General features: G+C 37.8%; 1 long non-coding RNA gene and 1 pseudogene across 1 annotated transcript; both read right to left on the bottom strand.

Annotated features, from left to right (window-relative positions):
- Positions 1-18,563: 18,563 nt before the first annotated feature.
- LOC128778162 (amine sulfotransferase-like) lies at positions 18,564-34,759 on the bottom strand (annotated as a pseudogene).
- Positions 34,760-38,944: 4,185 nt separating this feature from the next.
- LOC128778158 (uncharacterized) lies at positions 38,945-43,019 on the bottom strand. The gene is made up of 3 exons (XR_008423517.1): positions 42,912-43,019; positions 42,152-42,237; positions 38,945-39,291 (listed from the first exon to the last, which is right to left on the bottom strand). It is a non-coding gene; the product is annotated as an uncharacterized LOC128778158 (long non-coding RNA).
- Positions 43,020-53,017: the final 9,998 nt, after the last annotated feature.

Raw genomic sequence — 53,017 nt, 5'->3', positions numbered from 1 at the left:
AATTGAATCAGTTTTCAAAAATCTCCCCACAAATAAGAGTCCAGGACCAGATGGCTTCCCAGGGGAGTTCTACCAGACGTTTAAAGCAGAGATAATACCTATCCTTCTCAAGCTATTCCAAGAAATAGAAAGGGAAGGAAAACTTCCAGACTCATTCTACGAAGCCAGTATTATTTTGATTCCTAAACCAGACAGAGACCCAGTAAAAAAAGAGAACTACAGGCCAATATCCCTGATGAATATGGATGCAAAAATTCTCAATAAGATACTAGCAAATCGAATTCAATGGCATATAAAAAGAATTATTCACCATGATCAAGTGGGATTCATTCCTGGGATGCAGGGCTGGTTCAACATTCGCGAATCAATCAACGTGATACATCACATTAATAAAAGAAAAGGTAAGAACCATATGATCCTGTCAATCGATGCAGAAAAGGCCTTTGACAAAATCCAGCACCCTTTCTTAATAAAAACCCTTGAGAAAGTCGGGATAGAAGGAACATACTTAAAGATCATAAAAGCCATTTATGAAAAGCCCACAGCTAACATCATCCTCAACGGGGAAAAACTGAGAGCTTTTCCCCTGAGATCAGGAACACGACAGGGATGCCCACTCTCACCGCTGTTGTTTAACATAGTGCTGGAAGTTCTAGCATCAGCAATCAGACAACAAAAGGAAATCAAAGGCATCCAAATTGGCAAAGATGAAGTCAAGCTTTCCCTTTTTGCAGATGACATGATATTATACATGGAAAATCCGATAGACTCCACCAAAAGTCTGCTAGAACTGATACATGAATTCAGCAAAGTTGCAGGATACAAAATCAATGTACAGAAATCAGTTGCATTCTTATACACTAACAATGAAGCAACAGAAAGACAAATAAAGAAACTGATCCCATTCACAATTGCACCAAGAAGCATAAAATACCTAGGAATAAATCTAACCAAAGATGTAAAAGATCTGTATGCTGAAAACTATAGAAAGCTTATGAAGATAATTGACGAAGATTTAAAGAAATGGAAAGACATTCCCTGCTCATGGATTGGAAGAATAAATATTGTCAAAATGTCAATACTACCCAAAGCTATCTACACATTCAATGCAATCCCAATCAAAATTGCACCAGCATTCTTCTCGAAACTAGAACAAGCAATCCTAAAATTCATATGGAACCACAAAAGTCCCCGAATAGCCAAAGTAATTTTGAAGAAGAAGACCAAAGCAGGAGGCATCACAATCCCAGACTTTAGCCTCTACTACAAAGCTGTAATCATCAAGACAGCATGGTATTGGCACAAAAACAGACACATAGACCAATGGAATAGAATAGAAACCCCAAAAATAGACCCACAAAAGTATGGCCAACTCATCTTTGACAAAGCAGGAAAGAATATCCAATGGAAAAAAGACAGTCTCTTTAACAAATGGTGCTGGGAGAACGGGACAGCAACATGCAGAAGGTTGAAACTAGACCACTTTCTCACACCATTCACAAAAATAAACTCAAAATGGATAAAGGACCTGAATGTGAGACAGGAAACCATCAAAACCTTAGAGGAGAAAGCAGGAAAAGACCTCTCTGACCTCAGCCGTAGCAATCTCTTACTCGACACATCCCCAAAGGCAAGGGAATTAAAAGCAAAAGTGAATTACTGGGACCTTATGAAGATAAAAAGCTTCTGCACAGCAAAGGAAACAACCAACAAAACTAAAAGGCAACCAACGGAATGGGAAAAGATATTTGCAAATGACATATTGGACAAAGGGCTAGTATCCAAAATTGTACAAGCATGACTTCATCATGATGCTATTAAAATGTAACCAGAAATATGATGTGAGGTGCAACAAATTTTTAAATGCCTAAGAGAATTTTTGTGATTCCCACATGAAAATTTAATCAACAACCAGGTAGTTAAGTATCAACTGTTAGTAAAGATAGGGAGGTCAGTTTAGAATACATTTAAAAATACATATGCCGGGGTTGCCTGGGTGGCTGGGCCGGTTAAGCATGGGACTCTAGATTTCAGCTCAGATCATGTTCTCACTGTTCATGAGATCCGGTGTCAAGCTGGGCTGTAAACTGACAGTGTGAGTTGGGATTCTCTCTCTCCCTGTCTCTATCTGCCCCATCCACTGCTCATGCTCTCTCTGTCTAAATATAAATAAGTCAACTTTAAAAAATAAGAAATAAAAATACGTATTTGGTTCTTAAGTTTAGATGGAGGAATGATCATTGCTAATAAAAATGTGGAAAATACAGAATGACTTCTAATGGTGAGATAAAAAGTTATGAAAGACTTGTATGAAAGATACAGGAATGTTGGGGAGTGAATGTTGGTTCCTTATCATCTTTTCACAAAGGTAGAAAAAACCAGTATCTTCTATTTTGTGTTCCTGGGGAGAAATATTGTAAAAAATGCATCTGGGTTGGAGATTCATCATGGTCTTGCTGCCCAGCGGCTCCCCTGAATCAAATGGCATACATGTTCCTTGGTGTAGACAAATGGGTAGAGAAGGCTTCAGGGGGGATGCATATGCCCTGATCTGAGCCCTACCTGACTGCACATTGGATGGGAAGCAACCGTGGCATGTGACATATGTAACATTACCCAGTGTAGAATGTTGAAGCTATTACACAACAGGTGTGCAATTAGAATGAAGGTGATACACACTCAGTCGAAGTTGACTGAAACATCTGTCAGCGTCTAATTCTTGATATGCAGGAGTACCAGGAAATACACTGCAAATAAGGGAATTTGCCTTTCTGACCAGGTGGCCAAGGAGAAAGGACTCTCATGTCTAAAGGAAGTGACATTGCAATTACAATCCCTTGGGAAATGGGGCGGAGGATGTGTATATACTTTAAAGTGGGGAAAATACATCAAAATAATCTTGTGGCCAAAAGATTTCGCTTACAAGGGAGACCAGGGAAGAAGGAGATGTGATGAAGAAGAGTCTCCGGCTGCTGGATCTTCTGTGGAGATGTGTGAACATAGTAATAACAGGACACGCTTTCTCCTCTAATTTTGCTGTGTTACCAGGAAATAAAGTAACAAAACAAGAAGACAAAAAGGGACATACCATCAATGGTCTCTTTCTAGGGAAGTAAAGTGTTTAGACCTTATGGAAAAATTTAGTGTGATCAGAAAAACTGGTACAAGGGAACCCAAACTGAACTAATCTGTCATTCAGATATTACAATACTATAAATTCTAAGCTTTTACATTCCTCTTATATTAGAACCTAGTATAAACACTAGAGTCATGATTCATTATGTGTCATTATGTTCTTAAACCTCTAAATAAATATTTTGGAACCATATAATGGCTAAGTTGATTGACAATCATAGAAAGAGAGACACAGAATATTTTTGTTGCATGTATATGAGCTGATATCTTTATATATCTAGCGTAGTGTTTAGAAAAATCACCAAAACCTGAGACTGCATAATGAATACAGTTCAGAGACGTGAAGGGGAGCAGAGTATATCACCCCTAAATGTATGGCTCTAGCAGGTAGTTGTTTTGAGCAGGAAGTAACACAGACATAGGAAACTCAGAAAGCTCTTTATCTTTTCCTTAACAGCTTAAAACAATTTTCATAGGGAGTCTGTACCAGGAAGAACGTTATTACCAGAGATATATTTTTATGTCAGTAAGACTCAACTGCATGGCAGGACACACATCTGTTTACCCAGTATGTGCTCCTCACATGTTCCTGTGAATTGTCTTCCTCCTCTTTGAATTCCTAACCCTTGTATCCCTTCTCTTTAGGGGTATACAAGCCTCAATTGTATTCCCCTTGCAGGACTGTCTCTGACTTTACCTGTCTTATGGTGCTGCCATACACAGGTAATTAAACTTGTTTTTCACCTATTAATCTGTTTTATGCCAATTTAATTACCATATCAGCCAAAGAACCTAGAAAGAGAATCCAAAAAATGTCCACCCCCAATCAAGATTGAGACCACTCACCAAAAGGAGTTCGTTAAAAAGAAGAGTTAACTTCTGGTATCAATGTCAGTGAGAAGAATAATTGTTGCTGCTGGATGGAGAGAGAAAGAGTTCAAAGGTAAGTTTCCATGAAGAGATCCAATGATTCACCAATTAGCAGAGTTGCAATAATCAGTAACTCACTCAGAATCAGTAACTGACCAGTATATCATACAACAACCTGGTGATAAGCCCTGAGGTTTTTACCACAAAAAATGGGTGTTAGATTTTAAAGAGTTACAGTGCTACTCAGTGCTGCTGAGTAGAGTTCAACGTCTACAGTAACATCAGAAAACAAAGATGAATTTGCTTGCTGCCCTACTCATGATACTCTTAAGGCTATAGATCACTAACACAATGGCCTCAGTTGCTTCTACTTCATTAGTACTACTCTTGGGGTCTTTAAATATTGCCGTTGTTTCTTAAGAAATGGTATTGAGAATAGGTTTAGTGTGAACAGTTGAGAAGTGGAGGGAAGAAATCCACATCTGTATGTAGTTAATAGATTTACTTTGCAACATTAGACACTTTCCCAAATTCTACCATCATATGCTTGACACAAATCTGATACATATCCAAATATCATTCAACACTTCCTGTTATTATTCTCCTGAAATAGGCCACCATTTGCAAACTTTTCATACCACTATATCACAGGGAGAGAGCGAGGTCCTGGGGTTGGCTCTTCAGAATCAGTTTTGTGTTCTCTTTTTCAGGGGTTCACACTCTATCCAGTCAGTTTGTGGTTAAATAGAATGGCCATAAAGGATAAATATCTAAGTTCTATTCAAATTCCCTCTATATATACTTGTGTTATTGGTCTTAAATGCTGCTACTCTTCTATTGTTAATGCTTCCTCAATAACAGAAATGATTGCTGGAAGTTCCATAATATCTTAGAGTCTAAACTCTCATTTATCACCAGATGATGTATGGAAGTGTTGAATTATTATATTGTACACCTGAAACTAATATAGCACTATATGTTATCTAACTGGAATTAAAACAAAAACTTAAAAAAATAAGTAAAAATTTAAAAGATAAATAAATCAACTCTCATTCATTTTGTGGTTCCAGTATGGTGGCATTAAACACTTTAAACCCATATTTAAAGCATTTAAAACACTGGACCAAAAAAAAGCCTCAAAACTAGCTGAGGATACCAAAGAGTAAGCAAATCAGGCATTTTGTGTAGGGGAGACAAAAGTTGAGGAAGTGGTCAGGAAGAGAGGGGATAAATTTTTATGTTTTTTGTTTGCTTTTGTTTTTGCCCCATTTGTCCCCGGAGACGGCCACAATTGCAGAACAGTAATGTTGGCTAAAAGTGCAGTAGATTTTTCATTTCCAGATGGCACTAGTAAGCGCAGCTTAATTTACTCAGTTAGGTTGAAAGAGGGCTGTAGTGTTGTTTCATGATCAAAAGAAATATTTAAATGTAACATAATGCATACTCACTTGAACAGACAGTCTGAGGAATACACACTGTGCTTGACAAAAGGGACTACATTTAAAAAAATGGTAATAATATATGTGTATCGTATGATAATACAGAATAAAATTCATATCAATATCACTCCTCCCTTTCACAACCCTTTCAGATAAGTAGGGAATGTACTTCTTTTCCCTTGTTTTTCATCATAAAATATATGGAACAATTTAAATAAAAGAAATTCCTCTTGATGTGAGGAAGCTGAAGGGATTCCATAAAGAAAGGTGCCATCATGAAGAAGGATCCATACATGCTTCTAGAATGGTATGCCATCACTGGATCTGGATCCCTGGGTTTAGCCTCACAGCTAGGCTCCTTTATAAAGACATGCAGGGGAACAATTTGGCTCCATTAGAATGGGATGACAGCTGCCACCAAGCCTTCAAAGAAATCAAAGAAAAATTAAGTACTGCTCTTGTTCTAGAACTTTGTTTTTTCCAAGTTTTTATATAAATTCCAGTTGGTTCACATACAGTGTATGTGAGTTTCACATGTAAAATTTAGTGTTTCATCAGTCACATACAACACCCTGTGCTCTCACTACTAGTGCACCCTTTAATACCCATCACCCATTTAACACATTCCCTTGCACACCTCCCCTCCAGTAAACATCAGTTTGTTCTCTATACTTAAAAGTCTGTGTCCCAGTTGGCCTCTCTCTTTTCATCCCTCTATTTTCATCTATTTTGTTTCTTAAATTCTACATATGTAGGGCACTTGGGTGGTTCAGTCAGTTAGGTGCCCAACTCTTGTTTTCAGCTCAGATCATGATCTCACTGTTTGTGAGTTCAAGCCCCATGTCTGGCTCTGCACTGAGAGTGCAGAAAAATAACTAAACACAAAAAATTAAGCTGTAAATATGTGTGAAATCATTTGGTATTTGTCTTTCTCTGATTGACTTATGTGGCTTAGCATTATGCTCTTTAGCTGTATTTACATGGTTGCAAATGGCAAAATTTCATTCGTTATTATGGCTGAGTAGTATTCTATTGTATGTCTATACATACATTCTTTATCCATTCATCAGTCAATGGACAATTGGACTATTTTCATAGATGGTTATTGTTGATAATGCTGCTATAAATAGCAGGGTGCATTTGTCCCTTCCAATCAGTACTTTTGTCTCCTTTGCATAAATACCTAGTAGTGTGATAGATCTATCATAGGGTAGTACTATTTTTAACTTTCTCCTGAACCTCCGCACTGATTTCCACAGTGGCTTTGCCACTTTTCATTCCAACCAACAGTGGAAAAGGGTTTCCCTCTCTCCTCATCCTCACAACATGTGTTGATTCCTGTGTTGTTATTTTTAGCCATTCTGACTGATGTGAGGTGACACGTCATTGTAGTTTTGATCTGCATTACCCTGATGATGAGTGATGTTGAACAACTCTTCATGTGTCAGTAGGTCATCTGTGAGGTTTAGAAAAAAGTCTATGCCTGTCTTCTGCCCTTTTTCTAACTGGATTATTTGTGTTTTTGAGTGTTGAGTTGTGTAAGTTCTTTACACATTTTGGATACTAACCATTTATCAGGTATGTCATTTGCAAATATCTTCTCTCATTGTGAAGGTTACCTTTGAATTTTGTTGATTATTTCCTTGGCTGTTCAGAAGAATTTTATCTTGATGAAGTCCCAATAGTTTATTTTTGCTCTCTTTTTTTCCTTGCCTCAGGAAAAAATAACATATCTAGCAAGAAGTTGCCTCGGTCAATGTTACTTTACCCTATACATAGGGCATAGAACAGGAATCACTTGGGTGTCCTAGCCCAAAAGCTGGGCTCTGTTCTCAGTCAAGTAGTCTCCTTCTCCAAACAGCTAGACCCAGTAGCAGAGGGTGGGTGGCCAGGATGTTTGCAAGAAAAAGCTACAACTGCCTTGCTAGTTGAAGAAGCTAATACACTTATTCTAGGACAGCATCTGGATATAATGACCCCACATGAAGTTCAATGAGTTTTAGAGGCCAAAGGACATCAATGGCTAACTGGAGGGAGATTGTGAAAATATCAGGCCATCCTCCTTGACACCCCTGATGTAACTCTTGGGGTGTGGCAAGACTTGAACCAAGCTACTCTACTGCTTGATAAAGACAATAAAGACCTTTTAGTTCACTCTTTAAGGACATTATAAAACAAGTCTACTCAAGTAGGCCTCTTTGAAAGAATAAACCTCTGTATAATCCAGAGGCTGAATGATTTACAGATAGAAGCAGTTGTATGCATGAAGAAATAAGGAAAGCTTGATATGCTCTTGTCAGTCTGTAGGATGTGATCAAGGTCAAACTGCCTCCCCATACTTTGTCACAAGAGGCTGGGCTGCTTTAATTTAACCACTATAATTAGGTAAAGAGTTAATGTTCAATATATATATATATATATACTGATTCTAAATATGGCCTATTAATACTCTATGCCCATTAGCCTTCTGGAAATATTGTCTTTGTTTCTGTTCCTACTCCAACTGGCTTGTTTTTTACAAATAATAATTACAACAGGAATCTTCCTTTGCTGTAGATGCTATTGTTGCTGCGCGGCTTCCAAATCTAAATATCCTATTCCTGTGAGGAGGCCTCATATATTCTTCTAAGACCGACAACTTATAAATAGGAGACTTTCATTTAATCAGATGGGTTGGGATTTTTATGCCTCCAATAGACAGAGTCTACAACCCCTTTCAGCTTGAAGAAGTTACAGAAGATGATGCCTTCACCTCCAACCCCCTCTATAAGAATGAGGAGGATAAAAATCTCATAGCAGGGAGATGAAGTAGGGAAATGAAGGGTCTTCAGTTTAGAAAGCCTCCATCTCTATTTTTTTTCTGTTAGACCCCATTTACTCATCTTCTGTATTTTGCTCTGAATATGCCAAACGAGCCATGTTCCCACTTCCAGGGGGAAGCGAAAAAGTTTATCATTCTCTGAGTTTTGTACTAGGCCCCAAACACCTAATAACACCCAAGAAGAGCCACATCTTGAACACGTTCCAGTACATCAATTTCAAACAAACCTCAGCTGACACTGGCCGCAACATTCCTGCCTTTGGTACTTTATGCAACAATACCTACGGTTCACCTGACACTCGCCTTCGATTGATTGAATTCCTGAAAGAACGTGAGCCCTATGTCCTTTTCTAATATAAACTCCTAACCCCAAAGAAAGAGGAGACTCATTCTCCTCTCCTTTCTGAGTCTCCCAGGCACTCCAACTGTTTTCTCCGTCTGTAACTTATGCTACTCAGGAAATTCTGTTTCCACATTCTCTAGTTCAGATTGGAATTCAATCCTGCATGAAGGCAAGGGCTGGTTCTGTGGGACCTTCCACTGGGTTCTCTGACCCTGCCTGCGTCAATCTCACTTATTCCAGCACAGACCCTGATGTTCGTTGGATATTGCTAACATTTAATATTTCTAAAGTATGATTGTAGGAAAAGTCATTAATTACATTATCATACTTTATTCTCCTACCACTCAGTAAAAGGCTTCCACTCCATGACCCTGCCGTATGTGCCAAAAAGAAAAAAAAGGATTATTTTCTGTTTTCTATAACCAGTCTCTTCTTATCCTTCAATCCTCCTTTTCACTATCAAAATACATAAATAAATAAACATATGGATTAAAATTCACTTGTCTCCTCCAGTGTGAAATCACTAACTTGAGGTAAAAATAATTTTAAAATCACTGTTAGAGCTATTACTTTCCTCCCACAGATCTTCCCTCTTATTCCTCTTTCTCAAAAGGGCGTCTGACAAAGAAGCTAAGTGTCCACATGTCAGTGGAGGAAGATTCTCCCAGTCTAGCCCATGATCGGCCTTCTTGGGCATTGCAGGCCTCCACTAACACGTCTCTCATAACAGTGTAGTGTGCAGTACAGGTGTCTGTTGTCTGACATTGGCCACTCCTGCTCGTGACCATGAATCTCCTTCTGCCTAAGGTCTCAGGTTTCTGTGACCCAGAAGCCTCCTTATTGTCACCCCGGGTCTCTTCTTGTCAGTAGATTCCTTTAGTGCTTCTTCATCCTTTACAGGACGTTGCGGAGCTTCCTTTATCTTAGGAAAACAGTTCTCAGCTCCATAATTTCCCTCCCCTGTTTGGTTGTTTATTTCCCCTCTTTTTTCACAACACTCCTTCTTCAAATTGAGGAGTAATTTGCATACTAAAGATTCATGCATGTTAAGTGTGTAGATGATGGATTTTGTGAAATTTATATATGTTCCTCAATCCAGAAAGTTTACAAGTTACCTGTCAAGTAAATCTCCCATCCGTCAGAGGCAAGTATTGCTTTGATTTTCTTACTCAAATTATCTATAGTTAAACATAGTAGGTTGAGGTTCATTCATATTTTCTGTGTACCAGTGGTTCATTCCTTTTGATTACTGACTAGTATTTTTTTTTTCTATAAGCATAATACAATTTGTCCTTTTACCAGTTGATGGACACTTAAGTGGTTTCCTATTTGGGACAATTACAAATAAAGATGCTATGAGTATTCTTGTACAAGATTATTTTTGGATATACATGTTTTTAATCTCTTGCATAATACCTAGGAATAAAAGAACTAGGTCATAGAGTAAATGTATCATTCACTTCATTGTTTACATTTCTTGAATCTTACTTTACAAGAAATTTGAGTTCTCCGAAGTACTCAGACCATTTTACACTCCCAGGAGCAGTGTGAAAGATTTCCATTTGCTCCACATGCTTACCAACACTGAGACATTTTGGTGCATTTTTTAAAAAAATTTAGACATTCTAGTGCATTTAAGGTACTGCCTTGTGATTTCCTTTTTACTTGAGATAATTGTAATACCTTTATATTCCTGAGATAAAAATCTTAGACAACATGAAAAAAAACTACACGTGATTAAAAAAAACTAATATATTTCCCTAATTATAAAGAATTATATGTAACAAAATAAAATAATGTGTATGTAAATATGAAACAAACAGGTATTATACCACTACAAAGCATAATAAGTAGCCAAATCTTGCCTCTATGAGCAGAATCACCACAAATGCAACTACTACGTATGCATACAGGAGACACATTGCCTTTGTAATTCATGTATATAAAGCATTGTTATCAGCAATGTTATTTTTTTTTAATTGTAAGTGTCTTGATAAATTTCTGAACACAACAAAATAGGATAGAATCATTTTTCAAGTACATGGTAAATGCATGTAAGTGGTTATGAAAATGGCTAAAAAATTTTGAGTTGTTACACCAAATGGAATCAAGGAAACAATAAGATACTTATCCCAAATTTTCAGAGCTATGAATATCTACAGTAACATCAGAAATCTGTGCAGGATTCAGAAATGTTCTCGGGTTGGGGAACGATCATTACAACAGAAAATGTCTAGGACCCTTGGTGCCTTCCTACCCTGATGTATTGTGACAAAGAAAAATGTTCCTGCATATTTCCAGACACCACCCAGAACCAGTTCCCTGGCACCACTTGGGGTAGGTGGGCAGCCAGGGGCCCCAGCTGCACACATATTCCACCAAACTCTGCCCTCAGCCAGTTCTGCCCTAGTGCTGTTCTTTCATTGGGTCCCCAAGCTGCTTTAATTGAAATCATTTCATAAATATTTTACTTTGGGTTCTGCCAGGACACAGACTAAGATTGGCATGCGGGCTGAGAACTGCCCTCAGAAACAATGCCTGTGAGAGAGTGAAAACAGATGCTCTGGGCAGAGGGAGAAGTTGAACTGCAATGCAATAGCAACAAAACCCACAAGCGATCACACAGGGAGCTAAGGAGCTGGGCTGCCCTTCAAATTGTTTTAACTTGAAGCAGTTTTGCCGCTACAGATGCAAATGCAAATAAAATTTGTGCAACTGCAGATGAAGGAGGTGTAATCTGCACTGAAAACTGCTTTGTTTTTTTCATGGGCCAATATTTTTGATGAAATAATGGCAGAAGGAAGATGGAGGAGTATTTGTCTTCGTCCAATCAGGCTGTTAACACAAGGCTGCACAGACTGGGTGGGTTATAAACAGCAGACACTTATTTCTCATAGTTCTGAGGCTGAGAAGTCCAAGATAATGACACCAGCAGATCCGTGTCTGGAAAGAATCCCTTTCCTTCATGGTCTTCTCACTTTGACTTCATGTGGCCGAAGTGGCAAGGGAGCTCAAGGCCATTTTTGCAAGGGCACTAATCCCAATTATCACCTCTCAAAAGCCCACCTCCTAGCATCATCACCTTGGGGGTTAGGAAATCAATGTATAAGTTTCTGGGGGGAGACAAACATTCAGGCCATGGAATACACTTGCTCCTATAATTTCATAGTGTGGCAGGGGAAAAGGTAGAGTAGGAAACATGGGGAGATTAGTTGACAAAGCCCTGTGAACAACTTCAGTGGTAACGCACCAATTTGACCATGTTTATTGTCCTTTTTGAATACATTTGTCATGTTCACAAAGTTTTGTATTCCCTACCATATAGATGAGGAAATTCACAATCAGAGATTAACTGAATGATTGGAAACATTTAGTAAGAGAGCCTGTTATTCCAAGTCTCACCCTGCCAGAACCTTCTCATATATTTTCATATTACACAAGATATTAATATTCAGTGGTAAACCAGAATATTAAGTACCGATTATTAAATGTTCACTTTTCCACTTGTGTTCAAGCTCTGAGGCTGCCTCCACATGTGCTGTTTCATTATCAAAGGAGCAGCAATGTCAGAGAGAAATCCCAAGCTCCTTTCATAAAAACCACATGGGAATAGGGATACTTTCTATCTCAAAAGAATCTCATGAGATTAGTTGATGACAGCAAGGGAAAGGATGGAAAGTAATGTATATCTTTGAGAATGTGCCTAACACTTTCCTTGAATGTTATGTTCAGGGCCTTAGCATCAATATTTACCTTTTAAAGCAAACACCTTTTGTAGTAGATCCTAATGTTTTCAGGGTCTTTACACAAATAGAGATGGATTTATCTGACCTTTGAAAACAAAATTTAAATGTCAGAAGATACTTCCAAATTCATATCAAAAAGTTCTTTCAAAAACATTATCCCAAGTGTATAGGTGGAAAACATCCCAGATCCATACTTTCTAAAGAGTCAGAGTAACACAAGAATCAATCTATTAAAGATACCACCAAATCTGGATATTAATCATTTTATTTTAGTGATTATATAGCATTCAGATATGTTTGGGTTGGTATTGTCCAACCCATTGCCTATTATTTAACATCTTGGACATGTGGCACTAGGTCACATCCTAGTAATTTCCAGGCCTTTAATTGCTTTAGTGTAACTATGTGCTGGGGCCATAATATGACTTCTTTCTCTTTGTTCCCTGAGCACCTTCATATACACAAAGAAGCCTTCCCTTACCTAAAACTCCACATGGTTCCACTTCAAGGCCTTTCTCCCCAATATTCTTAGGATGGAGGCAGTGAACCATGAGAGCCTTTTGAAACTCAGGGACTATGGTAAGCGAGTGAGGCATTAAGCTTCGGTGCATAATTTAAGGAGGCAGCCAATTCAGTTATTAAGAAAAATAATATTTTAGGGGCATCTGAATGACTGAGTTAAGCCTCTGATTCTTGGTTTAGGCTCAGGTCATGATCTTGCGGTTCTTGAGTTAGAGCCCCACATCAGGCTCTGTGCTGACATCCTGCTTGGGATTCTGTCTCCCTCTCTCTTTGCTCCTCCCTCACTCTCTCTGTCTCTCTCTCAAAAATAAATAAACATTTTTAAAAATGCCATAAGAAAAAGATAAATAATATTTTAAAACCAGAAGTGAAAAATTATATTAAGGTAAAATCTATGATAAGTGAAATATCCAAAACGAAAAAAGATGTTTTTAACGTTTATTTATTTTTGAGAGAGAGAGACAGGGTTAGCAGGGGAGGAGCAGAGAGAAGGAGACACAGAATTGGAAGCAGGCTCCAGGCTCTGAGTTGTCAGCACAGAGCCCAGCGTGGGGCTGAAACCCACGAACCGTGAGATCATGACCCAAGCTCAAACTGATAGCTTACTGGACTGAGCCACCTGAAATATCCAAATTTTAAGATACAACTGATTTTTCCTTTTTCTTCAGGTGTCAAATGGATCAGTACAGCACTGTTATTTAAAATTTTAATTTCAAGTTCCTCTACAATATCCTTGAAACTTTTCCAGCATTTCTCCATTTTTATTAATGAAGGGTGCCCTAAATTGTGCATTCCCAAAGCACCTCATGCCTTTTTTTCCCCCACGTGCTTTGCCCAGACAAGGCGACATGAAACAAAAGTCTGTAAGCTTCACCTATACCTTTTTGACAGCATTCTATGTCTCTGTTACCCTCTTACCCTGACATACCCTAGAGTAGCATCAAGCTAATATCACCCCCTTTACGTATTTATATGGACTAGTACTCCATTGTACCAATTGTGGAAAACTTTCCTTACTGTGCTAGAACTCAATGGTCTCTAAAAATTACTCCCTACATCACTGGAAGTGTCTGACTCATTTTGATATATATTCGTACAATATCTACCTTTGCCGCCCAATATGTATGTTCTCTAAAGGGCAAACAATACAAGCTACTTGAGGTGGTTTACCTACTTTATGTTGCAAAACAAACAATGGGCCAGCACATAAATATTGAAAATGCACACTTTCCTTTTTCCTGGATTCCAAGAATGCATCTCTTTGCTTCTTGGCACATATATTTGGAGTTGTGACAGTATAGTCAATGAACTCATCCTTTGCATTCGTAAGAAATATTATTGATCATTCTTCCTGGTTTTACCTCAACTAGGGAATGTTCATGTAACCTTTTAAGTGAATTTGCCTTTGATCAGTATTTATCCACTTTTTTCCTAAAACATCCTTACTGGACCAAAAATATGAAGTAACACAGAATGTAGAGGCATTATTTCAAGCTGCAGATGGCAAACATATAATGCTACTACAAGAATAAACCTCAATGTTCAGAGAAGACAAATGAATGGAGGCAGAATGTAGCTTATTGTGTGCCTGGGTCTGGAGCACAAAAACAGAAATTAACTGCTCAAGGACACAAGGGACTTTGGGAAGTTGACAGACTTGTCCTAAAACTGAATTGTGGTGATGGTTGCACGCTAAATTACTAAGCATTAGTATGTCATACACTTAAAAGGGGTTAATTTTATGGTATATAAATAGTCCCTCCACAAAGCTGTCAAAAAAAGAACTTAAAGTGAGCTTATCTGATATGCAACTCAGAACATAAAACCATTGGTTACTGTTCCTATGGTCCTTATATCAAGTCAAGATTTGAAAGTAAATTACCCTCTTGACTTTTACCCCCAAATGCAGGTAGAGAGTCTACTTCAGCTCTAGATTCTCACTAACAAAAATGTGCATGATAGCCTGCAGTTCTCTTACAAACCTTTGACTTCTTAAGAGATGCTCCTTTTCTTCTATTTCCCTCCCATACGCTTCAAAGGAAGTTAAAATCAATTAATTGGATACAGGGTTGAAGAATAACTATCAATCTCATAAAAAGAAGAAGAAACTTCAGTTGGCTCTATTCTCAAGTGCAATGCGCACTCCCATCTGAAAGAAATCACCGAATATCAATAAAGAGATCAAAGCAGTGCTTTTTCTAAACACAAAGACAAGTACAATCAGAGCTGTTATATTTACTAGGCCTTTATCACTTCTCATGTTCTGTCTCCTCTTTAAAATTAATTTGTTTATTATCAGGTAGAATAAATTGTCAGTGTTCACAAACCATATAGGTACATCACAATGAATCTATAAAGTGAACACCAATGCAATCATCAATCAAGGAAAATAAATAACAATAATTCTTGGCATTCTGGGTCCACAATGTTGATTTTATTTCACTCAGACAGTGACACTGATTTATCTTTTCAAACTGCATGCATCTAGCTGCTGTTCAGATACTATAATGCACATTATATTTCATCATAAATATTTTTTATGGTTAGAAAGGTAATCTTATTCAGGAAATCAGTATCAGTATAGAGAACACATATGCCATAAAAACAACCTGTTCTTAAATTAAACTTAATAACTGTCCTCTGTAGTCTGGGGGCATCAAAACATATTTCAGAGTATCCAAAATAAAAAGATGAGAAAATTCTAAGGAAATTAATTTGAGAAGTCACCAGATCACTGATTAAATTTTTAGAAATTAACTCATGTAATAATATCATAGAAAGATAGAGACATAGTGACAGAAACACACACACACACACACACACACACACACACACACCAGATTTCCATGCAGATACATACATGGAAACCATAGATAAGTATCACTTGAAGTGTGGTTCTAGGGTGCCCACAAAGCTTTTGGGCCTTCCTGAAACTTTGCAAAATCTGAAGTTCTATGCAGTAAGGCCTTGACATCTATATTTTCACACACAAACCAGGCTTTTTACATATGCTGAATGTCCAAAAAATTGGCATTATAGTGTTGTGTATCTTATTTGAAATAAAACTTTTGCCTGAACTCAGGGATGATCATTAAAGAAAAGAAAATTTGGAGATGGATCCTTGAAAAAGGCAGTAGAAATATGTTCTTCATGTAGACAGAAACATCACTGTATATTGTGAAATAACAGCCTGTTGATCGACTGAGCTAAAATGAAAATTGTTCACTGATTACCTGGAGAAACCTCAGTTTGCCCACTGATGAATTGAAGTTGGTAATTTTATCTCTTTTCCTAGACCCCATGATAGTTCAAAAATATAATGTGTAAAAGAGCTTTTATGGTAATAAGAGAAATGGAGCACAGCAGGATTAAGTGGTTCAGCAGAATGGTTTATAAGACACAGTATTTCCAGGAATCGGGAATCATTGATACAACACCTGTGCCATCAACAATGTCTTGTACCAAGACTACTTAATATACGTCAGACCCATGTTGCCCCGCGGATATATTTGAGGGTGAAAGTACCAAGAGCGAAATTCCTAACACAAAGTGTAAGTTGACATTTCAGCTACAACTGAAACAGTAAACCACAACAACTTGTCAATATTGGCAGGAAACCACCAAAACTGGTCAAATCGTTGTGAAGACACTGGATGAGACTTCTCCTAAGTAGGATGGAGTAGGTCATAAAGGCCTATGCTCCCCTGGCTAAAATTAGTTTAAAAAACAACTAAAGTACAATTATATTTTAAACACCTTAGATCTCTGGAACCAGGAAGAACTAGGTAAACTAAAATTCCAGACAGGAAAGAGCCCTTTCTTGGTAAGCATGCAGGTTTTCTTTTCTGGGCACATTTGATAATTATGGGCTTAGGCCAGATTTTGTAACTTTGGGCAGGAGAATAAGGAACTAAAATTCATACCACTGAAGAGAAGGGCTAAATACTTTCATTTCTAAGGACTAAGGAGAAACACACCTCCCAGTCTCTCACTGGAATGGGATGAACCAGACACACTTGAGTCATGTTAAACTGAAAACTCAGTTTCAATCAAGCTTAATCACTAACTGGAAACTAAGAGCTAAGAGAAAGGAATTAAGGATCTTTCATTTCTAGAGTCAGACAGAGCAGGTTTGGATAAGAGTGCTAACACTACCTATTTGCCCAAGGGAAATTTCACTTATTCTCAACATCTCATTTTCTCAGTTATGAAACACCACCAACTTTATAAGGATTTTGTTAATAATAAAGGAGATAATGCATATGTGATTCTAAAGTCAATATCTTGTATAAAGAAGATGTCATATAAATATATTTTTAAGCACAAGGTTTCCTTCACTCTACTACACACAAACTCTTGCTTGAGAATAAATAAGGAGCAAGGAGGACAAAAGGAAATTTTCTCTAAAGATATACATTACGCCCTAACCCCACAGCTATGGAATTATGAGAAAGGCGTTCAGAAAGGCAAGAGGTGGTAGAACAAGAGCAGGTCATGGGAGTGAGAAATCCTCTCTCAATGCAAGAATCAGGGCTTTTTATATCCTTGTTTAAAGTACTGTTTAGGGAAGCAACTGTGGACATTTCTTAAGAAAGATGAAGAGAGCAATGAGCAAAGTGAAATAAAGACACTGAGGTAGCCAGCACCCCCAAGTTGGGCACAAACACACAGAGATACATCTGTGAGTCTACAGAATCTGATCATGGCAGCATCCAAATACTACAGGCTCAGACTGACTGCATTGCTTTCACTCAGTCAGGCTTACAACCAAAAAATCCAGATGATGCTAAAGTCGGCAAAAAACCATGAGCAGCAGTCAGCAGTTGGAAAATGTAACTCAAAAATATCCTCCTCTCAATAGCTACAGATACCATCTAGGTCTGTTTAGGATAATCTTCACAGGAAATCAGCAAAGCTTATAAAAGGACCATATATCTTTACCAAAGACCCAAAAGAAAACACAAATAAATGGTGAATGTACGATACATCTGAATAGGAAGACTCGGTTAGTGGTGACGTCAGTTTTTAAATGACGTTTTAAGAGTAAATAATACTTACCAAAATTCCAACACAACTCTTCATGACAGTTTATTAATTTATGTTAGGAATTATGACATGGTAATGAAAAAGAAAAGTATACCAACAAAAAATATGTCATTTACAGAAGCCCACTCATGTGTATACAATTGTTTGAAACAAGATAATTTTAATCAGAAGGAAAATGATGGCTATTCAAGAAACAGGCCAAGAAATCCTGGGCCTGTTTTTTTGTTACCTGTTAAGAAAAATCGGTAGTTGTCTTACAGCATAAGATAAATATTTAGACTAAATACAGATATGGTTAATGAATACATGAAAATACTTGTGATAGCAACACTCTCACTCTAAGTTAGACACAAATCCTAGAAGCCATAAAATGAAAGATCGACTCATTAGATACCTAAAAATTAAAATGTAAAGTATGTAGAAAGACCATAAGTAGTTTTTTATAAATGAAAATGTTTTTTATTTTAAGAAGTCAAATCAATAACATGTTAAAATTTTTATTGCTCAAGAGCTTTGGAATTTCTAAACATAAATTAAAAACTATTACATAAAAATACTGCAAAACAAAGGAGGAATCCTCTCCTTACCTGAAATTGAGGAATCTCAGAAAATGGAAAACAGGCCACAGACGGCAAATGATGTAAAGGTGGCATATTGAGGTTTATTAATCACTGAAGTTTTTCAATAATGAGCCAATGACTGTCCAGGATGAAAGTATACAACTCAATATATTTCCTTCTGAAAGTGCTTTCTTAAAATAGTCTTGCACTGCTGAGAATTCTGTTCTTCATTCATATCTCAGATGACCTTCAAGGGAAAAATGTTGCATCTCCTTTTGGAAAATCTTATCAAACCTTTCATTCTGCTCAACAGTTATCTGATTTTTCTAGTCTCCAAAAGCACCTGGAAGGAAAAGCAAAGAAATGACTTCAACAAAGGTTCTGGGAAGAGGGGTGTGATGCATCAGTGTTGGGAGAAACACCATTTTTTGGACTTTCATTCCCCTCGCCCCATTAGGCCCCAGTTGCTCCTGCACATGGCTATGGCCCTTCACTGCCCCACCTTATGGCAAAGGGCACACAAACTCATTATGGCAATTATGATGTAATTTAAGGTAACTAGTCCCATTCCTCAGCTGTCAGCCACCTGCAAAAGAAGAAAACTCCTGCAACTTGTTTACTATTTTTTTCAAGGCTAACATGGGCTAGTTATATAACTATAGCCAACTATAACATGGGCTATAGAAGTCCTTTAAAAATTCCAAAAATCAGATGTCTTTGTGCAAGTATTTACTGGTGAAGACATGGATGGTCAGAGAGGTTTTTTTAAATATAGCCCAAGCTCATACAGTTTGGAATGGCTCACCTGTAATTATTCTATCTGACCTACTGTAGGTTACATTGGTCTTACTTTAAGCTTAGGGACACAGAGTTGTGATGACAAATAGAGGCTGATAGAAGGAGAGGCCAAAAAAAAAAAAAAAAAAACAAGGAACACCGATTGTAAAATAACTGAACTGTAAACAAATAACTGAAGCAAACTGAAATAATAACAAAACCGAAGACACAAACCCAAACGGTGCAGGAGTGGTAAAGCCGGTGCAAGTAACGTTCTGTTACATGTAAGAGAAAAATACATGTCTGTGCAGAAGAAACAGGTGGGGATGTGCATCACTTCCACAAGGAAATTTAGCTTCTCCTATTTGTCTTCTTAGCCATTTGAGTCTCTCATTTTCAGGTGGGTGAAAGATGTATATGCACAGAAAATTTTCTTTTTTCAAAGAAAACAAATTGCTTGTGCAATAAAAGGGGCACTTGACAAGGGTCATAGCGTCTACAACATGATAAGGTGTGCTGAGTGTAAGGGAAGGGTATATCCCCGCTTCAGGTCGGCTCCAAGTTACCAGTGATTCATTGATTCATACTGTTAAATTGAATGGGTAAAGATATACAAAGAGATCAAGTGAAGGAGATACTAATGTAGAGAACTCTAAGTCAATATTATTGCTACTTGACATAGAGGCACAGAACCCTACGATTAAAAGCAAAACTTATGACTATAATTCTGTATTATAGATTTTCCAGCTACTAAGTTAGAATATCATAAAATACAATTTAGAAAGATTGCATAAAATAACAAAAATATTCTAACATGCTCAAATTTGTCACTAAGATAGAGGATTCATTCATTCAAAAACTCACTCACCAGAGGTAGGACATACTGAGATAAATGTGATATTCTTATACATTTTGTGATGTAAGATTCTGGTTTACTTGTGGACCCATGATAGTTCTGCCCAGTAACAAAAGAATAGTGACTACGTGTTGTTAATTCAGCCCTGGGGCATGTTTAGGATAAATCACAGAGAAGAGCTGCCAGTGATGGCCAACAGCCCACCATTACTTCATCGTCATGTGCTGAGCCAATGCTAACAGGGGGAAACAGTCTAACACTAAATGAATATCCATTTTGTGGCAGACATTGTATTAGGCGTTGTTAGAATTCCAGGGGCCATGGGGAAAGCCTTGTGATTTTAGGTTATTCATCAGATTCATTCAGGGACCAAATATTATAGTCTTTTGAATTGCACCAAGATGAAATCATGGAAAATCATTTGTCTAAAGAAGGGCACTGGGCCATGAGGGCTCCATGTTAGGAACATCAGCCAAGAAACTTAGAAGCCGTAGTTTGGTTCATTTGTAACATACCGCAGGACAGCCATTCACTGTTCAACCTCACCTTTGTGAAGAAAATGACCTTTACTTGTATCCTAAATTCAGTGCTCAGTATAATGTCATAATTTTCCAGGGGTCATACTTCATGTTGTCAAACGTGACCTGTCTCACTACAGCATCCATGTCTCTTCTCTCAGTTCGTACACCAGAAATTTACAGACTTTTAACATAAACCTCTGAGATCCTGCAAAAAATCAGAGTATGATAAATTATGCACGTTATAAGAAGACTTACACAGAAGGTGCAGCTAAATATTATTATGGGAGTGAAAATTGTAAGTGCTTAGGCTGCTTAGAAAATGGAGTTAGACCATGAGAAGTGACTTATTTATTTCCTCTTGGTAAATTAACCCTTCACTTGTCCACTGTTTTAGAGAACATTTGGGTTTATTTGAGGAACACTCATATTTCATTTTATCTGTCCTAACAGCAAGTGTTTGGGGAGTAGCTACTCTATGTCAGATATTGCCCTGTGTGATGGTACAAGTGAACTGAGGCACAATAAAGGATCAGTGCTGGGAATTCAGGACAAAGATCCATTATGGGCAGAGAGTGATTGTGTAACGGAAGTCAGAGAAAATTTCAACAAAGATGATAAATTTGTTTTGGGAATTAAAGCAAAATCAAGAATTTTCTAGATAGACAACCTGAACGTATGGGGTGTGGACAGAAGAACGAGTATTGTGGTTCCATGGAAGGTGTGAGATGTCAGGTCACAGGAGTATCAGAAGTTGAGTTTCCCCAGAGCTATATGGGAACAGGTCTCAGATGAGAAATATGGAAAATGAGGCTGGAGTCAATGGAGGGGCCACATTGTGAAGAAGGTGCAAGGCTGGCTAGATACTTGAATACCTCATAGGTAAGTGATGTGGACTCAACGAGAGTCTAGGCTTGGTATTAGGACCTTAAGCAGATGTAACAGCAACTACTGAGAAAAACTCAGTAGGTGGCAGCCTTTAGTCTTGCCTTTCTTACAGCTCTCTCTTTTCCACTAAGAGATCCCTGTGGGTGTTCTGGCAACAGTGCCCAGGCCCTTTATGGTAATGATTCTGATCGATTCAAGACCTTCATGGGAATCCCATTGTCCTCTATAAGTGATTAGTCTAGGGTGGTCATTTGACCCAATTTTGGCATTGAAACAGAAAGAGGAATTCAAACAGACACTTCTAAGAGTGATTTTTCTTCGAGAAAAGGTGGGAACAAAGGTAGTAAAAAAAAAAAAACAACTTTTGTTTCTGTTCCTGCTCTTTCTGATGTATATGTGTTCACATGAGGACATGACTTTGGAGCTACAACAACCATCCTGCTACTATCAATGGAGACACCATTGCCACACCAAATGTGATATGAAGGGAAGGCAAAATTCTAGGACGTTCTGGATATTCTTGACTGCTACAGCTAGCATCAGGATAGCTGCCTCTGGGACTCAGTCAATAGACAGTAGAAGTTCTTTTATTTTAGGCAAAAACAAAAGTTTTAGTTTCCTGTTACTGGGAACTGAATTCTTCCTAATCATATGCAGTCATTTTCATTTAATTTTTCTTGCAAGGCTTAACCATACACAATGCAAACAACATTTAAGTGTCCCAAGAGAGGCATCCCCAAGTGGTAAACATAACATCTAGAATGGCACGAGAATGAATAATACAGAAAAGAGGGTTAGTGATCCATAAAGGAGACTAATTATCTGACTCAAAACAATCAAACATATGCACGCCTGCATACATACACAGGCAATTTTTCACACACAGACAATTTTGAAAAGGAAGTTCCAGTATTAGTTGTAAAGGAAAAGCTGGTAAAAAAAAAAAACTACAGAAATGATTTTGGAAAACATCTCCTGGTAAACTTAATCTGGGAACTCAAATTTGATGTCATCCTTTGGCTGTTCTGGGCATGAACAATCAATTTATCTGGCTAAACTGGCTTACAGCTTTGGTGAAGTCACTAACGTCATGTTTCTCACCTTCCTCACCTACTATATCACAAACTCAATGTTGAAGAGGCTTTTGTGCTCATACCAACATTTGATGTGGTCAAACCAAAGGCTTCCTAACACTTTGGGAAGAACAGATACGTTATAGGACACCTGGGTGGCTCAGTCTGTTGAGCCTCTGAGTTTGGTTCAGATCACGGTCTCGCAGTTTGTGGGTTTGAGCCCCGCATGGGCTCTGTGCTGACAGCTTAGAGCTTAAAGCCTGCTTTGGATTCTGTGTCTCCCCCTCTCTCTCTGCCCCTCCCCTGCTCACGATGTCTCTCTCTCTCTCTCTCTCTTTCTCTCTCTCTCTCTCTCTCTCAAAAATAAATAAACATTAAAATTAACAACAAAAAAACCCAAAACAGATACACCATTAGGTAAATATGTTGAATATGTTGAAAATTACTACAGTCTTAGAAGATGTAGGAACCTTTAATAACAAAGAAGTAAAAGGAAGTGTGCTGCTGGATTCCAGCTATCTCCTAGCATCTGGTTATGGGAGAACCATCCAGAGTCTACCAGAAAATAATTACATGAACTCAAAGAGAAATTAGTCTCTTAAAAATGCATTTCATATAGACAGAAAATCACTTTACCATAGAGTTAGAAAAACCAAGAGGGAAAACAGAGGAAGGAATCCTCTCCATCCCTCTCCTCATGGTCTCCCCAAGCACATAGCTGCATGGAACATACAGCCTCCCAGATGAGTCACTTCAGCTCTGCACAGTGCATTAGAGACTAATATTAGTTCTCCTCTTCCAGATCATCATGTCTACTTGAGCAGGACTGGCTCCTGATCAACCAGCTATAGTGGCTCCTCAGAAAAGAATGGGGTGGGTAGATAGAGTATTCAACCCTTGATCTCAGGGTTGTCTCAGTGGATAGAGTATTCAACCCTTGATCTCAGGGTTGTGAGTTTGACACACATGTTGGGCATACAGATTACTTCAAAAATAAGTAAAAATTCCATTAAAAAGAAGAAAAATAATAAACTTTATCAAATTGAAGCTCCCGGGAGGTGCCCCCTGCAATATGCAGTGCAAAACTCCAAACCTGTGATCTGAACTGTGATGCTTCTCACTGAGCTCGTGGAACACTCTTTCGTGATTAAATGTAAATATTTCCTGGTGATATGACTTTGTATCCTTGAGAGTCTCCTGAGAGGGAAGCATAATTTGTAGCAATGGGAGAACAAGGTCCTCCAAGACAACACTACCACCTGGCTTGATAAGTTGGTTACTCATCCCCATTCAACTCTACTTCAGCTTCTTGTATCCTCAGCCAAATTCAATAAGCTTAAAAACTCACCAAGGTAGGGGCACCTGGGTGGCTCAGTTGGTTAAGCATCCTACTCTTGATTTCTGCTCAGGTCATGATCTCAGGGTACTTAGATCTAGCTCCAGGCTGGGTGTGGAGCCCCCTTAAAATTCTATGTTTCCCTCTCCCTCTACCACTACCTGATCCCTCTCTCCCATTCTCACTCTTGAAAAAAAAACAAAAGCAAAAACCCTCACCTCAGGACAGCAAGCATTACTTGCTTTATGTAAGTTTACTTACATTTTATTTCTAGAAAACATTTGATGAATCCCTCAAAGGTACTTGTAACTGCCAATGCCATATTCTTTGAAAAGTGAAAATATGAGCACATATGACCTTAGGATTTCTGTATACATGAGCAATTTGCAAAGAAAGAAGTATTCACTATTTTTCATGCTCTCATTTTGTCATATTTTTATCCTAATAACTTCCAATTGCATGAAGCCTGTTATTTTAACTTGATAGTTTCCTAACCATGTCTGTATACATTCAGGCTTCTTTGTGTTTTGGGTTACCCCTTTTCTGCAATGGCTCTCCCTTCATGATTGGCCTAGTGGCTGTCAATTACCTTTCAAGGTACACCTCCATGGTACCCAATCAAAATAGCTGGAAGTATGAAAAGGAAGTTGAAATGACACACAAAGCAAAGAAAGAATTGCTAGTGTTATATGTATGCATAATAATGTAGCCAAATAAAAACTGAAAGGATATGTAATATGTCATGTATATGATATTACAATATACTCTATAAAGTAAACAAAATACACTCTTTCATTTTTCATTTTCATATATACTCTTTCATTTTTTAATGGCTGTATTACCTATATAATCAGAAAACAAAGGGAACAAGGTAAAAATCAGATACTGTAAGATAAGAACACAAATGGCTATTGAAAATTAAAGTATGTCAAATGTCACATTTGCTAACGCCTGGATGAATGCGGTGCCAATTTAATGAAACAAAATGAAATAATGAAAAAGAGCAGTTATCTTTCAGCAGCCATAATCTATTTCCTACATTGGCTTTTTTTGTTCTTCCTCTCCACTAGGAACCAAGTAATGTGGGAGGTGGGTAAAGAAGAGACAAGGAGATGGCCTTTCAACAAATCCATTTTTTGAAAATTGTACTCAACGAAGGGGATTTGATCAACTGTTTCCAGATTCCCAGTGCTTTTGTGATGTTCTTCAAAATAAACTTAATATCTGCTGAAACCAGATGGTCCCTGTAAAGCAAAAATGTTGTTTTAATGATGCACAAATCTCTCCAAAATGTAGATAGATGTGCCATCAGTTTTTAAATGAAAGTTTGTTATTAAATAAGTATACTGGTAATTTCATCTGAATGGATTTTTAATGTATAAAAAATACAACGTGAATAAAAGACAAAATAACATTGCCATTATTTTTCTTTTCAGGAGATTCTCCATTTGAAACTCCATGGGCATTTGTCCCACAAATTTTTCTTTGACTCTTCTATGCTTTCTTCTGCTTCATACATGGGACTTCTAAATTAACTTCTATGCCTGCCTCCAGATTTCCTTCTGCAACTCCACTCCTTGGACTAAGAAAAAAAACAAAAAGCTATTCCACTGAAGGAGTCACTTTCCATCTTTCCCTTCTTCCCCATGTTTCCTACAGTGCCCATGATGTCCACATAAGGAAACTGTTTATTATAAATCCCTAACGGAGGCCCTGTGACACCTACATGGAGATAGGAAGAGAAAGATGATGCATAAACTTGGACTTTTCACCGTGAATGGGATGTGACAAATTCTTATGATGACTATTTCTCTTAATTCCTATTAGAGTGGACATTTGCCACAGAATACATGGGTGTGATTGCCTACTCCAGATTCCTTACACTTCATTTCCATGCTTCGTATATGGAACTATTAAGATAAAACACGACTTCTATAAAGGTCATGCTTCTGATCTATCCAGGCAATACTTTAAACGTAGCCCAACAAGAGGTCACATGTCCCAGAAAGATTCAAACAACTTCTGAAATGAGAAAACCCACTGGCACCTCATCAATTCCCATCCTAACCTTCCATCTTAACCTTCCATCCCAATACCATTTAATCACCCATGCTAAGCAGCACCTGGTCATCAAGATCATTGTTGGGCACACTTTCCTTGCTGGCAGCTGCATGTGGCATGCACCTTATCCGGTCCTCCAAATGCTTTAATATTGGTGATTATAGTCCTCCAGTGTTGACCAGGGAAGACCAAGACCACATGTGCCTACATGTTATGACAGCTGGAGCTCAAATTCAATGAAAACTCATTGTTAGAAAGCTCTAAATGGCTTTCTTACATCCTTCCACTTTTCCCAAATATTGCTTCTGCAAGAGGTATCACTCGAAGTATCACAGGTATCACAGGTATCAAAGGTATCACAGCTGCTTCAGGGGGCAGCTGTGATAATTCAAGGGATTATCAGTCATAACACAGTTCTTGAGAGATTCAACAATATGATGCAAAAACCTCTACAGAGATTCAAAAATTCAAGTATCTGTTTTCAGTTTCTCCTCCATTCCACCTTTCACATTTTGCCCCTTCTTTCTTTTTCTTTCTTTTTTTCTCTTTCTCTCTTTCTTTCTTTCTTTCTTTCTTTCTTTCTTTCTTTCTTTCTTTCTTTCTTTTCCTTCCTTCCTTCCTTCCTTCCTTCCTTCCTTCCTTCCTTCCTTCCTTTTTCCTTTTTTTCTTTTCTCGTTTCCTTCTTTCTTGGTCTGGTTAGTGGTCAGGTGTTAGCATAATGAGATACTAAACTTTGTCTTCAGCTCATGCTACATTAACATCCCTGATTCACTGTAGGCCTTCCCTGATCTGTTTATTCCTTTTATTCTTATTTCCTGCTTCCATTCCTACCCCTGCCCCACCATACACAGGCAGGCTTTGAGGTTTAAAGTGCATTCTTTGCTGTAATGTGTTCATATGTAATACATATTGTTGTGCCTGTTTGTATTTTCAATCCATGTGCATCATTCCATTGTTTGTCTCTGCGCACTGTGGTTTAACATTCATTTATTGCTACCTCTGATCCATTTGCACCTTACAGATGCTGTGTATGTTTCAGGGTATGCATTCATGCACTGACCTGTCTACTTTCTCCAAAGGACACCCTGCCCCAAACAGCATTTCAGTGAACACCCTAGTCATGTTCCCTGTGCACCTGTATGAGATTTTGTTGGGGACTGATATTTAGGGTAGGAATTTCCTGGTATGTCTGTATTTCAGTTGTCCAGATAGTGCCACACTGCTCTCCAGAGAATGATTGCTTCAATCTACTCTCCCAGGGGTAATATGCTAATGAATGCAAATTTCTGTGCACTCCTTATTAGCATTCAGAGCTACTCACATTTCTCATTTTTGTTGGTCTAATAGATGCAAAGTAACATATCATAATTTACCAACTTTTTGTTTTTTGATGGTATTGGTGAGGGGCGGTTTTCTTCCGTAAATTAACAGCTCATTTATTTGCCTCTTTTTATACTCAGATTCCTGTCCCCTACTTTTTGATTTGTAGCTCTAATATAGTGTATATATTAATTATATTTTAATTGTAGATATTACAAATATTTTCTTTCTTTCTCTCACCTATTCACTTTGCCCAGGCAATTCTTAGTGAAGCAAAATCCAAAATCCTTAAGTTTCAGGTAATTGAATTTATCAAATGTTTTGCCTCCATTTTCTTTTTGGGACATTTGTTTAAGAAGCTCTTCACCATTCCTAAGTCACAATGATTTTCTTCTCCTTTTTCTTCTGATAAAAATAGTTGTATACTTTTGTCCTTAATGTTAGTATCTCAAATACACTTGGATTTGACTCTTGTATGTGGTCTTAGGTATCCAGTTGTGTATTCTGGATACCTATATAGTGATCCAGATTTCCCAACATTAAATATACTATCCTTTCCCCATTAATAAGTAGAATATGCTTAAATTTATATATATTGAGTCCTCTTATACACATAGAGTTGTATTTTGGGTCTTTCCTCCTACCCAGGCCAATTTTTTCCTGTGCAAATACAATACTATTTTTCTAACTATCACCTTGTAATAAATAAAGAAATTAAATATGAAAATATGTGGTATGTTTTAAGGTGATAAGTACCATATTGTGGAGAGAAATTAAAGCAGTAAAAAACAAAGAACAAACAAACAAACAAAAAACAAAAAAAAAATTCGGAGTTCCCAGTGAAGCTGAACTTTAAAATATAATCACCTAAAATATTATCATTAGAATATAATTTGTAAATAAGAACCTACAGGAAGGAAGGGAGTAATCCATGCATATATCTGGTGGAAGAATTTTACAGGAAAAAGAATCTGTGAGTACAAATGGCCTGAGGCAGACCATGTCTGTTATATAGAAAAATAAAAGAAAACAAGTGTTACTCTGGTAAAAATTTAAAAATACTTTTTCTAATAAAAAAGAAAGAAGAATTATTATCAATCCTTCACAACCTCTTCCAAAAAAAATAGAAAAGGAGAGAAAATTTCCAAACTCATTTTACAAGGCCTCCTTTACCCTGATAAAAATCAGACAAAGACACTATAAGAAAGGAATATTACAGGCCATTATTCTTGATGCACATAGATGTAAAAAAAACCCTCAAAGTATCAGCAAACTATTGAATTCAATAATACATTGATAGGATAATATACCATTGTCAAGTACTAATTATTACTGGGATACAGGAATTATTCAACACCCACATTTCAGTGTTATATAACACATTAACAAAATGAAGCATAGACACTACATTTATATCTCTATAGATGCAGAAAGAGCATTTGACAAAACTGAACATCCATTCACGATAACAAGTCTCAACAAAATGGGTATGGAAGAAAAATATATCAGCTTAAAAAATGCCATTTATGACAAGCTCAGAGCTACCAACATACCCAATGGCAAACAACTGAAAGGTTTACATCTAAAATCACAACCAGGATAAAGATGGCCATTCTCACTAGTTTTATTGGAAATCCTAGCCAGAGAAATTAGGCAAGAAAAAGAAATAAAAGGTTTTCAAATTGGAGAGGAAGAACAAATCTGTCTATTTGTAGATGATAATGATATTATATTTAGAAAGCATTAAAGACTCTACCAAAAATACTGTTAGAACTAATAAATAAATTCAGTTAAGTTGTTAAATTGCAGGATATGAAATCAGTATACAAATATAAGTTGCATTTCTGTACAATAAAAGTAAACTATCAGAAAGAGAAATTAAGAAACATCTAATTTATGACAGCATCAAAAAGTATAAAATATGCAAGAATAAATGTATTTAAGGAGGTAAAAGACTTGTATACTGAAAAGTAAAAGACACTGCTAGAAAACATTGAAGAAACCAAAAACAAATGATAAGACATTCCCTGCTCATGGATTAGAAGAAACAACATTGTTAAAATGCCCATAGTACATAAAGCAATCTACATATTCAATACAATCCCTATCAATGTTACAATGGCATCTGACACAGAAATAAAACAAACAATCCTAAAATTTGTGAGCATAAAAGAGCCCAAATAGCCAAAGTGGTTTTGAGAAAATAAAACAAAGCCTGATGCATCAGACTTCTTGGCTTCAAATAATACTACCAACTTACGCTAATCAAAACAGTATTGTATTGGCACAAAAAAAAGACGCATTGATCAATGGAACAAAATAGAGAGTCCAAAAGTAACCAACCCATGTATGGTTAATGAACTTATGGCTCCTTTGTCCTATTTTCCCAACATAGGACAGGCACATGCAAAAGAATGAAACTGAACCACTCTATTACAGCAGACATAAAAGCTACCTCAAAACACATTAACACATGAGTGTAAGGCCCAGAAGGATAAAACTCCTGGAAGAAAATTTAGGTAAAAGACATCTATCTTAGCAATGTGGTTTTTTTGTTTGTTTTTTTGTTTGTTTTTGTGGGAATGGGTATATGACACTGAAAACGAATACAACACAGCAAAAATGAGCAAGTGGGGGAGTATCAAACTGAAAAGCTTTTGTACAGGAAAGAAAACTATCAACAAAATGAAAAGGCAACATACTAAATGGGGAAAGTATTTGTAAATCATTTATTAAACAAGGGGTTAATATTCAAAATATATCAAGAACTCCGACAACAAATAGAAAAATTAACTAAAGTGTAATTGAAACATGGACAAAGGTCTTGAATAGACATTCATGTATATATACACACACATATATGTTTTAGTCTGATCTGAGTGCTACAACAAAATATTACCCAGATAATTTAAGGTTTATTAAACATGAAAATTAGTGTAACCTAATTTTCTTCCTTCTCATGTACTTAGTTATTAAATACAGCTTCAACCGTATGTCCAAAGTATCTGCCTAAATGGTAAATATTTCTGCATCCTTTCCCAGCCCACTTCGGCAACTCAGTGTTTAATAGGGTGTCTTCAATTTCTACTTCAGTACTTTCTCCATTTCCTTGTCCAAATCAAAAATAACACAGCAGAGTGCCTGGGTTTATCAGTTGTTCAAGCATCCAACTCTTGATTTCGACTCAGGTGATGATCTCACAAGTGTGAGATTGGGCCGCACGTTGAGGTCCCAGCTGAGCATGGAACCCACTTAAGATTATCTCTCCCTTTCCTCTACCTTTCCCTTGCTTGTGTCCTCTCTCTTTCAAAAAACAAAAACAAAACCAAAAACTTACAGCTACATTGTAAGATACCTTATTTTATAGGATATTAAATTCAGTTAACTCTATAATATCCAATAGATTAACTGCATATGTCCATGTATAATACTAGTAAAAATACAGAGTTACCATATTATAAAAGTATCACATTAGCTATTATAATACAGAACTCACCAGATTTGGAGTGTGTGATTGTGAAGACACCATCTTCCTTAATTTCAAAATCATTTAAATTTTCTATAAAACCAATATCAAGGGTTTCCCAACCAAAATAATACCCTTTCAATTTGAATAAAAATGTGTCTGTGTCTTCCATATACAAGTCACCTGCAAAAGACAGACAAAATCATTTTAAAGAAATTTAGTAAAATGTGTGGAGTGTTCCCTTATGTATCTTCAGTTGTTGGCCATATACTGAGAAAAGAAATTTATTTCCTGTTTTCTTCACAAACACTAAAAACCAGCTGTCTCTAAAAGCTACCATCTTGGACTCCAGACCTGTGGAGTTTGGCCCAATTCCCAAGCACCAGTTGTTCAGGGACTTAGTTTTATGTGCGTGTGTTCCACTTACGTAGCTACAAGAAAACTAGTTAAAAACGATTTTTGTAATTACAAAAAAAAGACACCTTTAGTAAGAAATCATACGTATAAATGTGTGTATATATATAAATAAAGTAAAAATAAATGTACAAATTAAAAGTGAATAGGCTTCAGAAACACTTGTCTTCAACCACTCCATCAGTTTGGCTTTTTTTCCCCTGTAACTCAAGTACAGTGTCTTAGCTTTTAGCAGGTTTGTAGAAGCTTTCTTTATATAGCTGTGAGGAATTAAATTGTCCATAATGACAAAATGGATACTGGTAAGCATGAAGAAAAGTCAAGTAAGTAAAGTATGAAATAAAACATTCAAATAATGTGTCATACATAGAAAGTGCAAACCAAGCCTGGGGAGTCATCACTTATGTACATATTTTGTCTGTCATTATTATCTGTCACTGGCCATATGGAAATATCTATTTTGACACTCTGAACTCTGAGGTTTAGTTGACTTGGAGGTTGTTCCAGATGACTTTGAAGTGTCCTTTTTTCTATTTCCCAAAATAGATAGTCACAGGAGTATCTCACAAATAAAAGCTTCAGAATCACAATTGGAAAGCAACTCCAGGAAGTGCAGACAGAGCATTATTATAAGAAAATGGGAAACAAGCAATTTTTAAACATATTTTGATGGTCACACTATTACGACCTCTGTTTTCAAAGGAGATTCATGAATCATAAGGATACCAGCTAGGCTTGAGAAAATCATAGAAGACATTAGAGAATCCCTACTGCAGAGATAAAAGAATAAAAACTAGTAAGGCTGAAATAAAAAAAATCCTATAATTGAGATGCAAAACTGAATGTTGCAATGACACTGAGGTTGGATGAGGAAGAAGAACAAATCAGTGACACAGAAGAAAAAACTACAGAAAATAATGAAGCTGAGAAAAAGAATAAAAGAAAGGTACTGGATCACAAATGTAGACTGAGAACTCAGTAGCTCCTTAAATAATAATAACATTTGTATCATAGTAGTTGCAGAAGAATAAGAGAAAGGAAAAGGATCAGAAGGTTTAGTTAAACAAATTATAGCAGAAAACTTCTCTAATCTGGTGAAGGAAAGAGATATCCAAATCCAAGAGGCACAGAGAATTCCCATCAAAATGAACAAAAGCAGGTCAAAATCAAGATATATCATAGTAAAATTCACAAAATACACAGACAAGGAAAGAATGCTGTAAAGGTAAGGGGAAAAGTCCTTAACTTAAAAGGGAAGACAAACCAGGTTCACAGCAGATCTGTCCGCAGAAGCTTGGCAGGCCAGAAGGGAGTGGCATGATATGTTCAACATGCTGAATTAGAAAAATATGGAGTCAAGAATATCCAGCAAGACTGTGATTCAGAATAAAAAGAGAGATAGATGAAAAGTTACCAGACAAACAAAAAGTAAAGGAGATCATGATCACTAAATCAGCCCTGCAAGAAATATTAAAGTGGACACTTTGAGTGGAGAAAGAAAGATCAAAAGCAACAAGGACTAAAAAGGAACAGAGAACATCACCAGAACCACCAACTCTACAGGTACCACAATGGCACTAAATTCATAACTTTCAATATTCACTCTGAATGTAATGGACTAAATGCTTCCATCAAAAGGCATAAGGTATTAGAATGGATAAATAAACAAGACCCACCTATATGCTGCCTACAAGAGACTCATTTTAAAGCTAAATACACCTCCATATTGAAAGTGAGGCAATGGAGAACCATCTATCATGCTAATGTACGTCAAAAGAAAGCCGAGTAGCCATACTTATATCAGACAAACTAGATTTTAAACAGAAGACTGTAACAAGACATGAATATATGATAATAAAGGGGGTCTATCCAACAAAAAAGATCTAACAATTGTAAATATGTATGCCGTGACCTTGGGAGCACCTAAATATATAAATCAATTAATAACAATTATGAAGAAACTCATCGACAACAACCCAATAATAGTAGGGAACTTTAACACCCATTTACAACAATGGACAGACCATCTAAACAGAAAATCAACAAGGAAGCAATGACTTGGAATTACACACTGGGCCAGATGGACTTAATAGATATATTCAGAACATTTTATCCTAAGGCAGCAGACTATACATTCTTTTTTGAGAACACATGGAACATACTTCAGAATAGATCACAGGGGGTATAGCTCAGGGGGAGAGCATTTGACTGCAGAATAGATCGCATACTGGGTCACAAATCAGCCCTCACCAGGTACAAAGCATCGATATCATACCATTCATATTTTCAGACCACAATGCTATGTAATTTGAAATCATCCATAAGAAAAAATTTGGAAGTTAGGTCCTGGATGTGTTTTGGTCTCCTTGTTAAGAGAGGCTTGATACAAAAAAGAGAAAAGAAACAAAAAAATTAAAAATTAAAAATATAAAAGTTAAGGGCACTTGAGTGGCTCAGTTAAGTGTCTGGCTCTTGATTTGGGCTCAGGTCATGATCTCACAGTTCGTGGGATCGAGCCCTCATCTGGCTCTGTGCTGAGAGTATGGAGCTTGCTTGGGATTCTCTCTCTACCTCTCTCTATGCCTCTCCCCTTCTCACCCTCTCTCTTTCAAGATAAAATGAATAAACTTAAAAATAAATAATTAAATAATTCAAATTCAAATTCAAAAATAATAAAATACAACAAAATAAGAATAAAAAGAATAAATATTTTGCTCCTTCTGTATGCAAGAAACAAAACAGAAGCAACAAGAATGAAAACAGAAGCAACAACAACAGAAACAAATGAACAAACCAAAAACCCAAATGAAGCTAGATCTAGTTTCCCCTAGTGCTGAAACTGCAGCAGTCTATCGTCAGTAGAGTGGCTCTTGGAAGTGATTTGTGCTGGTCTTCTTGAGGTGTGGCCTGCTGCTCTGATTCTCATGCTGACTTTCTCTAGTGGAGATGTGCCTGGAAGGCACAGGGGGGTGGAGTTTGGGGTAATGGCTTTGTTCTCCACTCGGGGGTGGTGTTTAGCTCAGTGGGGTCATTCAGTGCAGGTGGGCTATAGGTAAAATTCTCTACTCTCCAGAGAGGGAAGTTCCTGCCCTCACAGAAGAGGGATCAGTTACCTGTCCTGTGTCCTCCCTTTCGCCAGCTCCCCACCTTCCCCAGGTCTGTGTCTGAGCTGTCTGCCCACCAGGCAGCACCTCTCTCCAGAGTTTCATCTCAGGCGCAGCTGTGTTTCAAAATCCCATGCTTCAAAGACCCCCATGGTTCTGACCAGCAGTGGTTTTCTGGGGGAGGCACTCACCTTCCTGTGGCCAGGGCAGACTTGTCCCAGGCCAGCTGCAGCAGCAGCTCAGAATTTATGGTAAATCTCAACACACAGCTGGCACCAGGGTTTGCTACCCTCAGCCAGTGTCTTTATTCCTATACAGGTGAACGTGGCGGCTGGATGGAGCCTACTCAGTCTTTTCCCCCAGGAAAAACTGTAGCACCTCCACTAAATGCACTCCAACCAGGAGAACCGCTTCTCCCCATGTGACGCAGGAGATCTTCAGACGACACTGCCAGCTCCCGGGGCTCTAGCCTGCTTCCTTGCCACAGCACTGCCAGGCACTGACCTCTGAAACTTCAGACTCTGTGCTCTGCTGGTTATGAAAAACAGGCAGTATGGAAATCCTCTCCTTTTTCCCCCATCAGTGGTTTTGGGGAACAGTGTTTTTGTTCAGTCCTCTGTGTTTGTTTGCACTCTCTCTCTAGCTGTTTTTAAGGGAAGTGCTTTCTTACACAGGCTGGATGCACTACTCTTTCCCCCTTTCTCTTTCTCCTACCACAAAAATCGTTCTCTACCCTCTGCACTACCAGGCCTCTTCTCTTGCCAAACTCACTTCTCCATACCACGTACCTGCTGCAGTCTTTCACTGAAATTTTGCATATTGTTTTGTTAATCCTCATACAGATTTCCTAGGTATCCAAAATTCTTTGATGTTGTTTGATCTAGCTGTGTTCGAAGGATGAGAAAAGCCCTGGGTTCCCTTACTTTTCTGCCATCTTATCTCATGAACTATTTTCTCACACTATTCACAAAAATACATTTAAAAATGAATGAAAGATCTAAATGTGAGACAGGAAATCATCAAAATTCTAGAGGAGAACACACATAGCAAACTTTTTAATCTCAACCTTAGCAACTTCTTACTAAATACATACCTGGAGGCAAGAGAAACAAGAAAAAATGAACAATTTGGACTTCACCAAGATAAAAGCTTTGGCAGAGCTTTTGGCAGGAAAGAATCAACAAAACTAAAGGCAGTCTACGGAATGGGAGAAGATATTTGCAAATGGCATATCTGATAAGGGGTTAGTATCCAAAATCTATAAAGAATTTATCAAACTCAACACCCAAAGAACAAATAACCCAGTTAAGAAATGGGCAGAAGACATGAGTAGACATTTTTCCAAAGAAGACATCCAGATGGGTAACAGACACATAAAAAGATGCTCAACATCACACATAATCAGGGAGATACAAATCATAACTACAATGAGATATCACCTCACACCTGTCATAATAACTAAAATTAACAACACAGGAAACAACAGATGTTGGCAAGGATGCAGATAGAGGGAACCGTCTTATACTGTTGATGAAAATGCATACTTGTGCATTCACTCTGGAAAACAGTATGGAGGTTCCTCAAGATACTATAAATAACTACTTGTTGCCATGCAATTGTTCACAGTAGTCTCTTATGCTCCTATATATTGATGTAGTGTAAACTGTAATGCCTCCTCTTTTATTCCTAATTTTATTTGAGTCATCTCGCTTTTGTCTTAGCTAGTCAAGTTTTGTCAATTTGGTTGATCTTTTCAAGGAACCAGATCTTAGTTTTGTTATTTCTTTTTATTGTTTTCCTGAACTCCATTTCATTTATTTCTGTTCTGATCTTTGATTTCTATTATTTCCTTCCTTCTGCTAAGTTTGCTCTTAACTTGTTCTTCTCTAGTTCCTCAAGCTGTAAAAGTCAGTAGTTTATTTGATGCCTTTCTAACCTTTGATATGTGATTATTGTTATTAAATTTCCATTCAGTATGTTTTTCCTGCACCCCACAAGATTTGATATGTTGTTTTTTTAAAAAAAATTGATATGTTGCATTTTCATTGCACTTATTTAGAGATAATGTTTTATTTTCCTTTTGATTTATTTCTGACCTATTGGTTATTCAGAGATGCATTATTCAGTTTGCACATATTTGTGGGTCTTGTCACTTTCTATTATCAGTTTCGTACATAGAGAAGATAATCTGAAATTTGCTAAGATTTGTTTTGTGTCACATTATATAATCTACCATGCAGAATAATGAGATGAATGTGCACCTCACAGATATCAGATGGAATGTTCTGTAGATGTCTCTTAGGTCCATTTCTCCTAAGGTATTTTCCATTGCAATGTTTCCTTGTTGATTTTTGTCTGGGTGATGTATCTATTGCTGATGGTGGGGTAAATTCTTTACTGTTACTGGATCGCTATACATTTCTCCCTTAAGATCTCTTAGTATTTGCTTATTAGATTTCAGCGCTTGAATGTTGGGAGTAAAATACTTTGGGTTTTTATATATTTTCATTGTACTGACTCTTTATCATTATATAATGACCTTCTTATCTTTTGTTACCATTTTTTACTTCAAATCTATTTCATTTGCTATAAAATGGCAGGCTGTGTCTACCCTTTTTTGGTTTTCAGTTGCTTAGAAAGTCATCTTCCTATCCCTTCACTTTGAGCTTATGTGTGTCTTTAGAGCTGATATAAGTCTCCTGTAGGAGATGGTCTTGTTTTTTGATCCATCCAGCCACTGTATGCCTTATTATTGGTAAGTTCATCCATTTATAATTAGGGTGATTATTAATAAGTAAGAATTAGTAGTGCTCTTTATCTTTCACTTTCTGGTTATTTACTATCTATATCATTTATTTTTCATACTGTATACCTTTCTAAATTGGTGTTTTTTACCATGATTTGCTCAATCTTCCTTTTTTTAATGTTTTGTGTCTGCTCTAGATCTTTTATAATGGTTACCTTGAGACTTACTAAAACATGCTAGGCCTTTTTCTGTTGCTAGCAGCTCATATTCATTTGTGTCAGATCTAGATTTTTGCTTTATGATTATTTTGAGGCTAGCATAAAAATGCTAGTCTTTTTCTGCTGCTACCAAATCATATCCATTTACCTACAATGGTTCCACACTTTTACTTCTCCCCTTTTATGTTCTTGATTTAACAAATTGCCTTTTATTATGCCGTGAATTTGTTACCCAATTGTAGCACCTATTGTTATTTTTTTTAATGTTTATTTATTTTGAGAGAGAGAGAGAGTGTGAGCTGGGCTGGGAGGGCAGAGAGAGAGAAAGAGAGAGATAGAATCTGAGAGAGAGAGAGACAGAATCCAGGTTCAGTCTGAGCTTTCAGCATGGAGCCCAATATGAGGTTGGAACTCAAGAACCATGGATGATGACCTGAACCGCAGTTGGACACTTAACTGACTGAGTCACCCCAGCACCCCTATTGTTATTTTTAATGCTCTATTCCTTTAATATTTATTCTATAATTAATTAACAGACTATTCTTAGACAGAGTTCATTTTCTAATTTTGATTCTATATCACCTTTATCATGTTTTGTGTGATTTTATTTTTTGTATGTCACTAGTGTCTTTTCATTTCATCTTGATAAGCTCTTTCTGTATTTCTTTCAAGGCAAGTGTAGGGGTAATAAACTCCCTCATCTTCTGTGTGTCTGGGGAAGTCCTTATTTTCCTTCAGGTGTTCAAATGAACACCTTTGGCGGATACAGTATTCATGTCTGACATTTCTGTCTTTCAATACTTTGAGTATGTCACTCTATTGTCTACTGGCCTGTAGAGTTCCTGCTGAGAAATCTGCTGATATCGTAAGTTGGGGGAGGGTCCTTTGTGGGCTAATTGTTTTCTTCCCCTACCTTAAGAATTCTTTAGCATTGATTGATACTCATTGACACTCATTATAATTTGCCACTGAGAAAGTCTTTTTGCACTGACATAATAAAGCGTTCTATTAGCTCTGTGGACTCATATGTTAAGTTCCTTCCCCATTTGGGAAGATCTCAGCAATTATTTCTTTACATAGAGTCTGCTCCCATTCTTCTCCTTCTGGTATAATCATTATTCTTATATTGCCTTTTCTAATAGCTGATTACTTACACAGTGTTTCTTCACTTGTTTGAAATCTTAGTTCCCCTCCTATCACTTGAATCACTTCTAAATTCCAGTCCACAAGATAGCTTATTCCTGCTTCCATCTGACCTGGTATATTTCCAATGCTTCTTAATGCATTTTTTTTTTCATCTCATTCACTGAGTACGTAAGCTCCATAAATTTTTTGGTTCTTTTTTATACGTTCATTCCCTTTAGTAAAGTACTCCTTCTGTTCATTTTTTTTTTTATGCCTGAGTTGACAAAACTGCCTTCTAAATTTTCTTGTGCTCATTGAATTAATTCATAAAAGCTGTTTCGCTATGTATATCAGTAAGATTACAATATTCTTTGTCTTTGAATTTGGATGCTGGAGAATTGTCATTTTTCTGTGTGATACCATATAACTATGATTTTTCACAGTGGATGAAATGTGCCTTTCTCATCTCACTTGAAGGCTTGAATACCTTTCTTATGTAGAAAAGGCTTTGTTTACATTGACTGTAACAGTTAAACAGATTGGCAATCAGAAACTTTATTTTTGTTTCACAGAAGACCTCATGACATAGCACAATATTTTCTTTCTCCTAAAGGAGCTGATTCTCCACGAAATTTAGGAGCACACCAAATAGAGCTGACATTAAAAACAAAAACAAAAAAAATCTGGTAGCACAGCAGCAAGGGAATTGTGGGCTTAGCCCTTGGGTCTTTGGGTGTGCCCAAGGACTCTAGGGTGGGTGGGAGGAGTCTCAGAAGTCCCAGACCTCTTCCTGAAATACCAAGGCAGACAGCAGAACACTTCTTCCTTCAATTCCCTTTCTCTGCCTTCTTCCCTTTCCGTCCTTTGTCCCAGTCGCAGAGTTCTCTTCCGGGAAACCCAGGTGCTGCTGAAGAGCAACAGGCTCCAGCTGCACCTGAGCAGTCGGGAGGACTTCACTTACCACCTGTGCTTTCCACCTCCTGTGCCTCCTCTGCCGGTACCAGCACTGCCGCTCCTGCTGTTGCACCTCCCTTGGCCCCATAGCCTCTCTGCTTCTCAATCCACCTGCTTTTGAATGAGGATGGATGGATCACACTGTATCCTTGTATGCTGGGTAGAGACACTTTTATTCAGTCATGGATGTCCAGTTAGATGCAAACTGAAGGGGAGACAAAAATGAACAACTTACACTGCCAAGATGCCGATTTTACCCCTATTACTCTCATTTCAATAGAGTTGAATGACAGATGTTAAATGAGGACTCTTTTCTATCTGGAATTTTACCTAAAGGGGGACTGAGATGAGGTTTAAATGCAGTACAATTGTTATCTGGAAAGAGCAGGCATAAAGGAAAAGGGAAGCAATGAACCTAAGATTGGCCAGTTTCCAAGGAGCAGGTGGTTGTTTTTCTCTACAACTGTATTACAAATACTGGAACAGTGAGAACCCTACCAGGGAAGTCATGACTTCACCTGAGATGCATTGTTTCCAGAGGAGCTTAATACACATCATAGTTTGCCCAAACCCCATTTAATACCCAGAGATCAAAACTCTATCACTCTAGTTCTTGTTCCAGGATGATGGCATAAACCCCCTTCAGCCCATCTTTCACACATCTATAAATTTGAGACAAATACAAAAAGAACCCACGAGTAGCTGAAGATACCAAAGAGTGCATGGGAGACGAAACCTGAACAAGAGGCTAGTACAGGAAATAAGGTTTACAGTTTATTTCTTTTTACACCTTTTGTTTCTGCAACAGTTTTTTTTCTTGTGAGAAAAAAACTGGTTCTTCCCATCTGACATATTGTGACAAGGGAAAATACTCCCACATATTTCCAGTGCCCACTCGGACCCAATTCCTTCACAGTCCTTGGGGTGTGTGGGTCACCAAGGGCCCTAGTCAACACCCATCCCACGAAACTCTGCCCTCAGCCGGTTCTGGTCTAGTGCTGTTCTGCCACTGAACACCAGGCTGCTTTAATTGAAATCGTTTCATAAGGTGTTTTACTTTGGGTCCTCCCAGAATTTGCATGAGGACTGGGAACTGCCCTCAGGAACAACACCTGTGAGGGAGTGAAGGCAGGTGCTCTGGGCAGAGGGAGAAGTTGGACTGCGATGCACTAGCAACAAAACCCACAAGTGATCACACAAGGAGCTAAGGAGTTGGGCTGCCCTTCAAATTGTTTTAACTTGAGGCAGTTTGGCTGCTACAGATGTGAAGGCAGGTAACATTTGTGTAACTGCTGCTGACAGAAGTGCTGCATGCACTGCTAAATGGCTGGTTTTCTCATGGATTCGATTTTTTGGTGAATAATGTCAAAAAAAAAAAAAAGATGGAGGAGTATTTGTCTTAGTCCAGCCAGGCTGTTATCACAGTACAGTATACACTGGATGGCTTGTGCGGACAGACACTTGTTCCTCACAGTTCTGAGGCTGGGAAGTCCGGATGATGACACCAGCAGATTCGTGTCTAGACAGAATCCCCTTTCTTCGTGGCCTCTTCCCTGTGACCTCACATGGCAGAAGCAGCAATGGAGCTCAAGACCTCTTTTATAAGGGCGCTTATATCCCAATCATCACCTCCCCAAATCCCACCTCCTAGTATCATCCCCTACAATTTCACAACATGAATTTCTGGGGGACACAAACATTCAGTCCAAGCAAGGCAGTACACTTCTTCCCTATAATTTCACTGTGTGAGGCAGGGGGAAAGGTGGAGTGGGAAACATGGGGAGATTTGTAGACGAAGCCCCAAGGATAACTTCAGTGGTAACGCACCAACTTCAGCGTGTTTACTAGTTACGCTTTTTAATAAAAACTTTTGTATTCAGGAAGTATTGTGATCCCCCATTTACAGGTGAGGAGGTTGAGGATCAGAGGTTAAGTGAGTGAGTGGAAGCTCCCAGTTAGTAGCAGATTCTGTTGTTCCAGTTCTCATCTTTCCACCAGAAACTTCTCGTGTGTTTTCAACTACCCAAAACATCCAAGTTCATTGCTGAACTAAAACAGTAAGTACTAAATATTAAATCTACACTTTTTCACCTTGTGTTCATGCTCTCAGGTGCTGACTCAACATGTGCTGTTTCATTACCAAAAGGGCAGCAACGTCAGAGAGAAATCCCAAGCTCCTTTCATAAACCACCATAGCATAGGGATACTTTCGGTCTCAAAAGAGTTCTGTAAGATTAGTTGATAATAGCAAGGAAACAGATAGACACTAATGCATCTTTGAGGATGTGCCTAACGCTCTCCTTTAATGTCATTTTCAAGGGCAGAGCTTCAATATTTACTTTTTAAAACAAACACCTGTAGTAACAGATCCTGTTTTCAGGGCCTTTAGATAAATAGAGATGTATCTGCCTGACCTTTGAAAAGTAAATTAAATGTCAGAATACACTTCCAAATTCATTTCAAGAAGTTATTTTAAAAGCTTTATCCACCAAATGTAAAGGTTGAAAAATATCCTGGATCCATACTTTCTGAATAGACTGAGTTCCACAAGAATCAATCTATTAAAGATATCACCAAATCTGGAGTATAAATTATTTTATTCTAATGATTATATCATACGTAGATATATTTGAACTGCTATGGTTCCACAAGTAACCCAAATTTTAACGTTTATGCATGTGGCACTAACCCACAAACTAGTAATTTCTAGGCCTTTAATTCCTTTAAGCTTAATTATCTTCTTGGGGAAATAATATGGCTTCCTTCTCTTTTTTCCCTGAGCACCTTCATTTACACCAAGAAGCCCCCCTTACCTAAAATTCCACATGGTTCCACCTCCAACTCTTTCTTCCTAATAGTTTTAGAATGGAGGCCAGAGAACCCTGAAAGCCTTTGGGACCTAACAAGGACAAAGCAAGATGAGTGAGCACTGATCTTGGGTGCAAAAGTTAAGGAGGCACACAATTCAGTTACTAGGGTAAATAATATTTTAATGCAGTAGTAAAAAAAAAAATCAAATGAGATAAAATCTCTGATAATGAAGTGTCCAAATTTTAAAATATTACCAAATTTTCTTTGACCTCACGTGTCAAGAAGTCTCTGCACAGTAAGGTTATTTTTTTTATTTTTTTAAATGTTTATTTATTTTTGAGACAGAGAGAGACAGAGCATGAATGGGGGAGGGTCAGAGAGAGGGAGACCCAGAATCTGAAGCAGGCTCCAGGCTCCGAGCTGTCAGCACAGAGCCCGACGCGGGGCTCGAACTCACGGACTGTGAGATCATGACCTGAGCCGAAGTCGGAGGCTTACCTGACTGAGCCACCCAGGAGCCCCCACAGTAATGTTATTTAAAATTTGATTTTAAATCCCTCTACAATCTTCTTGAAACTTTTCCAGCATTTTCCCATTACTTTTTTTATTAGAGAAAGCTTTATTTGATGGAGGGCCAGGTATCTGCTTCCCAGCAACGCCGCTTAAGTAAATGCCCAACTCATACAGTCAGCATTACTGTCTCAAAAATCTTTCATTCTGACATATTATCACACATTTTTCATTAGGGAATTGCATACTCACATATGTCCATAAATATTTGGTCTTACTAGATCCAGGTTGACCTGCTTGAGAAGCAGAATGGGGAAAAAATCTTATCTCTGTCCTTGGAAAACATACAACTAAATGAAGGGAAAGTTTGAATGTGGCTCTGAGAGACTCTGTTTCCCTGAAAACAAAATCATTTTGTTCTAGTCAATCAATAACTACATGGTAAATGTGAATCTTAGGCTCAGGAAGAGGTTATCGGCCACAACATTTCCTAACACTTTCATAATGTTATCAGGAATTAAAAGGTAACATTTGTCAAATATTTACAAGTTGGGTGGGACACAGCACACTGTAAACATATGAATCTGCCAAACTGCAGTTTTAAAACAGATCCAAAAAAATCTCAAAAATGTTTGCTCTTCAATGATACATTCTCCATCACAAAAATTTTTTTAATTTTAATTTTTTTTATAATTTACATCCAAGCTAGTTAGCATATAGTGCAACAATGATTTCAGGAGTAAATTCCCTCATGCCCCTTACCCATTTAGCCCATCCCCCACTCCCACAACCCCTCCAGCCGCCCTCTGCTTGTTTTCTATATTTAAGAGTCTCTTATGTTTTGTCCCCCTCCCTGTTTTTATATTATTTTTGCTTCCCTTCCCTTAAGTTCATCTCTTTTGTATCTTAAATTCCTCATATGAATGAAGTCATATGATATTTGTCTTTCTCTGACTACCCTCTACCCTGAATACACAATACTTCTCTGACTACCCTGAATACCCTCTAGTTCCATCCACATAGTTGCAAATGGCCAGATTTCATTCTTTTTGATTGCCGAGGAATACTCCGTTGTGTGTGTGTGTGTGTGTGTGTGTGTGTGTGTGTGTGTGTGTGTGTGTGTATGCCACATCTTCTTTATCCATTCATCTGTCGGTGGACATTTGGGCTCTTTGCATACTTTGGCTATTGTTGATAGTGCTGCTATAAACATTGGGGTGCATGTGCCCCTTCGAAACAGCACACCTGTATCGTTTGGATAGATACCTAGTAGTGCAATTGCTGGGTCATAGGGTAGTTCTATTTTTTGTTTTTTGAGGAACCTCCATACTGTTTTCCAGTGTGGCTGCACCAGTTTGCATTCTCACCAGCAGTGCCAAAGAGATCCTCTTTCTCCACATCCTCGCCAACATCTGTTGTTGCTTGAGTTGTTAAAGTTAGCCATTCTGACTGGTGTGAGGTGGTATCTCATTGTGGTTTTGATCTGTATTTCTCTGATGACGAGTGAAGTTGAGCATTTTTTCATGTGTCGGTTGGCCATCTGGATGTCTTCTTTGGAGAAGTGTCTATTCATGTCTTTTTCCCATCTCTTCACTGGATTATTTATTTTTTGGGTGCTGAGTTTGGTAAGTTCTTTATAGATCTTGGATACTAACCCTTTATCTGATATGTCGTTTGCAAAGATCTTCTCCCATTCTGTCGGTTGCCTTTTAGTTTTGCTGATTGTTTCCTTCGCTGTGCAGAAGCGTTTTATTTTGATGAGGTCCAAGTAGTTCATTTTTGCTTTTGCTTCCCTTGCTTCCAGAGACGTGTTGAGTAAGAAGTTGCTGTGGGCAAGATCAAAGAGGTTTTTTCCTGCTTTCTCCTTGAGGATTTGGATGGCTTCTTGTCTTACATTGAGGTCTTTCATCCATTTTGAGTTTATTTTTGTGTCTGGTGTAAGAAAGTGGTCCAGGTTCATTCTTCTGCATGTCGCTGTCCAGTTTTCCCAGCACCACTTGCTGGAGAGACTGTTTTTATTCCATTGGATATTCTTTCCTGTGTTGTCAAAGATTAGTTGGCCATATATCTGTGGGTCCATTTCTGGGTTCTCTATTCTGTTCCATTGATCTAAGTGTCTGTTTTTGTGCCAGCATCATACTGCCTTGATGACTACAGCTTTGTAATACAACTTGAAGTCTGGGATTGTGAGGCCTCCAGCTTTGGTTTTGTTTTTCAAGATTGCTTTGGCTTTTCGGGGTCTTTTCTGGTTCCATAGAAATTTTAGGATTGCTTGTTCTAGCTCTGTGAAGAATGTGGTGTTATTTTGATAGGGATTGCATTGAATATGTAGATTGCTTGGGGTAGTATTGACATTTTAACAATATTTGTTCTTATCCAGGAGCGTGGAAACTTTTCCATTTTTTTTTTTTGGTGTCTTCTTCAATTTCTTTCATAAGATTTCAATAGTTTTCAGTGTACATATTTTTCACCTCTTTGGTTAGATTTATTCCTAAGTGTTTTATGGTTTTTGGTGCAATTGTAAACGGGATCGATTCCTTGATTTCTTTTGTGTTGCTTCATTATTGGTATAAAGGAATGCAACCAATTTCTGTGCCTTGATTTTATATCCTGCGACTTTGCTGAATTCATGGGTCAGTTCTAGCAGTTTTTTGGTGGAATTTTTTGCGTTTTCCATATAGAGTATCATGTCATCTGTGAGGAGTGAAAGTTTAACTTCCTCCTGGCCAATTTGGATGTCTTTTCTTTCTTTGTGTTGTCTGATTGCTGAAGTTAAGACTTCCAATAGTATGTTGAGTAACAGTAGCGAGAGTTGACATCACTGTCGTGTTCCTGACTTTAGGGGGAAAGCTCTGTTTTTTCCCATTGAAGATGATATTAGCGGTGGGTCCTTCATATATGGCTTTTATGATCTTGAGGTATGATCCTTCTATCCCTACTTTCTTAAGGGTTTTTATCAAGAAAGGATGCTGTATTTTGTCAAATGTTTTCTCTGCATCTATTGAGAGGATCATGTGATTCTTGTCCTTTCTTTTATTGACGTGATGTATCACATTGATTGTTTTGTGGATATTGAACCAGCCTTGAATGTCAGGTATAAATCACACTTGGTCATGGTGACTAATTCTTTTAATGTATTGTTGGATCCAGTTGGCTAATATCTTGTTGAAGGTTTTTGCATCCTTGTTCATTAGGGAAATTGGTCTGTAGTTCTCCTTTTTAGTGGGGTCTTTGGTTTTGGAACCAAGGTAATGCTAGCTTCATAGAGTTTGGAATTTTTCTTTCCATTTCTATTTTTTGGAACAGCTTCAAGCGAATAGGTGTTAACTCTTCTTGAAATGTTTGGAAAGCCCCTGGAAAGCCCCTGGAAAGCCATCTGGCCGTGGACTCTTGTTTTCTGGGAGAGTTTTGATTACTAATTCAATTTCTTTACTGGATATGGGTCTGTTTAAATTTTCTATTTCTTCCTGTTTCAGTTTTGGTAGCATATATGTTTCTAGGAATTTGTACATTTCTTACAGATTGCCCATTTTATTAACATATAATTGCTCATAATATTCTCTTATTGTTTGTATTTCTATTGTGTTGGTTGTGATCTCTCCTCTTTCATTCTTGATTTTATTTATTTGGGTCTTTTCCTTTTTCTTTTTTATTAAACTGGCTAGAGGTTTATCAATTATTTTAATTCTTCAAGGAAACAGTTTCTGGTTTCATTGATCTGGTCTACTGTTTTTTGGTTTAGATAGCATTGATTTCTGCTTTAATCTTTATTATTTCCTGTGTTCTGCTGGTTTCAGGTTTTATTTGCTGTTCTTTTTCTAGCTCTTTAAGGTATAAGGTTAGGTTGTGTATCTGAGAACTTCTTTCTTTAGAAAGTTCTGGATTGCTATATACTTCCCTCTTATGACCATCTTTGCTGCATCCCAGAGGTTTGGGCTGTGGTGCTATAATTTTCATTGGATTCCATGTACCTTCTTATTTCCTCTTTAGCTTTTGGTTATTCCATTCATTCTTCAGTTGGATGTTCTTTAGTCTCCAAGTATTTGTTATTTTTCCACACTTTTTCTTGTGGTTGATTTCGAGTTTCATAGCATTGTGGTCTGAAAATATGCACAGTATGATCTCGATATTTTTGTACTTATTGAGGGCTAATTTGTGTCCCAGTATGTGATGTATTCTGGAGAATGTTCCATGTGCACTGGGGAAGAATGTGTATTCCACTGCTTTAGGATGAAATGCTCTAAATGTATCTGTTAAGTTTATCCGGTCCACTGTGTCATTCAAAGCCATTTTTTTCTTGTTGATTTTCTGTTTAGGTGATCTATCCATTGCTGTGAGTGTGGTATTGAAGTCCCCTACTAATATGGTATTATTATCAATGAGTTTCTTTATGTTTGTGATTAATTGATTTATATATTTGGGTGCTCTCACTTTTGTAGCATAAATGTTTACAATTGTTAGATCCTCTTGGTCAATAGATCCCTTAATTATGATATAATGACCTTCTTGAACTCTTGTTACAGTCTGTTTTTTAAAGTCTAGATTGATAATTATGTCTACTCCAGCTTTCTTTTGGCGACCATTAGCATTATAGATGGTTCTCCATCCCCTTATTTTCAATCTGAAGGTGTCTTTAGGTCTAAAATGGGTCTCTTGTAAACCGCATATAGATGGATCTTGTTTTCTCATCCATTCTGTTACCCTGTGTCTTTTGATTGGAACATTGAGTCCATTGACGTTTAAAGTGAGTACTGAAAGATATGAATTTATTGTCATTATGTTTCTTGTAGAGTTGGAGTTTTCTGGTGGTGTTTCTGGTCCTTTCTAATCTTTGTTGCTTTTGGTATTTATTTATTTATTTATTTATTTATTTATTTATTTATATTTTCATCTTTTCTCCCCTCAGAGATTTCCCCTTAAAATTTCTTGCAGGGCTGGGTTAGTGGTCACAAACTCCTTTAATTTTTGTTTGTCTGGGAAACTTTTTATATCTCCTTCTATTTTGAATGACAGCCTTGCTGGATAAAGAATTCTTGGCTGCATATTTTTCTGATTCAGCACACTGAATATATCCTGCCACTCCTTTCTGGCCTGCCAAGTTTCTGTGGATAGGTGTGCTGCAAACCTGATCTGTCTTCCCTTGTAGGTTAGGGACTTTTTTTCCCTTGCTGCTTTCATGATTCTCTCCTTGCCTGAGTATTTGGTGAATTTGACTATGATATGCCTTGTTGATGGTCGGTTTTTGTTGAATCTAATGGGGGTCCTCTGTGCTTCCTGGATTTTGGTGTCTGTGTCTTTCCCCAGGTTAGGAAAGTTTTCTGCTATGATTTGCTCACATAACCCTTCTACCCCTATTTCTCTCTCTTCCTCTTCTGGGACCCCGATGATTCTGATATTGTTCCTTTTTAATGAGTCACTGATTTGTTTAATTCTTAAATCGTGCTCTTTTGCCTTAATCTCCCCTTTTTTCTGCTTCATTATTCTCTATAAGTTTGTCCTCTATACCGCTGTTCTGCCTCCTGCACCCTTGCTGCTGTGGCATCCATCCGTGATTTCAGCTCAGTTATAGAATTTTTTATTTCATCCTGACTAGTTTTTACTTCTTTTAATTCCACAGAAAGAGATTCTAGTCTATTTTCAACTCCAGCTAGTATTCTTATTATCATGATTCTAAATTCTGGTTCAGACATCTTGCTTGTATCTGTGTTGGTTAAATCCCTGGCTGTTGTTTCTATGTGCTCTTTCATTTGGGGTGAATTCCTTCAGTTCATCATTTTGAAGGGAGAAAAGTAATTAATGAGGTAGAAAAGTTAAAATTAAAAAATATTAAAATGAAAAAAATAAGAACACACCCACACAAAAAATCGAATAAATGGGGCGCCTGGGTGGTTCAGTCGGTTGAGCGTCTGGCTTTGGCTCAGTCGGTTGAGCATCTGAATCATGAGCATCATGATTTCATGGTCTGTGAGTTCAAGCCCCGCATCAGGCTCAGTGCTGACAACTCAGAGGCTGGATCCTGCTTCAGATTCTGTGTCTCCCTCTCTCTCTGCCCCTACCCTGCTCATGCTCTGTCTCTCTGTCAAAAATAAATAAACATTAAAAAAAACAATTTAAAAAATTGAATAAATGATGCTAGATCCTAGGTGTGTTTGGGTCTGAGTGTTGAAAATGGTTTGATAGATTAGAGAAAAAAGTGGGGAAAAGAAAAAAGGAAATCATTTGAGAATTTGAAAAAAATTAATACATTGAAGTAGACTACAATGAAATGATGGAAGTAAAATAGCATATGAAAAAATTTACACAAAAGTAAAGAATAATAGAAAAATAATTAAAGAAAAATATTTTTAATAAAAATTAAAAATAAAGGTGAATTGTTATCTCTCTGTATTCAAGAAAAAGAAAAGAAACGAAAAAGAGAAAAAAGAAACAAAAAAGGGAATCATTTGAAAATTGGAAAAAGCGAATACACTGTAGTAGACTAAAATAAAATGATGGAAGTAAAATAGAATTTGAAAAACTTTACACAAAAGTAAAAAATATAGTGAAAAATTAAAGAAAAATGTTTTTAATTAAAATTGAATATAAAACTGAATTTTCTCTTTGTGTATTCAAGAAAAAGAAAAGAAGTGAAAAAGAAAAAAAAGCAAATTGAATAGATGGACCTGCTAACAGATTGAAATATGACTGAAATTACTTCATTTTCCCCTAGAAGTCAGACTATGAAACGCTTTATAGTCCATAAACTAAGCAGGTGGTGAGACTTGTATTATTGAAAAGCGAGGTTGACCCAGTTGGGCGGGGCTTAGTGTAACGGCTCCGTTCTCCACTAGATGGTGATGCTTAGCTTACTGGGGTGTATTTTTGTGGTGCACTTAGGCATATATGTGCATGCGCAGGAGGGGTGAAAATGGCATCACCAGCTACCCAGTCTCTAGTATCAGAACTCTGTGCTCTCCCTCACCAGCAACGAGCAACCCGCCTTTGTCTCTGGCTTCCATCCACTCCTTGCTTTCACACTGTCCATGACCAAGCCATCAGGCTGCCAGGCAGCACCTTCCTTCTGAGTTTTATATCAGATGCACCTGTGTTTCCCAACCTGAGGGGCTGCGGCTTTGACCCATTCTGCCCCTCTGCAGGAGGGTCTCACCAAGCAATGGCCAGGTCCCCGCCCACACCCAGGAACATTCACAAGACCGTGCTGCTGCTGACCCCCAGAGACTGCCGCTGGGTGCCAGCCCGCCCCAGAAAAAGTTCATGGGATTGTGTGGCAGCAGCGTTTCAGGGATTATGGAAAATCACAACACACATCTGGCACCAGGCTTCCCCCTTAACATCCTTGTTCAGTACCAGCAAATGTGGTTGTTCTCCAGGGTCCGCTGGGACCTTTGCCTGTGGGGAGGCTGAATAGCCTCTACCAAAGGTCCTCCAAGCAAGGGTACCACCTCTCCCCATGTCACCCGAGGACCCCTTGGACCTCACTCTCTGCTCCTGGGGATTCGTGCTTCCCACCAGAGCACTGCCAGGTATCGAGCTGTGGAACTTTAGACTCTGTGCTCCCCATGTTTATAGAGTCCTAAGTGAATTTCAACCCTCTCCTTTCTCCTTTCTCCCTTGTTTTGTTCAGTCCCTTGTGTACTCTTCTTTTTCTCTCTAGTTGCTTTAGGTGGGGTGCTTTCCAGTACTCTCCCCCTGTCTCTGTCCTGTCTCCAAAAGCAAAAATAGCTCCCTGCCCTCCATGGCTTCTTTCTCCCCCAGTTCACCTCTATGCACCAGGTAACTGCCAAGTTTTGTGGTTCAAGTTGTGCAGATTTTTGTGTTAGTCCTCAAATCAGTTGTCTAGGTGTGCAAGATGGTTCATTGTTGATCTGGCTGCATTTCAGGGACAAGAGATGCAAAAAAAAACTTCCATGCTGTTCTTGGCCCCTCTCCTCCACCTTTCATTTTATGGCTCATAGGGTTTGTATCTAAGTTAGAATGTTGCTGTCACAAATGTTTGCATGTATTCATAAATCTGATCTATATTGAATCTGAATATTTATCTGATGTTGTAAGACACCTGTCTATTTCTTTTCTAGGAGAAAACAAATTGGCCCAAGATTGTTTACAGAATTCCCATCATTTTCCTACTGGTTAAAATAGACACTGTATTCTTCTAAACAATTGTATGTACATCAATTGTCTTATGTAAAATGACATCTTTTCTGTTGGTATATTGTTCTTTTTTATAACCACGCTTTAATTTTTAACATAAATTAATAAACTGTCATGATGAGTTGTGTTGGAACTCTGCTAATTATTGCTTTACCTTGAAATGTCACATAAAAACTGACATCACCACTGAGAGTTTCCACTTAGAGATATTGTATACTCACCTTGCATTTGTGTTTTCTAACCAGTTATTTGCTACAAATACAAGGTGCTTATATTAGCCTCGTTCATTGCCTGTGAAGATTATTTTCAGCAGGCATAGATGGTGTCTGTCACTATTGGGAGGAGGATATTTTTGAGTTACATTTTCTAACTGCTCTCCTTTGCTTACGGATTTTTGCCTGCTCATGCATCATCTGGGTTTCTTGTAGTACAGCTGGCTGAGTGAAAGCAGTGCAGTTAGTCTGGGCCCATAGGGGTGTAGATGCGCCATCCATAATTCTATAGACCCACTTGTGTATCTCTGTATGTTTGTGCCCAGCTGGGGGCACATGCCTGGTGTCAATGCCTTTATTCAATTTCAGTTTTCTCATTGCTGTGTTCGTCTTTTCCAAGAAACACACGTAATTTCTTTCTTAAGCTGCAGCTACTCTCAAATACAACTGTGGGGCAACATTGGTCTGAAGTGAATTAAGTTGTCCTTGTGCAAGACCTTGTTCATAGCACAGGTGTTGTACCAGTGATTCCTGATGCTGGGACATTCTATGGCTTATAAACCAATCCTCTGAACCACTTTCTCCTGGAGTGATCCATTTCTCTTATTAACATAAAAGCTCTTTTGCACATTATGATTGAACCATTATATGTTATAAGAAGAAAGATGAACATTCCAACCCCAATTCATCAGTGGGAAAACTGAGATTTTCGATAGGTAATCTGCAAACAATTCATTATACCTCAGTGAATTACTTTAATTATTTCACAATATACTTAGATGTTTCTGTTTACATGAGTAACATCTTTCTACTGCCTTTCACATAGATCCATCCCATTTAACTTCCCCAAGTGATCATCCCTGAGATGAGGCAAAGGATGTATTTCAAACAAGATATGCATTGCCTGTGCAGTGGTTTTTGTACCTCCACTATATAGAAATTTCCTGGTTTGTTTGTGAAATATAGGTTTTCTGGCCCCACTCCCTAGAAATTCTGATTTTGCAGGCTTTTAGGAAGGCCCAGAACTGTGTGATTTCTGGGTAATCTATAGTCACACTTTAGGTGATGCTCATCAATGACTTCCATGTATGGTGTAGTAATTTGGTGTGTGTGTGTGTGTGTGTGTGTCACTATGTCTCTACTTTTCTATGAAATCACTCTCACAATTAATTTTTAAAAATTTAACCAATTACCTGCCAACAGCTTCTCAAATTAACTACACTATAATTTTCTGGGTGTTAATGCCAACATCCACTGAGTTTAGTTTGAAGTCCATGTGCTGGGACATGTTCAGGATCTGGCTCTTCTTTCATGTTCTTAAGTGTTAGGGGTTGTTGTGAATAATAGAAATTCACAATAGCTGCACTATTTCATGGAGGAAAACTTTATTAATTATCAGAGAAAGGGAATATAAGGGATTAAACAATTATAATCAACATAAAGAGGGAAAGAGTATGGAGAAGAACAGGGAAGGCTTAATACATCAAATTGGGTAGTCACAACTTCCAACCTTCACTACAGGAAGCCCCGTAGTGAACAGCCAGGTTGGAGACCCTTTGAGGGCCCTGAGCCAAGCATCCTTTCCTTAGGTGAGGCTTCCAACTACCTATTTCCAACAGGGAAATATATATACTAACCGTGTGTGATTTATGGTGGGTCATTAAGTTTGCTTAAGTGGAGTCCCAAGCAAGATGTTTTTCTCTCTCTCTTTATGGTATCCTACAACAGGGTGCCTGGGCATGTGTATATTTCTCTTCCCCTCCTGATCCATTCCAGGGAGGCAGCCTGGTCTGGGTCAAGGAGATGAGGCAAGTTAATCCCTCTTGGTGTCAGGAACAGAAGGGACATTTATGATCTTGAGGCAAGACACGAAGTTCAAGCCAACTAAGCCCTCCATATATGTGTGGCTCTGGGAAGAAATTCATGACAAGTCATACAAACATTTTCCATGCAGAACAGAGGTTAGGAAAAGACTCAGAGAATGATGTCTTTTTT

The sequence above is a fragment of the Panthera pardus genome, unplaced genomic scaffold (genome assembly GCF_024362965.1).
Source record: "Panthera pardus isolate Hobbes unplaced genomic scaffold, ASM2436296v1 HiC_scaffold_181, whole genome shotgun sequence".
Taxonomy (NCBI): Eukaryota; Metazoa; Chordata; class Mammalia; order Carnivora; family Felidae; genus Panthera; species Panthera pardus.
The sequence above is the reverse complement of the archived record's forward strand: the minus strand, read 5'-3'. Positions and strand labels throughout refer to the sequence as shown.